Below are 70,752 nucleotides of genomic sequence, written 5' to 3'. Positions count from 1 at the left end.
CCAGAACCCCTTTCTGTGCTCAGTTATGTCACATATATCTAGCTCCCTTAGGTGCACTTCCTTCCAGTTTGGGGGAGCAATGATAGTAAAGCTAATAGAAATGTGAGTGGAGATGCCTTGATGCTATCTTTGAGATAAATGGTACCTACAACCCACCTCTGTGCACGTCTAAATGCTGCCATCCTCCAGGCCTTATGGCAAAGCCTCTGAAGTTCGTCCCTGGTCCTCCTTCCCCCTGCTTTGTCTGAGACCCCAAAGAACGCTTACCCGTAAAGATGATGATCATTTTCTTCTTACATTATATGTTTATACGCCTTCTGTCCTCTCTACAGGAGACTCATTCCCAGGAGGTAGGTCCAGCCGTATTTGTTTCATCGTTGGTTGCCCCTCAGCACCTATTGCAGAGTCTTATATGTAGGGTGTGCTCAGTGAACGTTCTCTGGATGAATGAGTGGATGATGAATGAGCGTCCTCACTTGGGGAGTGCCTGTGTACAACCAGTCTACACACTGTGGGATGAAGCGGGACATTGACAAACACCGCCCACTTGGCCTTCCTTGCCGTCTTCCAGCACAGTTGCATCTCCCACACACACCTACTCAGAGACACAGAGAAGACTGTCCCTGGGAGGAGATGCTCCTCCCTCCTTCCCTTGCAATACACTCAGGGGCCTTTGACATTTAACTCCAGTGCAATTTGTTTGTTTTCGCTTGATTCGAAAATACCAAGAAACGTCACCCACCTTCACTCCTCTCTCCTGACATGTGACTTTGATGGGCCAGGGACCGCAACACTAATGAGCATCTCAGGTCTCCATGAATTAGCAGCAGGGCGCAGAGCTCTGGGTGGGCAAGAGGTGGTTCCAGCAAGAGAAGAGTGAGCACAGAGTTAGGGATGGGGGCAAGGATGCCTGCAGAGGTTGGTGGTGGAGCAAGGAGGTAGGAGAGGACAATCTTTCCACCAGCACCACCAAGGGGAAAGATGACTTGACAGTCCAGTGCACAACCCGTGGTTCCCTGTGTCTGGGCCAGCTCCTTCTACCCACCGTGTACATTTCTCAGGGATGGAGCTGAGATGCCACCTTATACTTTCTGGAAATTACATCAGTTAAAAACAGATTTTATTGTCAGTGATAAAAAACAAAACTAACAAAAGTGGCCTAAGTGAGATAGAATTTTATTTCTCTCTCATGTAGAAAGTGCAGGGAGTGAGTGAATAGCATTTGAATGAATAGCATTGCACCAATGTCAATTTCCAGTTTTGACAACACATTCTGGGTATATAAGATGTTATCTGGGGAAAGTGGGGTGAACAATATATGGGAACTCTTATTATTTTATGGGAACTCTTATTATTTTATCAACTTCTTATGCATCTTAAACTATTTCAAAATAAAAAGTTACAATTAAAGAAACAACAACTATAGGGAGTCCAGGACTACGTGGTATTGCCATGATCAGCAGGTACCCAAATCCCTTCTATTTTGTTGTTTTGCAGCCTCAACACATGGCCACCATCTTGTGGACCAAGATAGATGCTCAAGCTCTATCCATCCATCGGCATTCCAGTCATTAGGGAAGAGGGAGGGGCAGAGAAGGGTGTACCCTTCCTTTAAGGACACCTCTATGGTATCACATACTACAGATTTACTTACAGCCCACTGGCTAGAACTTAGTCATATGACCACACCCAGGTACAAGGGAGGCTGGGAAATGTAGTCTTTGTTCTGCATGGCCTTGTGGCCACATAACACTCGGGGATTCTTACTGGGGAAGAAGGGGAGAATGGAGATTAGGGGATAACCAGGAGGCTCTGCAGGGTCACCCCTCGGAGGAAGAGCACAGCGCTGGGGGTCAAGTAAGAGCTGGTTGATTTGGTTGCCCTCCCAGCTCTCCAACCTGACTTCCCCATTACCCCTCCCAACTCCAACAGGAAGTTGCCCTTGTTTCCTTCCTTTAGCAAAATAGACTCAGTCCTCCTTCCCTGGTGGAGGAGCCTCCATCCAATCTCCTGGGCTCTGCATGGAAACTTAAGCCAAGTGGCATTCATCTTTCTTGGATCTGCTTTATGTCAGAGAACAGGAGGCACTCATGTGACATGAATTAGGAGAACCAATAGACCCTCCCGAGCCTTGTAATCTCGCCAGACACCACCCCCACATGCCAGGGATAGTGCCTACAATTTCATTAGGGACTCAGTCCCTTGGTTGAGGCAGTGCAGAATTCTTGTTTAGTCTAATCAGCCATTACTATTTTAACCATTGATTTATTTGATCTTTTTGAGTGTTGCAGCAAGATAAGGATCCTGAGAGGTTAGGGCTGGAAGAGGATTCAGAGATCTCACTGCCCCCAAACATCCTTATGTCGGGGGAAGAGGGAGAATCTCCCTCTGCCCTTTTCCTTAAGGTTCTTATGGCTGGCCAAATAATTAACAAGACAGGTTAGCAGGAGAAAATAATACCAAGTTTAATAACATGTATACATGGGAGAAAGCAGGGACACTGCGTTTCTCAACACAATAGCAGAAATTCTCGTCTTAAATACCATGTTCAGCCAATGACAAAGGAGGATTTTGGGGGTGGGGGGAGTCAGTTACAGGAGATTACTGCTAAAGCACAGTAAACAAGAGTAAGGTTATTATGCAGATTTAAGGCCTCACCTTCCACATTAATAAGTCTCTAGAAATGAGGCCATCTCCCCCCTTCCCAAAACAGAGAGGGAGATACCTTTACAAATGGAGATTTCCCTTATAAATGTAAATGTTTGTCTGGCAACTCCTTGCAGGGCCATCCAGAGAATGTGGCCAGAGAGACAGAACTTCAGATAAGATGGGCTTGTTGGTGTCTTTCCTATTGTAACATTTATCCTACATTATCTTTACAGCCATCATGATAGATCTGTTCCAGGAAGGAGCCACCATGTCAAATTCTTTAGGCAGTTAGTGGGGGAGGTCAAATATCCCTCAGAGAAAACAATCAAGGTAAAGAGATATATTTTAGGATGGCCAAATCTTGATCTCCCACACTTCCCTTTGTACATTTGAGGCAATTGAGGGTCGTAGGAGGGACATGGACGGCTGTGGTCACACTGTGGCAGGGGTGGCTCTCTTTTGGCTTCAGGCTCCCTCTGATCTCCTGATTATCAGAAAATTATTTTTCACCCTACCGGAGGCTGGTTGAGGTGGGGTGTGGAGAGGAGCACTTGCTTGCTGGGCATTAAACCCCAAGGGTTGCCAGAGAAACACAAGCCTCACTGATCCCCCTTCTCCCATTCACGGCGGGAAGCTGTGAGCCCCTCCTGCCATCAGCGAGCCCCTGAATCCTGAGGCCAAGTGAAGTGCTAGTCAGCAGGGCTTCACATTCCCTCCCCACAGGGCCAGTGTGAAGGACACCGCTCAGGAGCACCCGGCCCCATGACCTCTCACCTGCCAGGGGTCTAACACTGGGAGCACTCTGACCTTTGACACACAGGATGGAGCCTCCCCACCCCAAACTCTGAGGTGAACTCCCCTTCTCTCCCAGTTAAGTGCTTGATAATAAAGTGACTCTGACTACTGTTTGGCTAGAGCCTTCTGTACGTTTTGTTCGTTGGCTCTTCTGGAGAATGTATGTGAGCCCTAGGGTCCCAAGACTCTGACGGTATCTGCAAAGCTCTCTGAGAGCCCAGAGGGACAAGGGGTCACTTACTAGGGGAGGGACTCTGGGCAAGTCACCTAGACACCTCTGAGCCTCACTTGCTTCATTCGTAAAATAGGGACAATTACCACAGGCCCTGCATAGGGTGGGTGGGAGGGTGAAAGTGTTAAAGCATAAACTGGTCAGCGTGTAGTTAATGCTCAGCAAGTGTTACCATTAGACTGTGATGGTGGTGATGACGTCATCTACATTGGAAGTAATGAAGAGGGAGAATTATTTAAGCCAAACTCAAGTCTTTTGCCTTCTGAAAAGTTCATAGAAAAATGTAGGATTAGGGACAAAATTTTTAAAGATTTTGTCTTTAAAAATCTTTAAAAAGATCTCCCAGGTCTCCAGTTAGTTCAGGAGGAAGAAGATATCACCAGATAGTGACAGCTGTGCCTATGGTGATGCTAAATGGTGACCAAATTAGGGGAAAGAAGAGACTGAGGGTGAGGCTCACTCCTGAGTCTGTGGTCAACATCATAACATCACAGCACCTTAGAGCTAATTAATGCCCACATTTACATAGGGGAAACTGAGGCACAGCGTGGGGACATGCTCAGCTTGAGGTTAATAAGTAGGTCAGTAGGGTATTTATCCCTTGCACAAAGGAAGTATAAATATAGTGTCCATGAAGAACTACTCTCATGACGGGAAATATAGGACTTTGTTACCAGAGAGCCCCAGTCTGAGGGGAGACACAGCCCTGCCCTCAGGGAGCCCCAGTCTGAGGGGAGACACAGCCCTGCCCTCAGGGAGCCCCAGTCTGAGGAGAGACACGGCCCTGCTCTCAGGGAGCCCCAGTCTGAAGGCGGAGACACAGCCCTGCCCTCGGGGAACCCCAGTCTGAGGGGAGAGACACAGTCCCTGCTTCTCTGTGAGTTCCAGTTTGAGAGGGAGGCAGGGCAGGTTTTGCTTCTGTCATCTGTCCCCTGCCCTGCACACCTCTCCCTCTTCCCTCTGTGCTGGCACGGCCTGTCTTACCTTTAATAGATTGCAGTCTTCCAGAGGACAGAAAGGAACTATTGATTCCGACTCGGTATGGAGCCCAGCACAGCAGGTGCTCAACAAATATTCATATATCTGCTAATGATTTAGCACAATAAATACACATAACCTAAATAACAGAGGCCTAATGAACAAAGCACGTAGCAGCTGTGCTGGCAGGGCCACTGGTGGTAAGGAACAGCCCGGGGAAGGAGTTACTAAGAAGCCTGGAGTGATCGGAGAGGAAGAGCAGGAGACCCTTTCTCCTCAGTGGTCCCCATAGTTGGTGGCCAGAAAGTACCCTGAGCAGGGCTTCATTATGATTTTCACAGAGCCTAGGCACTTTGCCTTCAAAAGCTCTTTCCTTCACTAAAAAAAATTCTCTCACCACCTCTGGCCACCTCTCCCCTGGGTCGTGAGGCATCCTGTACCCAAACTACCCCAAGCCTAACCCTGGAATGGGGAGCAGCCAGGTTAGAGGAAGGCTCAGTTGTTGCTCTGGTTTCTGTAATTACCCGCCTTTGTTAGATCCTCCCCTGTCTACCACAACACCTTGAATCTTTGTTCTTCTAGAATGTCCTCCTTAAGACAACCAGCCCTGGCTGCTGAAGTCCTACCACCTATCATCCAAGGCTGCAGTTAGCGCCACCTCCTCCAAGAAATGTTACTTTGCCCTAGTTAGGAGGGGTGTCTTCTGAAGAATTCTCATATCATTTTGCCACTTTCTTTTCTCTCTTCCTTAAGAATATTGTCATCCATGGTGGAGTAGGGCATCTCTGGGCTGGGGTTTCAGCTCTGCCTTTTGTCTTAAGTCATTGAGCAAGTTACATAAGCTTCCTGAGCCTCAATTTCTCCACCTGTAAGATGGTCAAGTAGTATTGCTTTATCAAATGGTTTAAATGAGGTAACATGTATAAGTGCCTGACACACTGTGGACACTCTTCTGCTGGATCACAGTTATCCAAGTATGTGTTTGTAAGCTCCTCCTGAGAAGAGGGGAGATGTTCCATCTGGCTCTGTCCACCCCCACCCCCACATCCTGCATGTCCACGGGGCACAGGTGCTCAGCAGAAGCCTGACTGAAGGATTGAGTTCCTGCTACTGAGTCAAGCACGTCCCCGTGTCAGGGGGCTGGGGGTGGAGGGTCGTAGGAGGGAGGGATTGTCTGCAACGTTCCAGATCTCGACTCCAGAGTCTCCAGGGAGGAGGCCAAAGAAGAGAAGGAGAGGATGAAAAAGACAGGCAGAGGTGGAGGGAAACGGGGAAGGACGGAAGGCTGTGGAGAGAAAGGGGACAGGAGGAAAAAGAAGGAGATGAAGGGAGGGAGAGATGAGTCTGCAAACTGGCAAAAAGAAAAAGGAGAAGCCCTCTGAGGTTTCTAGACTTGAAGACAGAGAGGGAGACAGCTGAGGTCTTCCATTTCCCATGCTTGAGTGCTGGGGTGGGGTGGATAGGGTGCTCCAGTAGTCTGAGTCTTCATCGCTTCCCACCCAAATCTCATCAAACTGGGGCTGCAAATGGACTTGAATAGATGGAACCATCCCCCACCCACCCCCACCCACACACATCCCAGATTTCCCAGGTGGGAAAACTGAGGCACAAAGAGGAGAAGTGGCTTGCTGAGGTCCAGGGCAGGGTGAGGATGGGGACCCAGATCACAGAACCCCTACACCATGTTCTTCCTATGGTATCAGGCTGCAGGTGGGAGTCAGGATGCTCACATTCCAGGTGAAGTAAGACAATAATAGGAATGCAGAGAGCAAATCCCAGGGTAATGGAGCCTGGTGTTTGCAATAAAAATTTAAATGTGCCGTCCTGGTGGCAACAGCGGCTTTTATCTGATCAGCCTGTCAGTGCTTAAGAAGACTGGATTCTGTAAATGGCAAAACCAAATTGAATTCATATTTACTGCCCTTGAGTCTGCGGGGTTTATTGTTTCCAGTGGATTAATCTCTCTCTTCCTCCTTTTTCCTTCTCCCCCTCCTCTTCCTCCTTCTCCTTCTTACCCTTCCAAGTGGCTTTTTTTACCCAACAACTCATTAGGAAAGTTGACAAGAGAGAAGGTCGTTCTCTCTCTCTCCATGCGGATACTTTTGCACTTGCTCCTCCAAGTAAACTCTCCACTGTGTCCGCTCTGCCCCTTGCCCTGGGAGACCGGCCTGTATGGACAGCCCCCTGCAGGTCCCTTGCCCTCTGGCTTCCTGGGTTTGGACACAGGAAGGCCCCAGCAGGAGGTGAGAGGGCAGGATGAGAGAGAGCTCCCTATCCCTGGCCGGCTCCCTCCCAGCTGTAGTTTGTCAGTGGGTTATATCCCTCCATCTACCAAGGGCCACAGCCCCTGTCAGGCAGTTCTTCTCCCGTGGCTGTCACCTTGCCTGGGTCCTGAAACTGCCCTCTGCCTTTGCCCCTCAGGCCTAGGGGTAAAAGAGTAAAACCACCCCTCTGGTGCCAGCCCCGGGGTACTGCACCACCCAGCTGGGTTCCCCTGGCCCGGCCCACACCTGTCCCTTCATTAACCTTCCTTCAGGTACCCGTTTGATTCTGTCATCTGTTTCCTCTCAGGACCCTGACTGATAATGTGTCTCTGCCTTTTCTTCCCAGAACTGGGAGGACACAGGAGAGCAACGTAAGAAAGGAGCAGGCATGGGGATTCTGTTCCACTCGCTTTGTAGAAAGTGGGGGAAAGCCGCAGGGGGTGATCCTCGGCCTGGTCTCTGGGGCGGTGTTTGTATGTGCGGGGGGACAGGGATGGCATACAGGCCCAGCACCCCCTACCCCCAAAAGGATGGGCCATCCTGCCTCACCTCCCCTCCTGCCCCTTTAGTGGCTGCTCAGCTGGGGCATGTGAGATGGGACAGCCTGTCGGGGGACCCCACCATAGGCCTTTCCCTAGTCTGGCCTTTTCCCATGACCTCTGTCTGCTGAGGGAATCTCTGGGGGCTGTATGACAGCAAAGGTAGCTCCCACTGAGAAGTCCTCTTTCCTTCTGTGTCACCTTGTAAGTCTAGGTTGGCCAACAGGTGAAGATTCTGCTCCAAGGCCGAGACCAGACCTTGGAGGGCAGCGCGGATCTTCTGTACTGTGTTCCTACCGCAGCAGCCCCTCCCCGCCACCTACAAACAGGCCAGATGAAACAAGCAAATAAACTCCCATCAAGAAGCCAATTCTATTGTCTAAATTCTTTCTGTTTTAATAATCAGAAGTGTTAGTAGGAGCCCAAGATTAAATATGCCATGCTTGCTGTCTTACCAAACGCATAATAACAGGGCAGGGTAATAACCACAGGCCTGTGCGATGAGCCTTTGTCCTTCTCAGAGCCGCCCAGGAGCTTTAGTGATCCTCCCTGGAGGCTGCTCCTGCTGAGGCCCAGCGGGGAACTCATGAGGAAGGGCTGCCTCAGGGAGACCTGGCTCTCACCTGGGCCCCCAAGAGTGGGGTGAGGAGAGGGGGCTGAGAGGGGAGCAGGAGGCCACTGCTAACATCAACCTCAGATCCCGGAGGCAGAACTGTGGGTGGATACTTGGGTTATGGAGACTAGACACAGCCCTGCCTCCGGGGGCCCCAGTCTGAGGGGGAAGGCATAGCCCTGCCCTCAGGGAGCCCCAGTCTGCTGAGGGACATCCAACCCCTACCTCCAGTGACCTTCAAGTCTGACATCGTAGTCAGATGTCGACCCATAATTACGTCCTCCAGCTGGAGTGAACTTTAATGCTGTCCAGCCATTGCCTACCCTGTAGCCTGGGTGTCTTGAAGAGGAAAAGCCAATTTTAATTTTAGCCTGAACCAAACATAATGAGGAGAGTAAATCATAGAGTGAACATTCCCTGGCCAAATGGAAATGAGTTTTGCATGATCTGCCGCTTTGAATTATCCACCCCACTGCTCCCTTCATTAGCCCAGTCCTAGAGAGGACCACACACTGAGGTTGCTCCCTTGAGAGTGGGGACTAGAGAAAGGCCAGGGGCACTTCTGGCGAGGAGGGGTTGGGGGGGTGGTGCTGCTAAGTCAGTGAACCTGGGCATGCTCTGAGATTCAGAGCAGGGAAGGATGAAAGGGTTAAGATGGCAAGGACTGGGTCCTTGGATATGAATCTGGGGGAAGTCCTTGGGCAAGGGAGAAAGGACCAGAAAGGCCCTGGTGACTGGAAATGCATCCTTCTGTATCCACATTCTCCACATTTTCCCTCCGAGGTAAGAAGGGAGTGGTCCACCCAGGTTCCCAGAGCTGGATCCTTGCTTGAGGCTTCAGGTGATGGAATCTAAAAGATGCTTAAAATGGGGACAGAGGGATTTTTGAGAAAGAATCTTGCAAGTCATGACTGAATCCAAGCAAAAATCTCTTTGTGTGAAACCAGAGCCACCACACACTCACACGTGACGCTGGAGTGAAGGCTGACAGGCAGTAAGAGGGAGGAAGGCCGAGGCCTAAACTGATGCTGAGAGCTGCCAGCCCCGTGGGCTGTCTGTGTCCCCTAAGCAGGGACAGATCACAGGCAACCATGGAGATTAATGCATTTGTAGTTGACAACACGGCAGTAAAACAACATTTGTTTCCATCAAAGCTGAACAAACAAGCTTGCTCCCTCTCGCTTCCTCACACACCCTCAACTCACACGCAGTCTCATTCACATCCAGTCCCCCACTCGTAAAACCAGGCCCTCCTTCACCCACACAGCCTCCATTCACACAAACACACCCGTTCACTCACTCACCTCCATTCACGCGACACCCCGTCACTCACACGCGGAGGCGCCTCCAGGCGCGTTCAGTCAGACACGCCCGCTTCCTCACACACACCCTCTCCATTCCCTTCCAACCTCCACATTCACACTCCACACCCCTCCCTACATGGGCCTCCCTCATTCATGCACACTCATGCACGCACTGGCTCACATGTGTCTCAAGACAAAAGAGGGCTAGTGCTCCACAGCCCTGGAGGAGAATACATCCGGTAGAGGACATTTTCCCTTCAACTGTTAATGCCAATCATTTGTGTGGGAACTAAGGTCTCCTTCCTTCACGAAGTTGCTAGTTTTGTTATCATTGACGAGAATGTGCACAGTTTCGTATCATTTTTTATTTCCAAGTATCTGACGTTTCCACAGTGGTCGAAGCTCATTTGGTACCTTATGTAATGAGAGTTATAATCAAGAAGCGTGCCTTGGGCTGGATTCCCTAGAAACGGACCTGAAATGAAGACTTAAGTGTAAAGGGTTTATTTGGCCAGTGACGGCAGGACACACGGGAAGAGGTGTGGCCGGTGAGATGAGGAAGGGAAGGCAGCCAGTACAGGCTGTGCTAGGGGCAGGTGACAGCGAAGGACAACTGGAGGTCAGTGCACTGGGGACCTCCAGGAGACTGCGTAGAATGGGCTTCCGAGCTGCTCTGCCCAGCAGTGAGGAAGGTGAGGTATTTATCCTCCGTCTCCCTCACTAGCATTGGTTGGGGGGGCTGCCCTCTGGGGCATCATTCTCCAGCATGCCTGGTCTGCCCCAGACAGGGACAAGCACGCTCCTGCGGCAAGTCAGCACGTGCAGGATGTCAAAGGTGCCAAGGGCTATGACTGCTCATGCTAGAGCACTCATTCATTCATTCACTCATTCATTCATTCACTCATTCTCTCATCGAATGTGTCCTGGGTATCTACTCTGTGCCAGGTACTGGGCTTCTCCCAGGCAATCAGAGCTGAGCAAAATACAGCCCCTGCCAAGAAGGGGTTCCCAGGTGAACGGGGTAGAAGACAAGGAAACACATAATTACGTTGCAACACAATAAAAGCTCTCATAGATGCGTTAACACGGTGGCATAACGCTGTGGCTGAGAACAGAGAGGAAGCAGTTCTGAGCTTAATAACTTACGGTAACAACTGCTTAGCTTGCACAATAGAAATTTAAACAGAGCCTAAATGGGCTCATTCTGCCCTTTGGATGTTTTAGACATTACTTTCCCGTTCCTGTTGCCTGTGCTATCCAAGACCACTCTTTTCAGCTGGTTTATGAAGAAGTTGGGGGATTCAGGATGGGGCCCCTGTCTCCACAGCTTTGTTTGGGGACGGCACAGGGAACGTTTTTGCCCTTCCTGTGTGGGTGTCTTTCTGCAGCTGAGAAGCTAGGATCTTCTGGGGGAAGGGGGCTCCCTTGGGGATTTGGCTGTCTCTGTGTCTCTCTCCCCCTTCAAAATCAGAGCTATGACTCCAACATCAAAATAGGAGCTGCCTGAAGTCAAAGGGTATGGCTTCCCCATCAAACTGGAATGGGAGCTCTTTGCAGTCAAGGGAGATCTCTCTCTCCCACACATACTCATTGAGCTTGCCCCCTCCCCTCTTTCTCAAGGTTCTAGAAGGATCTTTATGTAGGCATGCGCTGCACAATGACATTTCTGTTAATGATAGACCACATATTGACAGTGCTCCTATAAGATTAGTACCATACAGCCTAGGTGTGTGGTAGGCTACACCATCTAGGTTTGTGTAAGTACACTCTATGATGTTCGCCCAATGACGAAATCGGCTAATGCTGCACTTCTCAGAACTTATCCCTGTCGTTATGTGACGCATTACTGTACAGGGCAGCATCAGAGAAGGCTTTTGGGAAATAAGCTCTCTGATGCTAACTCATTTTTCTTACCCTTAGAAGAAGCCCCAGACTGTTACTTCCTCAGGGTCTGGGAGGTGGAGGTGCTGGAGTTGGGGTAGGGCAGGGCTGGGGGCCTCTCACTGGAGCTACACAGGGGCTGGGGACAGTGCCACCACCTGGCAACCCACAAACCAGAGAAGCAGCCCCATCAGCCCATGTCTGGAAGCCAAGCTTCCTCTCCCGTCCCCTTGTTCCTGCGCCGGCCCCTCCAGGGCTCGCCTTGAATGGTGTAATTTACCGGGGGCTGCGAGAGCTCTGGGAGGGTAAGTCTGGAAACAAGGCGCAGGTGGATCCCAACCCCTCCCACTCTTATTAATTCACACTTTCCCACCCCAGAGCACCCTGGAGGGGCCATTTCTCTCTACCTGAAGGGAGACAGGCATCTTACTTGATTTACAGGCTCCAGGGGCGGGAGGCTCCTCGGCTGGTTGCTAAGGTATCTTTTAAATGGAAATAAGGGTGGAGAGATATCACATATATCGTGCCAGCCATCTGCTAAATGTTGCCTCTTCCGTCTGGAACAGCTCGACGTGGTTCTGACAGGGAGGCAGGGCCCAGCGGCTGGGGGAGGGGGAGGAAAGTCTGTGGTCTCCAGGTCAAGTGAAGAACAGGAACTTTCCTTTTCTGCCTCCATGTCCCTTAGTTTTCCATTCTCTGTCCTCATCTTTCTTTATTCCTTTGGTTTTAAATATAAATTCCATCTGGAGATTCTGATTACAGATCATCAGCCTAGTTCTACAACTCTATAATTGTTGCCAGTATATTTAAGTGTGTGTGCATGTACGTGTGTGTGTGTCTCACTACCTTCGGGACTGACAGGTGGGTCTTTCTGAGCCAATCAGAAAGAGAACACTAGTGTTCCTTCCAGGCCCATCCCCAAACAGGAAACACAAGTGCCCAAATTTAGTGGAAGAGCTGGGCTGTCACAGGTTACTAAGCAATCGTGTAGTGGAGTCAGCTGGTTTCTTTGTGTACACTAGGCACATGCAAGCCTCCGGAGAGGCCTCCTCTACTCCGAGGATGGTCTGGAGCCAGGCAATCCTCAATTCAAATCATGGTTCTTCTCAGAGGAGCTGGGAGAGTTTGGGCAGGTCCAAATGTCTCTGAACTTCACTTCCAGTAGTTAAAATGGGCATAACAACACTCAGGGCCACAAGGTATGGTAGGGCAGGCTGCTCACTGCACAAGGTTGTTCAGCTAAGGGGCCCTACAAACGCCCGGGGGGGGAGCACCGCTTTCTACCTGCACAAGAGCACCTTATGGATTAGTGGCAGCACTGACCTTGCAGAGTTTTTGCGAGGACTGCACGCAGAAACTAAACTGAGCGGGAGGAGACGCAGTTTCTATCCTGGGTAAACTCCGCGAGACGCGCTGATTCTCTCTGCACGGCAGGTCCAGGGCAGAGCGTCTCTCTTCCTCTCCCAGCTCCTCCGCTTCTGCCTCTCCTGGCAACTCCCCCTTCCCCCTCCCCCAATCCCGGCTCATAGACATTCTGAGCAGACAAGCCCTTGCTCCTCTGCAGATGGATTCCTCCTATGCAGGCTGATTCTGACATTTGATACCAGCATCCATTTCACAGCCTCGCTTCTGATCACCACGCTCCTCTCTCAGCTTTGCCCACAAATAATCCTGGCGCCCCTCCTGCCTGCTTTCATCTGTTTCTTTGTTCCTGATACCAGCCCTCTCCTCCTGATCTCCACCTCTCCTGGCTCACCTCTACCACCTACACAGCTCCGGGATGCTTAGAGGGACCTCGGTTGCTCCTTCCACCATTTGTTCAAATCCCTGCTCAAAAGAGAGCCCCCCACCCAGGGTGTGCACTAATTACATGCGTGTATCCACCCAGTCCCCTTGCCTCCCTCCCAACTTGGGGCTTAAGCCACTTTTTGTTTGGCTGTGAGAGCAATATATTAAGTGACAGTTCTTAGAATACAATTTTAATTAAGATTCAATAGTCACTTCTCTGTCAGTAATCTTCCATGCTGATTACTTAAAATATATTTACCCAGCTCTATTATGTCACAGATTTGAATTCATTAGATGTTTGTTAATCCTCAACAAACTTTTTTTAAAATGTGGTTTGTTTAGCATAATTTACAAGGACAAAACCCTTTGAAAGCAGGGGCCCTGTTTAGGGTGTGCATTCTACAGCGTCCTCTCTGCTTGCTGCCACCTCTGCCACTGTTGACCAGAGGGCAGGTGACAGAGCCGAGGATGGAAAGGCTTAAAGGTTACTGTCAGATGGGACAGTCTGTCCATCTTTCGCTGATGCATCCCAGGCAGCACCCCAGGACACAGAGCGGGGTGGGGGATGGTGGAGAGAGGATGTGGAGGGACAAACGGGAGGTACCCAGCACAGGGTGCCAACAGCCTTGGCCCTGGACTCAGATGCACCTGACAAATGTTATCATTTCCTGTGTGTACCATGATGGGAAATGTTGGGAAGTGCTTCTTATCCCTAGAACACTGCAGTGTTTACTGACAAGAGCTCATACGGAGGACGCCTTTCTCATGGGGCCACAGGCTTTCAGAACACCACCCCCTCTATACCCATACACACACACACACACGCACGCACGCACGCACACACGCATACATGCATGCACACACACAGCCACATCCAGCTTAACTAGCAAAGGACATCCTTGGGTGTGGCTGTCCCTGTGTCCTCAGTGGGTATGGGGGTACCACTCACCTCTACTTGAGCAGACACAGGGCACAGAGAAATATGGCCTCCCTGACTCTAGGACCGTGTTGAGTCATGCCGGAAAGCACAGCTGATGGTTGGCAGAAGATGCTTCTGAAGCTTCTGCTGTGACCAGGCCACTCCATAAAGATGATTTTCTCAGCTGATTAGCTAAACGAACCCTGGACAGTGTTGATACAGAACTCAGAACCTCAGTGCCAATGCCAGAAACTCACTTTGCTCAGCACTGTATTTCATTCATTCCTTCATTCAATTGATATTTATTAGGAATTTACTTACTATGAGTCAGGTGTTGTGCTGGGGGCTGGGGATACAGTGATAGGTGGACAAGACCGGTAAGCTCCCTGCCTTTTGGAGTTTACCGTCTAGGAAGACAGACAGGTAAGTAATTAAGGAATTATAGTTAAAGTGTGATGAGCAATATGTAGGGCAAGTGCAGGGTGCTAAGGGGCAAATAGCAGGAGGCCCTAATTTGGTCTAGTTTTTGGAGAGGCTTCCTGGAGTAGGTGGTGTTTAAGCTGAGACCCAGGGGTAGATAGGAGCTCTGCCAGGCAGGAGTGGAGGTGGGGGAGAAGCCTGGAAGAGAATGGAGTGTGTAGGAAGTCCTGGAGGAAGATCAGGCATGGCATTTATAAGCAGGAGAGACTGAGTGTAGCTGGGACATGAAGAGCAAAGGAAGAGAGTGGTAAGAGAGCAAGTGGGGTCGTGGGCAGGACCAGCTCTTGCAGAGACTTGGTCTTGTCCTAAAAAATAAGAGCGTCAGGGGCTGGCCCTGTGGCATAGTGGTTAAGTCCAGTGCACTCTGCTTTGGTGGCCCGGGTTTGCGGGTTCAGATCCCAGGCACAGACCTACACCACTCGTCAGCCATGCTGTGGCAGGCGACCCACATACAAAATAGAGGAAGACTGGCATGGATGTTAGCTCAGGGTTAATCTTCCTCAAGCAAAAAAAGAGGAAGACTGGCAATAGATGTTAGCTCAGAGTGAATCTTCCTCACCAAAAAAAAATAGAGGGTTAATGCAGATGGAGAAGATTCCTGCTTGTTTTATCAGGCCCCAGCTAAACATGGACCTAGAAAGCCAGAACACATTTGAGCATGGAGAAGTTGGCAGGTGGAAAGCTTCCACATGTGGACGCCTCTAGGGTGGATGTGCCTGGTGGGATCTGGGTCAGGGTGGGCTGGTATCCCTCAGGGAACAGGTCGGTGACAGCAGAGACTGGCAGGGTAGGCAATTGCTCATGGGAGCCCAGAGTAGACTGTGTGGAATTAGGCACGTTGACAAGGGCTTTTAATGAAGGTGACCATAATAAAGATGAAAAGGAAAAAAATCCTTTATAACAGAGGTCAGCAAACTTTTTCTATAAAGGGCAAGAGAGTAAATATTTTAGGCCTTGCTGGCCACATTATATCAGCTGCAACTACTCTCCTCTGTCCCTGTAGCAGGAAAAAAGCCACAGACAATTTGTAAACAAATGAGCATGGCCACGTTCTAATAAAACTTTATTTATGAAAGCAGGTAGCTGGCTGGATTTGGCCCTTGGGCTATAGTGTCCAATATGTAGGCTATTGGCTAGTGAGCGCTTGAAATGTGCTCTAAGTGTTCAATATACATCAATTTTGAAGACTTAGTACAAATAAAAGAATGTTAAACATCTCAATAATTGTATTGATTACATGTTGAAATAATATTTTGGATATAGTGGGTTAAATAAAATATATTATCAAAATTGATTTCACCTGTTTCTTTTTACTTTTAAAAAATATGGCCACTAAAAAATGTAAAATTACATTCATGGCTAGTATTTTATTCCTGCTGGACAGTGCTGCTCAAGAGAAATACTCTCTCCAGGTGAAATATAGGGTAAGCCTCTGGCCCTGAAGGGTCTTAGGTGGGAGATTTATCCTCAAAGAGATGCAATAATGGAATTGAAATCTTCACAATAAAGTAATATCTGATTGGAATAGATTTTTAAATTTACTATATATCTTTTTTTTTTAATCAGTTAGTTGTTTTGTCTGCATCTGTGCTCCTCATTGGGAATTAGGGAGCTTTCCTTCCTCAAGATATAGCTGTTGTTCAAAAAAAGGAATGTCTTTAGTTAAAAAAAAAAAAGGGAGCAATACAGAATTAAACATTAATCCAGTTTCTTTACTGCAGCAGAATTTCTCAGCCTTCTGAACTTGCAAACGCATACAGAGCTTTTGCAAGAGAGAGCAAGAGTGGGCTGCGCTGCCTCGACTCGTTGGCCTTAGAAGTCTTTCTTGCAGAACCCTAATTAGCACTCCTAGAAGGCAATTTGAGAACTGCTGGCCTGTGTGATGCTACACAACCAGTGTGCACAGTTTTGCAAAAGTCCAACTCAATTCATGTTTTTAGCATAATAGAGCCATGGTTAGCACAACATGGAATAGTGAGAAACAGTAGGATTTGGAAGCACAAAGACCTGAGCCAACGTCCTGTTCCTTCTTCCCCTAGATATTCATTCATGCAAAAGCACCTACTATGTGCCAGGTTTGCTTTAGGCCCTCAGTATATAGCAGTGAGTAAAAACAAGTCCCAACCCCTTGGGGCTTCATTGCCAGTGCAGAAGACAAACAATAAACAAGACAAATAGGTAAAATATACAGTAATTTAGATAGTGATACATTTCAAGGAGAAAACACAAAGCAGGGAAGAGGGGTCTGCATAGTCAGGTGGGGCCTTCTTGAGAAGATGACTTTTGAGTGAAGACTTGAAGGAGGCTATAAGGTGTTTACAAGTCCTCCTCTGTGCACAAAGATAAGCCCTCCCTTGTGAAGGGGGTTCCTGAAGCCGGGGTGAGATGATGCGTATGAAGGTCCAGGAAGAGGACCCCGCACATACTCAGAAGAAGTTCACGCCTTTGCTTCCACCCCACCCCCTTCTTCACTTCCCTGAACTCCCAAAGATTCATCCTGCTATGTGGATTCTCCATGGTGAAGAATTTATCCAGACCAGTTCCTTACCAACCCTGGTGTCTCTCAGGACCAGCTCTCTCCTTGTGCACATCTTTGCTCTTAAGGAATGCTGGTCCAGTTTAATTTCATGCAGAGCCTAAACCAATTAAGAAGGTAAAATTGCTTCAAAATACAGCCATAAGGCACTGTTTCAAATCCAATGATTATTGGATGAAGCGCTGGTATGGTATTATCTATCCATCCCTCCATCCCTCCATCCATCCCTCCATCCATCCACCCCTCCATCCAACCAACAAATGTTTATTGAGCACCTGTGTTCCAGGCACTGCACTAGATGCAGGGGATACAGCAATTAACAAAACAGACAAAAGGACCTGTCCTACTGGAGCTGACATTCTGGTGGGGGAGATAGGAAATATTCCATAACATACTTAATAAGCAAATTGAATAGTCTGTCAGAAGGTGATGAGAGCTAAGGGAAAAAGTAGAACTGTGTTAGAGGGCTTGGTAGAAGAGATTACACCTCGCACCAGCAGATGCCACTCTGCTGCTCCCCGAGGTGGGGGGTTAGTGTGAGGGAGGGACCTCTGGGCGAGGGTGTTAGGATGTCGCCTCCCAACCCTGACGTTGTGTCCCTCCCTTCCAGGCACCACGGCCTGAGTGACCAGACCATGGAGACCCTGCTTGGTGGCCTGCTGGCGTTTGGCATGGCATTTGCTGTGGTTGACGCCTGCCCCAAGTACTGTGTCTGCCAGAACCTGTCTGAGTCACTGGGGACCCTGTGCCCCTCCAAGGGGCTGCTCTTCGTGCCCCCTGACATCGACCGGAGGACGGTGGAGCTGCGTCTGGGGGGCAACTTCATCATCCACATCGGCCGCCAGGACTTCGCCAACATGACGGGGCTGGTGGACCTGACTCTGTCCAGGAACACCATCAGCCACATCCAGCCCTTCTCCTTCCTGGACCTCGAGAGCCTCCGCTCCCTGCACCTCGACAGCAACCGGCTGCCCGGCCTCGGGGAGGACACCCTGCGGGGCCTGGTCAACCTGCAGCACCTCATCGTAAATAACAACCAGCTGGGCAGCATCGCCGACGAGGCCTTCGAGGACTTCCTGCTGACGCTGGAGGACCTGGACCTCTCCTACAACAACCTCCACGGCCTGCCCTGGGGCTCTGTGCGGCGCATGGTCAACCTCCACCAGCTGAGCCTGGACCACAACCTGCTGGACCACATCGCTGAGGGCACCTTTGCCGACCTGCAGAAACTGGCCCGCCTGGACCTCACCTCCAACCGGCTGCAGAAGCTGCCCCCAGACCCCATCTTTGCCCGCTCCCAGGCCTCTACTCTGACCGCCACGCCCTTTGCCCCACCCTTGTCCTTTAGTTTTGGGGGCAACCCGCTGCACTGCAACTGTGAGCTTCTCTGGCTGCGGAGGCTGGAGCGGGACGATGACCTGGAGACCTGTGGCTCCCCAGGGGGCCTCAAGGGCCGCTACTTCTGGCACGTGCGTGAGGAGGAGTTTGTGTGCGAGCCGCCTCTCATCACCCAGCACACGCACAAGCTGCTGGTTCTGGAGGGCCAGGCGGCCGCACTCAAGTGCAAGGCCATCGGGGACCCCAGCCCCCTCATCCACTGGGTGGCGCCCGATGACCGCCTGGTGGGGAACTCCTCAAGGACCGCCGTGTACGAGAACGGCACCCTGGATATCCTCATCACCACGTCTCAGGACAGCGGTGCCTTCACCTGCATCGCCGCCAACGCCGCCGGGGAGGCCACAGCCATGGTGGAGGTCTCCATCATCCAGCTGCCCCACCTCAGCAACAGCACCAGCCGGACCGCACCCCCCAAGTCCCGCCTCTCAGACATCACCGGCTCCAGCAAGACCAGCCGTGGAGGTGGAGGCAGTGGGGGCGGGGAGCCTCCCAAAAGCCCCCCAGAGCGGGCTGTGCTGGTGTCCGACGTGACCACGACCTCCGCCCTGGTCAAGTGGTCGGTCAGCAAGTCAGCGCCCCGGGTGAAGATGTACCAGCTACAGTACAACTGCTCCGACGATGAGGTACTGATTTACAGGTGAGCCGGGGGCTGAGGCAAAAACAGCAGGTGGCTGGCTGGGGAAGGAGGAGGTGATGGGGAGGGCTATGAGCTGTTCCCACCTATGCCCGTCCTCCCCAAAGGGGCCTGTGGGGATCCCGGGGCCAAGTGGGCCATTTATGCGGGTAAGAGGCGACAGAAAGAACATCAACCACAAATTTAAGAAGAAAGGAACCCACATGGGCAGCCTGAACAGATGCATGGGTGGGGGGACCCTGCCCCCCAGGGGCGTGTCTGTGGTAGGTGGTCATGTGGCTATGAGCCTCCGAACTTTCTGTTTTGAGCCCTAGGACTTGCAAGAACAACGAGCAGCCCTCTTTGCTGAAAGATCTGACTCCTCCAAGGAGGAATGAATCTGGCCTCCACCTGGACTCACATGCAGTCGGGGTTAAGACTGAGGTTAGAAAGAGTAGAGTTCAGATCACGGCTCTGCCATTTGCTAGCCGTTTAATTCTCCTGGCCTGCCTCATTTTTCTCATCTGTAAAATGGGGGTAATTCATTCGTGACTTAGTCTGGACACTTGGTTGCAGGTAATTGAACCCAATTCAAACTGGCTTAAAAAGAAAAAGGGAGAGGTAATATGTGGGCTCATGTAATTGAAGCCGACATATTGAGCCTGCTTCAGGCTCAGCTAGATCAAAGGCCCCACAAATATCCTATTTTCTCAGTTTTTTACCTTCCCTCAGTTCCATTTTCTTCTGGTTTGGTTTCACCACCAGGCAGCCTCTTTCCTCTGAGCAGCCCTAGAGGGAGAAGAGTGTCCCTTTGTTCCTTTCCCAGTTGGTCCCACAGAAGTCCTGGATGAGCTGATTAGCCAGACCAGGTCCTGTGAGCCCCCGGATATTAGAGGTGGGGTCATCCTACCTACCTGTACTGACCTCTCTGGGAGTCAGTCTCCTCACCTGGAAATGCAGACAATGCTGTTGACCTGGTAAATTTGCTCTGGGGATCACAGGGCCATTTCCTAGTCCTGGTAGAAAGGGAAGTTAAGACTGAAAAGCTACAGTAGAATTGCATAGACGTCATTCAGAGGGAGGGAGGAGCTCTGAGTGGTAGATAGGGGCCAGAGGGCTGGGAGGTCTGATCGCATATGAGTTCCCTTCTCAGCCGGCCTCACTTTGCGTTAAACATGAGGGACATGGCCTAGAATCTTACCACTCAAGGAATGCAAGGTTCCTTTTGAAAACCTGTGTGTTTTATTTCATGCATTTAAAATGGTTATTCTGAGAAGGGATCCCACAGGCTTCACCAGTTAGCCAAAGGGTCCACAGGGCAGGAGAGGGCAAGAACCTTTATCCATCGTTGGGGTTTCTTCCAGCTCTGACCTGAGTTGATGAGTCTCTGGATGGAAAGGGGTGGGGGAGAAGAACATGTAAGGAAGGCATTCGTTCACCAGATCGAGTCCACGAGACTGAGGGTGGAGCCAGGGAACTTCCCTTACCCGGCGTGTGCTTGCCTTGTCTGGAGAGCAGCTTCGTTTCTCAGGATGTAGAGAAAACAGCATTAGAACTGAGCTCAGGTATATGCATATATACTTACATAGAGAGGTACAGATATAGATATATGAATTTAATACATCTATCCATTTTTCTAATTATAAAAGTAATAGAAAATTTGGAAAGTAGAGAAAATGATAAAGAGGGAAATAAAATTACCTGTAATCCCAAAGCTAACCAGACACATTTGGCCTCTCAGTTTTATTTCAATTCAAAATAATATTTATGATCAATCTAGTGTATGCTTTTGTTTCTTAATGCTTTCCACTCAACGTTATAGCTTGCTTAGTTCCCATGGTAGTAAAATATTTTTCATTTGGCTGTACCATAATTTATTTAACCAATTTTCTGTTGGACATTTAGGTTGTTTCCCATTTTTCAATATTAAAATAATGTAGCAATGGATATTTTTGTACGTAAATATATTTGTGCAAGTTCAATGATTTCCTTAGCATATTTTCCTAGGGGTTGAATTACTGGTTTAAGGAGTAAATTATAATCTTTATACATTGCATATAAATATTTACCCTCTCATCAGTGGAGGATGACTGTGCCCTTTTGACCACACTTTTGCCAATTATTGAATATGTAATTATTTTCACCTTTGCCAATTTTATAGGTAAAAAGTGGAACCTGTTTTAATTTGCATTTCTTTGATAGCTTGTGAGGTTGACCTTTTGAAAATAAGTGTTTTTCTTCACTTGTGAGTTTATTATGTGGTCTTGACTTTGATAAAATGTGTAAAGGCGAAAAGCTACCAGCTATGAGGCTCGCACAGGCATAGGGTGAAGGGAAATGCAGTTTGTGAGGTGGGGGGAGATGTTGGCATCAATGGCGCCCCTCCCTGGGGGTCTCAGAAACCCTGGGAGGACACAGGAGGGACTGGGGCTCTGCTCCTGAAGTCACTCAAGATGGGAATTCACACTGCTTTTATTTGGTGACTGAGAACCTGGAGACACTCTGTTTATAAATACTAATAATATGGAAGCATTGGGAAACTTGGATACAGATAAATGCAGGTAACAATGCCAACTTCCTCTTAGGGCCATCATGAGGACTGAAAGAGACACAGCATGGGAACTCTCCAAATAGTGTGGGCACATAGTGTTCGAGGAATACAAATTATTATTATTATTGTTAGTAATAGTCATAGTAGTAGTAATGTTCAGAATAAGACCACTATCTTGTCCGCCATCCTGGGGAAGGAAACGGAAGAGGAAGGTTAGATATACAATTCAGTCTTTAAGAAGACAGATTTCCAAAATTTTAGAGAAAAAGGTCAGGGGGAGTCTGCAGCCAGATATTAGTAGCAGCAATCGCTAGCCAACGTTGCTGCCAGCTTACTGCGTGTTTGACACGTAGCTTTATAGGCAGTATCGCATTTAATTCTCCTGGACACACCAAGAAGTATAAACGGCCGAGAGAATTAACAACTATCCCACCATCACGCAGCCAGAAAGACACAGGTCCGATTTGATCCCCCACCTTCTGGCTTCAGCGCCCAGACTCATCTACCGTGACCATGCTGCCCAGTGTCCCGAGAGCAACAGGAAACTCAAAGAAAGAGACTAGATTTTTAGAAAATGAATTGTCCCCATAAGGAAGAAAAGACCCCAGCGGCTGCACCGTGGCTCTCTGATGCGCTCAGACTTTACAGGAAAGTGTACAAAAGAAGGGAAGAAAGGCCTATATCCAAAGATGAATATTAGAAAGAAGTTCAGACAGAGCTAAAGGCAGCCAAAAAGGGCTTTTTAATCCATGTTCGTAGCAAGGAGAAAAAACGACAAAATCTGCTGGTTGGGAAAGAGGTTGCGAAGCCACTAGACAAGAGCTGGCAGGCAAAGCCGCGCAATTTCCAATTTGCCTCCGCCCTCCCCAGCGAGGACGGCAGCAGCAGTAATAGCACCTACACATCCGCCTCGAGAGCTCGCTCGTGCCGGGCACTGTTCTAAGGGCTTCGTGCGTACTAACTGACTTAGCTTCACAAAACCCCAGGAGGCCAGAACTACGATTCTTCCACTTTCTGTGTAAGAAACGTGCCCAAGGGTTACACAGGGGGAAGCAGAGACAGAAATTGAATCCAGGCGACCTGGGAAGGACCAGATCAACACTACGAGAGGAAACCAGAGCCCAGCAGAGACACGTCACACTGCCGTGCTTGAGTTCTGGTCCCCAGTCCCAGAGGGTCACGTCCAGGACTAAAGGAACGCCAGATGAGGGTCCTAAGCCAGTGGGGTGGTCCTGAGACAGCATGGACAGCAAGAGAAGTGCCGATATTCTGCTTTTCGAAGAACAGACCCAGTAAAGCACAGACTGCTAGGCTGGGCTGGAGTCCCTGCCAAATTCTAGAAAGGATTTCTTAACAGATGGCTTGTAAGCCCTTGGAAAAGAATGCTGATTGTCAGGTCCCAATATAGGTTCACAAGAGGCAAATCCTGCCAAATGATTGAGCTTCTTCAGGAGACACTGTGGACCAGCAGTTCTCCACCTGTTAAGCTGCCTCCTCATCATTCAGGACGCCAGCAGTCCTCAGCGACATCCCTCCTGGCTCAGCAATTCGCTGCTTCTCCACTAGGCCCCGCCCCTGTGCGTCTCCACAGGGCGGGTAGACCAGGATCTCTGGGGTGATGGGTACCCTTGGAAATGTCCTAGGAGTTTCCCCTGGCTCTGACTCACTACCATACACAGTGCATCACAATTGTATAGGACATCTGACAAAATCTCACACTGTGTTTGGGACAAAACGGAGAAATGTGAACCAATGAAGTGGACTTGTCACTGGTCAAATAACCAGATTGATTAATGAAGTGTTGTGACCATGCAAGGAAGCCTCTGCCTGGTGCCTCAGCATCTGCCCCCATTTCTGTACTGCTCAATACGTTTTCTCATTGACACGGATAACGACACAGAAAATATGCATTCCTTGTGGTTCAAGGTTTCAATGGTGAGGAAAATCTGACTTGTCTGGAATTTTCTGTGGCATAGGCTCAGAATTCTAGTTGATCTCAAGGACATCCTGGCCACAAAGTGATGGACCTGCTAAAAGACTCCTTTAGTTTTTGGTTGAATTAACAGAAGTAAAGTGCTCAGATCGTGGGAGGTTATGATTCTAATCATTAAATAATTCAAGCCGATCAGAGCAGAGCTGTAATATGTTTAAGACAAGATGCCACAGTCTTAAGCGTCATTTTTGCCCACTGCAATGTATCCAGAGATCAAATGATGAGAATGGGATTCTGGAAGCCCATGTGGGATGGACGAAGGTTACCATGGAGATGAGAACTTAGAAAAGAAGTCATAGCTCCCATAACTTATTCAAAGAACTTAGGAGTAGAAGAGAGGAAAACACACATACACACACGAAAGTAGGCGTCAGCCCATTACAAGAAAAAATTCCAACAGCAACAGCTTTACAAACCTCTCTCCTTGCTCTCCATCTGGCTGTGAAATGATTCGGTTTTGTATCTTTCTTGCTCCCTAGCATGTGCTATTCATGTGTACTCGTCTCTGTGCTCCCTGCTCCTAATAAGTCCTAGCCCACAGCAGCTACTGAGTCGACGTTTGATGAACGGAATGGAAATGAGCATCCGAGCTGCCCAGCAGCAGGATAAGTAAGAGCTGCCCGAACCAGGAGGGTTCCAGCAGAAGCTGGCTGACCCCGTGCCAGGGACAGCGAGTGGGCAGGCTGACTTCAGACAGGTGTGGAAACGTTTGACTTAAACGATCCCAGCCCTGATAGTCCATGACCCTGTTTAAGACTTTTATAATCCCACGATCAAGACAATGATTAGCACTGTTGCTAAATCCACCTGCTCTTATCAGTTGGGGCCACTATGGCGTCTTACCTCCCAGGGTTGGGGTGCCCTGTCTCCTAGGGGTTGAGCCCCAGGGCCTGAGGTCACTTACAGGGACTTTGGCAGAGGCTCAGATTGTCCAACCAGAATGGACACAAGTCACAGAGAGGTCACCATTGACCCTCGCCAAGGGCCCACAGGAGCTCTGGGGAGCTAGGAATAGCGTCTGAAAACATCAGGTTCTGTCCTACATACTGGAAAGGGGGAGCAGAGGCATGAGTAATCCCAAATCCTGGATAACTCAGGATGGGAATTGCCTATGAAATCGTGTCTTGCTCCTGTATCAGATAATTAGCTTCCTAATTATCTGTGCATAGGGCTGAGCCCCACAGGCAGGCCCTGGGACACGTGGACACAGAAAGTCCACAGTGGGGCCTGGCCTTTTTCCCCTGTGACTGGGGAGGGCGACTCCCGTCTCTCAGCCCAGGGCCTGCCCTTTCAGGAGGTGGCTAGCATTAATGGGGACAGTGCCCAAGGAGGAAGGGGTCAACAAGGGGAAGAGGAAGGGTGGCGAGAGGAGAGTCAGAGGAAGGGGGCCTCCCCTCCCCACTGGAGAAAGCAGCAGCCCCCCCAGATCAGCCTCATCCCTGGTGTGATGTGGAAAGTTAAGTACCCTGCATGTCATGATCAGCCCTAGTGACATTCACAAACATTGTCTCCAAGAGCCATCCAGAACATCTGTCATCAGGCGTGATGCTGGAGCCATCCCCATGAGGGCCTGGGGAATGGCAAGCTCCCAGAGCACAGTGTGGACTCAGCCGGGGGGCCGCCTGCCTGCGGACTGTTTACTCTGCTGCATTATCTCCATGCAGGGAAAGTGAGGGACGTGTGGAGATACCCCAAATGTGGGGGGAGATAGCAGCCGTTCCAGGCCCCCCGCTCTATCTGTTGGCCCCCTTTCCATGCCATATTCTTCCGTGATTCTCAGACATGCCCCCACCCTCGGGAGACTGGACAGCCCTACTGAGTTTTGCAGGGCCACTGGGGGGCATCTTGTACTGTTGCTGTGTCTCCCATCTGGGGAAATGATAAGAGGGCAGATTCTGCCAGTTCCCACCCCATCAGGATCCTGTCAGTCAACACTTAAGAGGAGTCTGCCCCCTCCCCATGAAAATACAGCCATCTCCACCACGAGCTGGAGGGAGATTCTCTAATGAACCTGGGGATCTTGTGGATTTGGGGAGAAACCGGTAGGAAGAGGTGTTCCCTAGAGGGAGGGGGCAGGCCAGGTACAGGACCGGCCGCCTACGCAGGGGGAAGGTTCTTCTTTGACTCAGCTGCTTCCCCAGACATCCCAGCTTCTACTGAAAGGGTGGACTGAGCCCCACAGGTGGAGGAGGGAAAAGGTGTTAAGGAGGAAGTTGGGGTGGATGTGGGGAAACCTCCCCAGCAGCTCCCTGATCAGAGCCAAAATCAAAAGCAGCCTGCGGTGGATTTTATACTTGTCTAAATTTCTTTCACACTCTTTGACTATTGAAACCTGGCATCCGCAGGGGGGATGGACAGGACAAATATTATGTCCATTTTATAGTTGGTGAAACTAAGTCTCAAACGAATTGAATAGATTTCCCAAGGTTCCAAAAAATAAAGCCCAGAATGTGTTCCCTGGTGTCCAGTGCCAGGTACCACACTGTGGGGCACATCTCACTCATGCCCCTGAGGATTCGTTAGGGCTGGAGACCTGGGCTGAGGGGCACCGACTGTAACTCCTCTTTCTGGGAAGGATGGGGTATCCATGGGGAGTCTGCTGGGATTTTCTCTTTCAGCTTTAGTTGCTTCCCCCATGTTTCTAAGGTCTCACAATGTTGAGGCCAAGGGGAACAGAGGTGCCAGTGAGAACCTTGGGTCTCAGAAATAGCCACTTGAGACCAACTAGCAGGAAATATGGGCAAGATGAGGATTTCTGGGTTCTAGGCCTCACCAGGTGAGCCACTGTGAAGTGACAAAGGCGCTAGAGGCATCACAGAAAAAGTGAGTCTAGAGTCAGAAGTCCAGAGTGGCCATTAGGTTGGACAGAAAACTCAACCTAACATGACTTAAACTCATAGGGTTTTATATGTCTCTCATGTAAAAGAAGTCCAGTGGAAGAGAGTTTAGGTCTGGTTTTCTAGGCAGCATGGCCACCAGAAGCCCAGCTCCTTCTAGATTTCTGCTCTGCCATCATCAGCACACAGGTTCTGTTCTTAAGGTCAACTCATGGTGCAAAATGGCTGCTGGAGCTCTAGCTATCACCTCTCCCTTCTACATAGCAGGAAAGATGAAATGCAGAAGGGCAAGAGGGCAAAGGGGCAGGGGTTCTCAGAAGCCCAGCCAATAACTTCCGCTTACATCTCATTGATCACATCTATCTGCAAGGGAAGCTGGGAAATGTAGTTTTTTTTTAAAGCTAGGCACAATGTACTTGATTAATATAGAGAAGATAGGGAAGCAGCTAGTGCTTCCAGAACCTCAGTTTGCACCCCAACTCTACCATTTACTAGTCCTGAGACCATGGGCAAATCCCTTCATTGCTCTCAGTCTCCATTTTCTCATCTGTAAAATGGGAACAGAGATTCCTTTCTGTGTATGTCATAGGATTGTGGTGCAGACTAAATGAGATCATGTATTTGAAAGCGCATCTTTCATAGTCAACCATGAAATGCTGGATACACGTAAGTATTTATTGCCGTTAGGAGTCTGCCCACTTTCCTTTCTCACACCCCTCTTCTTGGCCCTGATCTCCAGGCAGACTCTTCTGTCTCCAGTCTTCAAAACCTTACTCCAAGAGAGCTGTAAACTTGGAAAAGATCTGATAGGGTTTTAAGAGATCAAGGGGGTATACAAGGTATAACCCCTTTCAGAAATTTTTGTAATTCAATTGGGAATTCTGAAAGACCCAAAGGAATGAATCTCTAATGGTGGAATTTCAAAACCCACAGCAGTCTTGTGCAGAGGGAAGACATTTTTCAGGAAAGTCTTCCAAGAGTATCTCAAATCACATCACTACCTTCTCATCCTACCCCTCTTGCTCTGCACAAGAAGATGACACTCAGATTCTAAAACCTTCAGGGCATCTGTTCAGAGGATTTCTCCACTTGTCATTCCCTCTTTATTCTCAAAAACCTCTGGCTGGAGACATCTTCGAAGATAGAAATAATCAGCAGGAGTAAAGGGATTATAGCGTGCATCTGGTCTGCCTTGCTTGTAAAATGTGGCTTTTCCCCCTTCTAGTCAGGGAGAACCAGAGAACCAGTCCCTTGTTAGTTTTATGTAATTTGGTTAGTTTGGGGGTCGGGGTGGGGATATTGTTTATTTCACCCCAGGACTTGGTGTGAAACCAAAGAAGGTTTACAGAGAGAGGGGTTAGGCTGGGAGGAGTGTCTGGGACTTAGGGGTCAGCGCTGGTGGTGACCATCAGAACGACTGTACTTTCTGAGTGTGTTCACAGCAGCCAGCTCCTCTCAGCCTCATCACAGCCCAGGAGGGCCAGGGTGGGGACGGCTTCAGGCCTTCTGACCCCAAGCCCAAGGTTTCCCACCAGCCCAGTGCTCCCCAGCCCTGGCTGCACACTGGAATCCCGCGGCGAATTGCAGCCTTCCTCCTAGAGACCCTGAGTCAGCTTGGGGAGGCACCCGGGAACCAGTGTTTAAAAGTCCCCGGTGACTCTGACGCGCATGCAGCATCCTGCCACCTGCCAGTGCAATCAGGGGAGTGGGCAGCACCAGTGGGCAGACTAAATTCTGCGGTGAGGGGTTTGGTCTCTGAGCCTTTGGTGAGGGAGAAGCCAGGAGACCTGGGTTCCGATCCCACTGTACCATGCATGCATCATCTCACCTCTCTGAGGCTTTGCTTTATCTATGACATTGTAATAAAAATCCCTTCCCTTCGAATGAGGTTATCTCCAGAGAGATAAAGTATGTGAAACACTTGGGAAACAAATCACCTTGTGCATGGTGGTTGCTGGTGTCATTTTTCTTACCCCCCAGCTGAGCCTGAGTGATTAAGATGAGGAGCACAGAACTGGGGCCTCAGACACAGGCTCTCATGACCTCCCCTCTCTTTCTTCTCTGAGCCTCAGGCTTCTCATCTGCAGAATGGGGTGATCATAACTGTCTGCCTCCCTCACCAGGCGGTTGTGAAATGGGAGAAGAGGTTGGGCGTGAAGGAAGCGCATCTTCGTAAAGTGTGAAGTGCTTCTAGTAGCACAGCTCTGACGACGATGGCTCACAGATTTGGGGTTTGTTCTGTCATGTCACAGAACTCCAGAGGGAGGCAGTTCCGGGCTGGTATGAGAGCTCCACGGGCTCTGGGGACTGCGGCTCCTCTGCAGGTCAACCGCGCAGTCCTGACACGTGGCTCAGTGCTCCTGCGCTCGCCGACACTTTCCCCTGGGGACTGGCTGGTGTACGCAGGTGGGGCAGGCTGAAGTGCAGGGGAATTGACGTCCCCCCGGGAGCGGCCACAGCCTGTCACAGCAGGAGTCGGAGGGTTAATACCCCAGCTTCCTCCCCCTTGGGGGAAGATGGAGGGGGACCACTGAGGCATGTTCTGTGCCGTCTCCCAGAGGGTCCCAGGTGGAGTGAACCCCAATGGCCCACAGCCGTACCCAGCTGTGAAACACCCTGTATGGACTTCCTTCCTCGTTTCCTTACCAGAGCATCCTGGGCCCACCTCCCAAATAAACTACTGGTGCTCCAATCCTCGTCTCAGGGTCTGTTTCCAGGGAACTCTAAAATAGCGACCAACCTCCAGGATGAGGCAGCTCCTTTAAAGAGCCCCCCAGAGTTTCCACCAGACTTCTGCTTCTGTCTCATTGCATTTCCTCCAACCTGCACTGGAGGCTGAGAAAGGTAGTCTGTTGTTCAGGCACATTGCCCCCCACATAAACCAGGGCTCTGTTGGGAAGGTCGGAGAGGCGGGTGGATGTTGGGGAGGCGTGCACCCGCCACGAAGCCCGTCTCTCGGCACCTGCCCACACCATCCCAGAAACCAGTAGCTAGCGTGTGGCTGAGACCAGCTGGGCCGGAAAGGTGATCCGGGCTGCTTTGTCATCTCTGGAGACACTGAGACACAGAGAGAAGCTGAGAGAGACGTCTTCATTCCTGTCAATTAGGCCTGTGGTCTGGCGTGTGTGTGTGTGACGGGAGTGGGCACTCTGTGGGTGACAGGAAGCTTCAGGATGTGAAGGCAAATTAATGCCCATCATCTTCAGAGTCTCAGAGGTGGGGGTGGTGAGCGGGCAGAATCACACGAAACCACAGACTGCGATGTGTTGGCCCAGGGTGGGAGCAGGGCCACAGAGACGTGCTATGTGGCTGGACGAGCTCATTAACTATTTATAGAGGAGAGCTATTTCTAGCTGGGGTGGGCCCCAGAGATGGGCTCCGGCTGGCTCTGTGGCTGTGGGGCTGATGCTGCGGCGGGAGAGCCGATCCAGATGTGGGAACTAACTTCTAGGGCATCGTAAAGAAGGTAAGTGTTTGGAAATTGAACATCACGGGAACTATTAAACACTTCACCTTCTAACTGGGTAATTAGTTATGGTGGTACTAAGTTAAAGGGCTTTTCTTTTTAGTAATTAGCCACCTAAAAGGTTAAAATGTGAATGGATTGCTTGGTGAACTTTACCCACTTGAGCTTTCTCCTGAGCTAGTGGAGGTGAATGCATGTGCCTTGGTGGGAGGGGCATATTCGGGGGGGGGCTTCTGGGAGCAGGTGAGTGGAGTGTAAGCTGTGTCCTGGTGAATAGATGGGATTTGGAAAGAAGAGGGGAGCAGTAGCTGTTGTAGGTGGTTTCAGTGAAGAAAGAGGCGAGGCACGAAGGGTCAGGCCTGGTTAAAGACCTGTGAGGGCTGCTGGTGTGTCAGTCAGCTGCTGCCACGGTAATGCTGCGCGACAAACGACCTCAAAATCTAGGTGGCTTACAACCACGAATATTTAATTCTTTGACTCGTGGGTGTGCAGGTTGGTTGGAGTTTAACTGGACTGGGCTGGACCCCAGGTTCCAGGTCTGGTTTAGATCTTCTCTACGTATCTCCTTCTGGAGCCTGGGTAGGGGGCAGCGGCTATCCAGGGCATGTTCTTCTCGTGGTGATGGCAGAAATGCAGGAGGGCCAGCCCAAATAAAGAAGCAAATGCCAAGCCTCTGCTGGCATCACATCTGCTACATCCCATGGGCCAACACAGGTGATAGCGCCAAGCCCGAAGTCCAGGGGCGGGGCACACACCCCACCCCCATCAGGCAGCGGCAGTGCTGTGGAGGGATCATTGTATTACAGGGAGGGAAGACCCAGGACCAACAGCCCAGTCTACCACCCCGGCCTACCTGGTGGAAAGGCTGGCTCTAGGGCTGTGGGTCTCAAGCCTGAGCACATCCACCACCTGGCAGACCTGTTAGGGATGCAGGACCCCACGCTTGAGTTTCTGACTCAGCCCATCTGGAGCAGGGTCTGCAAATCTGCAGTGCTAATACATTCTCCCAGTGGTCTGGGGACCACACTTTGAGAAGCTCTGGTCTAGGGAAATAATAGGAGGCTTGTTCAGAGAGGACGGAGGAGGACGGCCTGTGAGTGGCCTTGAATGTCACACAAAATAGCTCTATTTACTGAGTCCTCACCACGTTCCAGTTATTGTTCTAAAATGCTCTGTGCGTTCTCTTGGTTGGTACATTCACCCTGTGAGGTGCGATTTTACCATTTGACAGATGGGAACTCTGAGCCACTGGGGGTGACATCACTCACAAGGTCCCCCAGCTGGAGCTTGTAGCCAGGGCTCGGTCCTGACTTCGGGCTTTCTCCTGTCAGCAGCAGGGAGCCAGGGTCAGGTTCTGAGGGGAGGAATGACCTCTGGTGGAGAAAACCCTGCATCTGGAACTGGATGGTCTAGGCACAAACTACACTCTGAGTTTTGGTAGCTAGATTTCATTTATTCAATCAACAAATATTTATTGAGTGTCTGCTTTGGGGTAGACTCTGGTCAAGACCCTAGGGTTAGAACAAGATAGGCCAAGTCCTTGCCTCCAAGGAGCTTACATTCTTATAGGGGAGAGGGACAACAAATTTAAAACATACACTAGGAAGAAAAATCACGAGTGTAAGGAGACACTCATGGGGGGTGGCTACTGTTTTATATCTGGTCAGGGATGGCCCCTCTAAGGAGTCACATTGGAACAGAGACCTGAATAGAGTGAGGGAAAGAGCCAGGCAGGGGAAACAGCATGTGCAAAGGCTCTGGGGTAGGAACAAGCTTGTCTCATTGGAGAAGCAGCAAGGACTCCAGTGCCTCTGGAGGAGGAGCAACAGTAAAGGAGTTTAGAGAACTGGGCAGGGCCAGGTCATGTAGGTCCTCATAGGCCATGGTCATGCCTTGGATTTTATCCAGAACGAGATGGAGCCATTGGGGGGTTGAACACAGGAGAGTGGTATGATGTGATTAAGAAAGAAGATTCCGGCTGCTGGGTGGAGAATAGACTGCAGGGACCAGGGGTGTTACAGGATGCTTGAAGGGGTCTCAGCTATGTCTTGAGACCTCCTGCTTCTTAATGTCCACATCCATAAGGCAGAAGAAGGACCCATCCGTCTTTTCCCCTCAGGCTCACTATGGGGGTAGAAGGAGCTCAGGGTGTGGGCAGGTGAGTGAGCAGGAAATACTCCGGGAAGGAACAAAGCAGCATTTTGTATTGATTGTTCTGGCAGAATTCTCGGGCCTGCATCCGTCTGGCCCGGGCCCCTCACCGAGGCCCACCCACAGCCTGGGGCGGAGGGGAGCTGCGAGCAGAGCATCTCCCCCATCACCGCCCCGGCTCCTCCGTCAGCACCCGCACTCTCTCCGCCCTGAGTCCGTTTACTCTGGCGGGGAGTAATTATTTATATTCTTGTTTAATTAGCTCATCAGGCGTGTGCTGCAGTATTTCTGATAATAAATCTCCTTCTCTAGTGGCTCTTAAATGCGTTTTTGCTGGTGCCTGGCCGCGGCGATGGAGGCAGCGGTGGTGGCTTTGAAGGCGGCTGTGGTCAGGGGCCTGGGGCCCTGTGTTCTGTCTCTCGGGGTGTGGACGGGGGGAGGCTGCCGAGGCCCTGGGCCTGAGACAGGATCTTGGAAGCTGAGACGGTGGCAGCAGCCGGCACTGAGCACCAGAGAGATATTTTTACCACCAGTCAAAATGCCACCTTGTGTGAGCCAGTGCCAGGGGCTGCTTCCCAAGGCTGCTTTGCCCGCCTCCCCCAAGCTTTGATTGTCGCTCAAAGAAGGTCTGAGTGGAACAGGGAGGCTTTGAAAATTCCTGGGTCGGCTAGGCTGCTGCTCAGCAGTCCTGTCCCTTGGGCGAGGGCTGGGAGGAAGCTTGTGTCCTGCAGCAAAAGTGAGTGGGCGGGGCTGCCTCCCCGAGGCCGAGAAAGCTCCAGTGCCCAGGTTCAGACCCAAACCCCACTCTCCCCCATCCTGCCTAGAGTGGGCCTAGGAACAGGACCCCACCTGAAAATACTTGCTCCACAGAAGCTCAGAGGGCCTGAAACTCTACCATTAGAGATGCATTTCTTTGCATCTATCAGGGACAGAAACCTGAGATGTGCTGAAGTAGTTTCCTCTGGGACTGGCCAACAGGGAATATGGACATGTTGGAGGGCACAGTGGAGGTCCCAGCAGCAGGACAAGCGAGAGGGTCAGGAGGGGTCATAGGGCGACCTCAAAGCCCGGTTCCCCTGTGTGGACATTTTACCAAGGGCTGGAAAGAGCTCAGGGAGAGGGAGGGAATGCCAAGGTCTTGGGACCAGTGCAGCTATTCATTCATCACAATTGTCTTGGACTCTGTTCTTCCATCTTTAAAATGGGCCTAGTTCTTGCTAACCTTAGACATTGGAAAAGGTCCAGAGTGAGAAAGGGATGGTTCAAGGTTGTCCAGGCCACTCTTCTCTTTTCTTCGTGAATCCTTGTGATGCCCAATCCCCCCACCCATCGCCCCATCCTACCACCTCCTGGGACGTTGACTGGCCCCACTGGGGATAACTTTCAGACAAAGAAACTCCCCCCTCATTTGTTTTCAAGAGCCCACACCACTGTTGGCTGCCTCTAGCTAAAAAGATTTTCCTTATTACAGGCCCCCAAATCCGTCACTCTTCACCACCTCCCCTTAGATCCTGCCTGCCTCCTCATCAGGAGGAAAACGAGTTCTTCTTCCATAATATGCCCATTTAATTTTACAGCTAATTCTCATGGCTCACCTAATGCTATTTTTCTCAGATTTGACATCCTCGCTCCCTGCCTTCCTCCGTTCTGGCCTTTCACCTTTAGTCATTCAAGCAGTATTTATTTTATGTCAGGTCTAGGCCATTCATGGGAATATGGACATAAACAGGACACTCCTGCCCTCTTGCAGCTCACGTCTCCCAGGGAGACAGACAATAAAGGACCACATACTCGAATAATAACCGATTCAGTTACCACAGCTGTGATGAGTGCTGTGCGAGCACATGGGAGAGCAGGTCCTAGGGATGTTGCAGAACGCTTCCTGGAGGAGGTGACCTAGAAGGTCAAGTAGGAGCTCCATCAGTGAAGAGACACAGGAGGCATTGCAGGTAAAAGGCTGCCGTGTTTGTCGCTGGAGCGGGAAAGGAACTGGGGTGTGTCCTCTGGTCCCCTGCCTCAGATGTGTGCCAGGTTGTGCCATCCCTCTGCATGTGTAGGGTCCAGTGGGCAGTATGCTGGATGTGGCCTGGCCAGAGCAAAGGACTGAGGCAGCCCCTCCTGGGCTGTGGTGCCCTTCGTCTGAAGGCAGCCTCAGCTGCTCTGCCCCGCGGTGGTCCAAGTCCCCACAGACAGGGTGCCCCTAAGGAAGCCGCTCCCCTCCCATCGTTCTGAGGCCATTGTGCCCCTCCTCCCTAGGCTAGTCCCCAGATGAAGTGGCCCCGGGCTGTGTGGCAGCTTTGTGCGCACATGGGGGTTATAACCTGCGTTAGTGCTCCGACCACCCCGGGGGCCAGGGCCTCTAATTCAAGCCATCTTACTGATTTTTGATGTGCCATAAAACATTTCTAAAAATTTCCTCGTCTCATTTTACATGTGTTTTTATGTTGCAAGTCACCTCCTATCTTCGGTTGGAAGTCAGTGGATTATAAATCACAAAACCAATTGATGGAAATTAGGTCAAAAGTGCCAAGTGAACACAGGTGGCCTCTTCTCCAGTCACGATGATGCTAATAAGAGGCAACCTTTCTGAGAAATGATTACGTGCCAGGTACTGTTCTAAGTGGTTTCCATTATTAGCTCATTTAATTCTTTCAGCATCCCGAAGAAGGCGCTGTTGTCATCTTGATCTTACAGATGAGAAAACTGAGGTACAAGCGCTTAAGAAGCTGCCTGAGGCGTCTTGCCTGGGGTTTGAACCAGGCCGGCTGGCTCCAGGTCCACACCTCGACATTGTGATAATACGCAGCTAGCATTTGAGTGCTTGCTGTGGGCGCAGCGCTGCGTGGAGCATGCGCACAACCCCCCTGGGAGGCAGCTGTGACTATTGCACCCACATTACAGGGTAGGGCTCTTCTGGATCAGAGAGGGTGGGTAAGCTGCCCAAGGTCTCCCAGCTAGGAAGTGGCGGAAGCAGAATTCAAACCCAGGCCCGCCGTGCTGCAGAGAGCTCCTAACCATTCCTCTTCCTCCCAGGACATGAGTTAGGATGGAGAAGAGTGAGACGGGGGCCTTGGGGTTGCAGGTGGTATGTTCAAAATAGAGGCCAGTGACCCATTTTCCTTCTAGACCGCCCCCTTCCCAGTACCTGATCTATCAACACACCCAGCACCATCAGCCCATTGTCCATCAGAACCATCCCGAGGAAACGAGAAGTGTGAACCAGCCCAACCCTTCCCACCCACCACACATAAGGAGAAAACAGATGGGTGCTGCAAGGAAAGATCTCAGTTAGACAAGTGGAAGAACTTCCAGGCAGTGCTGGTGATGTCTGACAAATAAAGCCACAGTCTCCTTGAAGCACAAGGGGCCTCGGCTGTCTACAGGGCCTGGAGGATTCCATCCGAGGCAGGCGGGCTGATGTATGCCTTTTGCCCCTTCTCCATGCTGAGAAAACTGATGGCCATGTGCTGGGGCGTTCTAATTTATAACTTGCCATTTGAACCATGGCTGCTCTGCCACCCCACGGCTGCCTCCTCCCAGGACTGAAATGAAACCCGGGTCATGGGTTCAACCCTAGTGATGGGGTGTGCTCAGGGGAGAGGGAGGAGATTTATGGCTTTGTCTCTGCCCTCAATGAGCCAGCATCCCCCAGAGCCACTGTGGCCGCTGCCTCCCTGGCAAGCAAAGCCAAGGTCCGGCGCCGAGGGGCAGGCAGGAGTGCGGGGCTGGAGGATGGCGCCGTGAATCTCTGACAGCCAGGGGGCTCCCTGGCCCTCGAATGTCCAGTGGAGGGAGCGGCCGATAGATCACAGCTGGGCTGTTGACCTTGAGGCTTAAGCAAAGTGAAGAATAAAAGATCATATTTATTCCATCAGAGCCAGGGGGCCGTGAAATATCGGAGTGTGAATAGACAGCGGTAAATCATGCCCCACTCTCGGGCACCCGCCTGATCTGTCTTCCGGCCCCATCACCCCCTGGGCGAGCTGGGATCAGTGTGCTCAGACATGGAGAAAAAGAGGAAGGGGGACTCCAGGGGACCCCAAACAGTCATCTCGCAGGAATACAGCGGTGCCAAGAACCACTGAAACTCGTAGGTACCTGGAATGCAAGCTGTCCCTTCCCTCAAATGTCACCTTCTCAAGGAAGCTCTCCCTGACACCCACTGAGAGCTCAGCCTGCCCTCCCTGCCCCAACCATTTCACCTTCTTTTAACCCGCTCTGCTTTTCCTCTTTTCCACAGCACGCTCCACTTCTAACATAGTAAATAATTTACCGATGATGTTTATCCTTTACTGTCTGCCCTCTCCTCGCCCAGAATGTCAACTCACCGGGCCAAGGACTTGTGTCTTGTGGTCACTGCTGTATCCCCAGTGCCCAGAGCAGTGCTGGCACATGACAAGTGCTCCATGAAAATTTCTTGGATGAATGGACAAACCTGGAAAGACCTTAGCGATGGTCTAATCCCAACCCCTCACCGTGCCAGGGAGGAGCAGAGACCCAGACAAGGGAGGGGACTTCTCCAGGCCATTTAGGGATGGCAGAGCAGGGAGAAGAATCCGGGTGCCCGACTCCCAGGCCAGAGCTGGGGTCCTGTGTGGTCCGAGCCGCAGTCACACCCATCAGAGGGTGGGCTTGACGGCCACATTCTGTTAGCTACCTAGGGGTCCCAGGAGCTGTGCAGCCCAGGGCGGGGCAGGCTGGGGTCTTGCTTGCCTCCTCCCTTGATTTCAAAAAAAAAGGTAATAAATATACTGATAACTAACTTTCTAACCCAAAGGGGGTCCAAAAATATGGGTTTCCATGTCTGGGGAAGGACGGGGAATTTTCCTTCCTGGGAATGTTTCAGGGCTGGGCTGGGAGCACGGGGAGAAGTGTTTAGCATCTTCACACCTGAATGACCGCCCGTTCCTTCACGTGGATCCCTCATCTAATCCTCACTCCCAAGCTGTGCCAGAATGTAACAATAATAGCTAACGTTTATTGAACCCGGTGCCAGGCCCGGTTCTCAGTGCTTTTAGGTGCTCATTCATTTAATCTGCCCAACAACTCTATGAAGTGAGAGCTTCTATTATCGTCCCCATGTTACAAATGAGAAACCGGAGGCAAACATGCCATAAAATAAATGCTCCCGTCCTGGGTGCTAGGGATGCATCAGTGAACAAAACAACCGAGAGCCTTGTCCTCGTGGGAGAGACGGGCAACAAGCACTATAAATGGGTAAATTATACGGTGCGGGAGGCAGTCCTGCTCTGCAACAGAGAAGCGGCAGAGCAGGGGAAGGGGCTGGGGGTGGGCAGTATGAAATAGGGGGGCCAGGCAGGCCTCACTGAGAAGGTGAGACCTGGCAGAGACTTGAAGCAAGTGAACCAAGCAGAGGTCTGCAGGAAGGGCATTCCAGGCAGAGGGAACAGCCGGGGCGAGGCCACAAGGCTAGAGCACGTCCAGTGAGCAACGAGGGGCCAGGCTGGCTGCAGCAGAGATAGCGAGGGGCAGAGTCTAGGAGATGGGCAGGAGGTAGTGGGGTCGGATCATGCAGATCCTTGCAGGCCCCTGCAGAGATGATTTCTCAACTGCTCCGACTCCTTCAAACGCTCACCTCAATTCAATGCTTACATGTGCTCACAGCCTCCAGCAAACCCCCTCCTCTGTCACACACCAAGGAGGCTTCTACACCAGCGCATAGACACACACTCACACACTGGCCAGTGGACACACATACACACACACACCCATCCCTACACTGGCCAATGGACACAGCTCCCCTGCCAGAGCTTCACCCTCCGTCCACCTGTGTGTGTGGGAGAGGGGCAGGGGCAGCTCCTCATCAGCCTCGCTCCGTCTGCAGCCCAGAATCGCCTCTCCGCAGCCGGACCAGGAGAGGGAGGGGAGCAGGCCAATTCCTGGTTCCCAATAAACAGTGCTGGAGAGACTCCCAGAGAAGTACACACGTGAGTAAGTCTGTGATTTGCTCACATGACTACTTCCCCATTAAGATCGCAGCCCCACATGGCCATCCTCCAGGGACACTGAAGTGCATTTAGAGGCTCTCTTCCGTGTTCATTGTCCCCACAGGAGCTGGCTGTCCCCAGGCTTGGGGATGGGCTGAGGAGGGGAGGGTAATAATACTGCTACTTTCAGTTGTTCCCAGTTAAAACCGGACAGTGCACTTCCAGGCCAGGCCGGCCTCACCCGAAAGCTCCTGGCTAATGAGTAAACCCCGTAGTGACGCTCATCTTCTCACCCAGCACAGAGACTCTGAGCCCCAAGGCAACCTACCAGTGCCCCAGATAGCTCACCTCTGCCGCTGCGAGAGGCCCTGCTGGGAGACGGGTGGGTGGGATGGTGTTAGTGTTCTCTATAAGAAAGGTGATCAGTAGGTGATGGACAGATGACAAAGTAGGTGAGCATTTGCTATATACATATATGCTCTGTTCAGTATATAGTGTATGCCAGTGCTTTGCATATATTATTTCTAATCCTCATATGACTCTGCAAGTTAGGTTTACAAACTGCTTTACAAACAAGAAGACTGAAGGTCTGGGAGGTTAAGTAACAGGGCAAAGATTATGCAGCCAGTGAGTTGTGAGTCTGGATTTGAGCCCAGAGCCCACATCACTCTGGTGCCAAATCCTGTGTGCTCTCAGAGTTGGGGACCTGGTGCCTGAACTGCTACAACCCTTTGGTGGCTGTGCCCTGCCTGCCATCCTCCTGCCTCCCCCTTGCTCCTGTCACTCCTCTTCTGATGATATTCTAGAATGATACTCTGATGAGTTCTAGAATATCAGAATTGGACATTGAAGCACAGAGAAGGAAAGCAACTTGCCCAAGGCCACACAGCAAGTCTGTGACAGAGTGAGGGTTAGAGCCTTGTCCATCCAGCCTGGACCTGAGGCTATTTGGCGGGTGTGGATAGCTCTGCTCTTTCATCCTCTCTCCCACTTGGCTGGACAGAGTGGCCCGCCCACTGCCCAAGTGAGGTCTAACTCCAGAGGTCGTTTCTCTTCCTTCCCCTAATTACTCCCCTCCGGGCCAGCCTGCTAGTTAGAGGCAGAAGTGTCTGGAGAGAATCAGCAGAAATGCAGCCGGAGAAGTGCTGAGCGGGCTCCTCCTGACCACCGGCTGGAAAGGGCGTCTCTCCGCCGGCTAGGCAGTGGGCAGAATGACACTGCGGCTCAGCCAGCCAGATGTCCAGCAGGCCACTCGGTCGTGGAGTCCACCCTCCCGGCACGCAGCTCAGAGCAGCCCTCAAGGAAGTGCCCGTCAATTTCTCATTCATGCACAGGTCCTGAGTGTCCCCATTAGAAAACACGATCCCTTACATTTGTGGGTGCTTTACCACCAACACCCTGCCTCGACTCACATCTTTGTTGTTTTTCCCAACAATCCTCTGGGGTGGCCAGCAGTATTATTGTTCCCATTTGACCGATGAGGAGCTGAGATTTGGAGGGGTGATATCTCCTTGTTCAAGATTGCTCACCTCCAGATGGCGGGCCAGGATTTGAACCTGATCTTCAGACACCAAATCAAACATCATCCTGGCTGCTTTTTATTGCACAAATAAATAACAATATGTTTAATTTTCAAAAAGATTCAACATGATCAATATTATTAACCCATTTTGCAGGCAGGAAAACTGAGTGAGGGTCAGAGATGCGAAGTGACTTACCTACGTTGCACAGTCAGCCACCTTTCTTCGCCATAGCACACACTCAACCTGGGGCTTGATACCATTCCCTTCTTCAAGGAGCTTCTGATCTGACAGAGGAAGGGGATTATAATTGGGGGAAAAGGCAGGGCCCCAAAACCCATCCACAAGATGACTGAGGACTTCTTTTCATCTTGATTTCTTCTATCAGGGGTCATCATTGACTTCGCCACTGTCATTGAAACAAAACCTAGTGTTTACTGTCCATCATTACTGCCAGGCTTCACTCCAAGCGTTTATAACACACTTTACCTCATTTAATCCCGACAATGTTCCTACAAATTAGGTACTAGCATCCCTATTTAACCAAGGCAGAGAGGGTTAGATAATCTGCTTTCAGCCACACAGCTCATCAGTGGCAGAGCGGGATGCGAACCCAGGCCCAGCTGCCACCACTCGGATGCTGTGAGCCACTGCGGTTCATCTTCAGCGACTTCGTCGCATGCATTTGATTAACGCCACGTTCTGCTCTGGACGGCTCTGTTCTTCAGCCATCAGGACAGATGTAGGAGAGCAAACAGATGGCCAGGGGACCACCCTTCTCCACCCAGAGCCCTCCCCAGATGCTGCCTACCACCCCCGTTCTGACAGGGCCGACCACGCCCCTGTCAATAACCAAGAAGCCCTGCTGATGGTGCCTGTCACCCGAGTGTGCACCGGCCGTGCCCAAGTGACAAGTGTGTTTCCCACCACCTCTCCTCCTCCTGCCCACCTGGCAGAATTTGCTTTATGATAGCATTTTTTTGCCATTTTTTATTGTGCTAAAATATACATAACATAAACTTTACTATTTTAACCATTTCTTTTAAAAGGTATTTTATTTTTCTTTTTGTGAGGAAGATCAGCCCTGAGCTAACATCTGATGCCAATCCTCCTCTTTTTTTCTGAGGAAGATTGGCCCTGGGCTAACATATGTGCCCATCTTCCTCTACTTTATATGGGACGCCGTCACAGCATGGCTCGATAAGCTGTGCGTCGAACCGGCGAACCCGCGAACCCCGTGCCGCCGCAGCAGAGTGTGAGCACTTAACCACTTGCGCCACCGGGCCGGCCCCTATTTTAACCATTTTTAAGGGTACAGTTCAGTGGCATTAAGTCACATTGTTGTGCAACCATCACTACCATCCATCTCTACCACTTTTTCATCTTCCCAAAGTGAAACTCTGTCCCCATTAAACACTAACTCCACATCCCCGTCCCCCTCCCCCAGCCCCTGGCACCCACCATTCTACTTTATGTCTCTATGAATTTGACTACTCTAGGTGCCTCATGTAAGAGGAAACATATAGTATTTGTCCTTTTGCATCTGGCTTATTTCACTTAGTGTAATGTCCTCAAGGTTCATCCATGTTGTTAACACACATCAGAATTTTGTAAAAATATGGTAATGCTTCACAAATTTGTGTGTCATCCTGGTGCAGGGGCCATGCAAATTTTCATTCCAATTTTAGTATACGTGCAGTTGAAGTAAGCACTGTCGGAGAATTTTTAAGGAGGTTGGTGCTGCAGGGGATTTTGGCCCTGGGTGGTGCCGCCATGAATCCGCCACCTGGGGAGCACTGTCTGGTCTGGTTCACAGTTGGGTGGCACTGACTTGGCGTCTGATGGTTGTTCCAGTGCGTTTTGGACGCGGCGGGGTGGAATCTTCATTTTGCACGCTCCTGTGTTTACAACAAGGTATAATTGGTCTGACACCTTTTGAGTTTTTTCTGTAAGTGATGAGTTGTTATTGAGCAAGCTTTTCTCAGCTCCTGAAGGAGATAAATGGCAACTATCATCGTCGTCGTCATCGTTGTCGGGGAACCAAATGGCCCTGGGAAGGGAGTGGAGGGGACAGCCATGTTCATCCCATCACACTTAATTTCTCACACCCACCACGGGAGATTGGTACTACTGTCCCATCTCACATGTGAGCAAACTGAGGATCAGAGAGGAGAAAATGATCCAGAGTCCCACGGTGGGTTGGAGGCAGAACCAGACTTCAAAGAGAGAGTTCTTTGATTCCGAAGCCCATACTTCTTCCTCTGAGACGTGCCAACCCAGTCCTTGGGGGCTGAGAGCTAAGGAGAGTTAAACACAGAGAAAAGTCCTACACCTGTAGAGACGTGGATGAAGACATACAGAGAGATGGAGACAGAGAGAGGCCTGCCGTGGGCTGGGGAGCTTGCCTCGGTCGGCTCAGCCTGCACTGGCAGAAAGGCCACTTGAGGGGAACAGAATGGGAGCAACATGGCTTAGTAGCAACCTGGGGACATCACAGGGCTTTTCCATTGGTGCCTGCTCCGTGTGAGCTGCAGACGGGATGCAGCTTCCAGAAAGTCCAACACACTCTTGGGTAGGGGGCCTCGTGAGAAATGTGATGTTTGGTTGGGGGAATTTGGGGTTTGACTGCTCTCTGTGCTCAGACCCCCCAGACAGGAGGGCCAATGACAAACTGGTGTGTGATCAGAGGGGACACAACTGGAAACTGTGTCACCAGGAAATAGTCGGAAGGAATGGAAATGATAATTCTGATGTGAAAGCTCCAGGCGGGATGAGCGTGCAGCTGCACACTTTGGGAAGCACCGACATGCGTTAGAGAAAGAAGCACCTTGTTCTGGGAGCCCCATGGGGTTGAGCTGGGCCTGTGGGAGGAAGCGGCAGGCTGTCGGACCACAGACAGACATGAGCTGATGCGGAGCCGTGCGGAGCTGTGCGAGGCTGGGATGGGCTGCCTGGCACGTCCCTGGGAGCGTGTGGGTGGAGTGCCGACAGCCAGAGGGGCCAGTTACAGAGGGATGATGAACTGGGTGACTTTAGGGCCCCTCTCCGCCAGGAGTGCCCGTGGCTGTGAATGGAGCCCGCAGAGGGAGAACCAGAAAGATCAGGCAGACGTCTTGCTGAGTCAGAGCCTGGCTGAGAGTAGGCTGGGTCCAGTGGCCGGACAGACTGCCAGGTCTCAGACGGCTGGCCCCTGAGCTGGGCTGCGGACCTGTGGACCTGCCTCGCTAGCCCGTGTCGAACCTCATGCCTGCTGGGTCCATCTCTCTGTCCTCACTGGGGCCGGATGACTCCCTCCATTACAATCACTAGCATAAACTGAGCGCTCACTATGGAGCAGGCAGGGTTCAGATTACAGGCACTGACTCAGTCCTCACAGCAATCCTGGGAGGGGGGCCCCATCATCTGCCCCCTTTACAGAGAGGTTAAGTGGCTTGCCCAAGGTCACACAGCCGGTAAGTGAAGGCACCAGCCTTTGAAGCCTGGTGGTCCTGCGCTCATACCCTGACGCCCTGGCTTTGTCCACTCCGTGCAGGAGCACCATGGAGCAGGGGGAAGCTCCCTCCCCGCCGCTGTCCTCTCGCCCCCGGCCCAACGCCGGGGCCAGCAACTTTCCCTGACCCTTGCCAGGCAGATCTGCCTCACTTCCTGAATCAGGGAGCAAAGGCAGGGCCTCCCCAGGTGTGTCCTCACCTGTCGCCAGGTAAGCCCTTTCTCCGGGGAGATGAGCACAGAGGCAGCCTGCTGGGGCTCAGCTCACTGTGGCCTAATTTCCAGTAATCTCTGCAATCGCCCAGCCAGGGCTTAACTAACACTGTCGCCACGTGTCTTCTGAAAAGGACTCGCAGAGTCACATGGGGGGTGAAACACGTCCTGCTGTGAGTGTTGAATTCATGATGTTTCCCTGCCAGAGTTTCTAGCTTGCATGAGGTTTACCGGCCACAAATCCCAAGGCCTGGATTTCACTGTCAGAGATGGATTTCTTTCGGTTCAGCATCACCCACTCCCTTATGTAACAAACCCCCGAGTGGAGCTTACTCTGTGCCAGACACAGATCCAGGTCCTTAGGAATCATGACTCATTTAACCCTCCTAACAACTCTACAAGGCAGAGATTATGAATGCCCCATTTCACAGAAATAGGCTGTTTCTAAGAACCGAGGGCCCAGGGAGGTTAAGGAATGGCCCAAGGTGAATTTTTACAGCTAGTAGAGGGCAGAACCAGCCCTTGACCCCAGCCGTCGGCTCCAGAGTCTGTGCCCATTGCCCTGAACCCTGCGGCCTCTGCAGCTCCTGCTTCCAACAGCAGGCATCCTGAGAGGGGTGGCGTGCGTCATCGTGATTGGCTGTATCAGAGGTTTTCCTTAATAGACACACGCATCAGAGGTGTAATGGGTAACTGAGAGATGAGAAATGGAAAAGCAGGAATGAGGATATGGAAACAGAGGACAGAGGGGCCCAGAGCCCCAGTGTGGCCCAGGGCTGGCCCAGTCTGAGGACCGTGGGGAAAGGGAGGTAGCACTCGGGAAGGGAAGGGACCGCAGCTGAATGTGAGGCGGAGGGTCAGAGCACGCCTAGGGACGGAGGAGCTTGACCCAGGCCTGGGGGAACCCCAGAGAGAGCCCACTGGACCCTAGGAGGTCCTAGGAGCCCAGGGAAGCTGGAGGAACCCAGAAGAAGGGATGACGCTGTCCAGAGTCATGGAGAGAACGCCCAGGGAGGCAGAGAGCAGATGCTGGACTGAAACCTCCCTGGGCGGGAGCTGTCCCCTACCTGGACGACGTTCCCCAGACAGCCCACCTGTTTGGTGTGTCATGGCTCACACTGGAAATGAGAGTCTTCCCACCGCCTGCTGGAGTGCAGGACAAGGCTGCTCAGGACGCTCTGGAAGAACACCGTCCATTGGAAGTCTGTGCTGGGGGTGGTCTGCAGCTGTGCGGTCCAGTGGGGCAGTCGCTGGCCACACGTGACTACCGAGCCCTTAACCTGTGCCTGGTGACTGAGGAACTGGCTTTTTAATTTTATTTCATTTGAAGTCAAATTAAAATAGCCACGTGTAGCTACTGTATGGGGCAGTGCATCTATAGAACATTCGTTTTATTTACCACCCAACACATGTTTTTGAGAGCCTACTGTGTGCCAGGTGCTGTTCTAGAAGTTGGGGAGACATCAGTGAATAAAACAGACAAAAACTCTGATCTCAGGGAGCTGACATTCTAGTGGAAAGAGAAAAAGACAGATAATTAACAGTCAGCATAGCAAATAAGCAAATGACATCATCTATCAGGCAAAAAAAGTGCAATGGGGGAAAATGAAGCAGAGTAAGGGGCTGGGGGACCAGAGTAGAGCTGGGGAGCCCACAGTGTTAAATAGGGCAGTCAGGGATGGCCTCCCTGAGACAGTAACGTCGGAGCAGAGACTTGAAGGAGGTGAGGCAGTGAGCACGTGCGCATCTGGAGGAGGAACTTCCAGGCCAGGGCGATAGCCCGGTGCAAAGGCCCTGAGGCAGGAGCACCCTTGGTGGCTTTCAGGAAAGCAGGAGGCCAGGTGACTGCAGAGTGAGCGGGGTGAGTAGGAGGAAAGGAAATTGGAAAGGTGAAGGGCAGATCATGGGGGGCCTGTGGGGCACAGGAGGACTTTGACTAGATGAGACTGGTCTCCAGCAGAGGAAGGACTGGATCTGACCTGGGTTTTAACAGGGTTCCTCGGGCTGCTTACAGAGAAGAGACTGGGGGAGAGAAGCAAGGGAGGACACCCAGGTGCCAAGTCAACAGGGGGTTTTGATCCCCAACCTGCCTGCTGTCCTGAGGGCGGTGGGGACGGGTGGTGGGGTGCTCTGCCTCAGTGTCTCAACCATGATGGAAGGAATATGGCTTCTGTACTTGCTCATAGAGAGAAGTAACTGCCAATGAGACAGAGAGCCTGGGGCCCCAGGGGAGCCCCACGTCCTCAGGAGGGGCAGAGGCAGGAGAGACGGAGCCAGGTCCCCAGCCCCTGGCCCTCCTCAGAAGTTGATCAGAGGCTCCTGATCCCTGGAGCCCTCACTGAGTCACGCCAACTCCACGAGAATCTTGTTCTAAAGAGGAGCCGTGTGCCACCCCGTTACCACTCAGGGCGGTGTGCTTAGGGAAGGCCAGCCTTCGGCACCAGACCCCAGAAGAGGGCATTCCACAACACGTGCTGGTAATCCTGGGAATCTCTCCAACTGCTCTCTGATCCCTAGACTGGAAACAGCAAATATGAGAAACAGGCTCTCTCAGACCCACAGCACTCTGTCCCCTCTAAGTTTGAATACAGCCTCAGAATCCTTCTCAACACTGGCACCTAGCAAATCCTCAGAGTTGGAACACAAGATTGAATGTATTTGCAAGCCCTCCAGAACCTGGCTCCTGGCTACTACCTTGGTGACCTTATTTCCTACCGCTCTCCTCTTCTCTCTCTCTGTTCCACTCACACCAGCCTCCTTACTGTTCCTGCCTCAGGGCCTTTGCACTGGCAGCTCCCTCTGCCAAGAAACTGCCCACAGATATCCACATGGCTCCCTCACTTCCTTCGGAGCTCCCATGTGCATTCTGAAGTAGCAAGACACCCTCATCACTCATTGGAATCCCATCTCTGCCCCCAGTTAGCTATGTGACCTCAGGGAAATTCAGCTAATCACTGTTTCTAAAATGGGGAGCACAATTATGAAAGGTACTTCCCAAGGTTATCATGAGCATTAATTAAGGTAATGTGAGAGTGCTGGGTTCAAGTCTTGGCTAGGCACAAACGTTCTATGAGACCTTAGGCATGTCACTTAACCTCTCTGAGCCTCAACTTCTTCATCTGTAAAATAGGGATAATAATGGTACGTCCCTCACAGAGTTGCTCTGAGAATTATATTAGTAAATACCTGTACAGTACTTGGAACAGTCTTGGCCACACAGGAAGTGTTCAATAAATGTTAGCTGTCATTGTAGTAATATATTTTGTTGTTTTTAATTGCTGTCAAGCCGTTAGCTTGACTCTAAGTCTTGCTTCCTGCTAAAATCTGCTTCTGCTCAATTCAGTTCAAGGCAGCACGGTATAGGGAAGACTGTGCTCAGCGGCCCGGCAGACTGTCTTGCAGCACGGGCTCAGCGACTTTCCAGCTGTGTGAGCTGAGCAGCTGCCTGATCTGCCAGAGCTGCAGTTTCTTCATCTGTGATGCGGGGGGATCATTCCTACCTCACAGGGTCGGTGTGCAGAATCATAGAGCCCCGCCTGTCAGTGCCCGGCGCGTGGTGAGTACACAAACCGCATACGAGGCAGAACCAGCCACGTCTCCTCTGCTCCCTTGCAGTTTGTGCAGGGAAGCAAACAGGCCCCTCTGGGGCTCGCAGGGAGAGGGAGGGGCTGGGGAGCCAGGGCCGCCCTCCTGGGTTTAATGAGGCCCTTTCATGTGCCCTGGGATCTCGGGCGGCTGGAGAGGTTGGCAGGCCGGCGGTTCTGTGAAGAGCCAGTAATGAGGGTGCAGAGCCCTGAAGGGGAGTGGGGGAGGCTTGACGGGCTTCTCCAAATTAGTGCCGGGGTTCAGCAGGCAGCCTGGTGCATCACTGATGGGGGGGAGGGCACCTAAATGGTGCTGGGGGCACTGAGGGGGCTGGAGGCTGGAGATGAAAGAGGCCGCGTTTGCTGACAACTCCAGAAGAGCAAGACTTGCATTTCTTGTGTAGACGCCAGCACCGATTTCTTCCTCTTACACAAATACACAGCCCTTCAGTTGCCCCCGCACACACTCACCCCCTCTCTGTCACACACCTCACAGAACAGACTCCTCAGGTTCACTCATCTTATCTGCAGGGCTCTATTAGTCAGGAGGGCTGGCGACCATCGCAGATGGTTGCAGACACACAAGGGCTCCGATACAATGGAATTGGATTTCTCACTCTCCTAGGAGTCCAGGGCGGTATCTGGGTTAATCAGGACGCCTTCTTCACGGGGAGACTCAGGCACCCACTTCCCACCACCCCTAGGGCCCTGTTGTTGTCTGCAGGGTCCTGGCGAATCCCCACACCCAGGGCCGGCCAGCAGAAGGGAAGGAGAGCGTGGGGCTCTTTTAAGGCTTGGCCCTGAGGCGGCACACACTGCGGCCACCACATTCCATTTGCCAGAACTTACCACTTGGACACCCCTAACTGCAAGGGAGACTGGGGAGTGTGGGCTGGAGTGAGCCCAGGAAAGGGGCAGGGGGAACTTTGGCGGTCAGCTCACAGGTTTTGCCCAAGGCTCCGTGGAGACTCTTAGAATCCCTCCCATTCCCATTCCCGGATGCCCCGAATGCCTTTAATAGTAGCAATTAGGAAAGAGCAGCTTGGCCTGCAAGGATCTCTGGGCGAGGTCATACAGAAGTGTCAGGGGCCATGTGGGAGCCTCTGGGGATCAGGGGGCTGGGTGGAAGAGGGGCAGAGCAGTGACTAATGCCACCTGGGACCAGAACCTTTATGTACCGTATATACGTGAATACCTATCCTCTTACATACACACCCACATGCTCACAAATACCTACACACACACCTCTCAAATGATACTTAGACACACAGACATGGCCCACACATGTTGTTTCTCACACACACACACACACACATACATTCACCTCCACACCCACACTCACACACCCCAAACACATGTCTACATGCGCATCCGAGAAAGGTGGTCAGGCGTCCATGTGGTGAGCCGCAAGGACACAGTAAAACCCTTGCAGGAAGATCTCCTCAGGACCAGCTGGTGTCTGAGAGTCTCCATTAGCCAGCCTCATATTTAAATAAGAATCCCTCACATTTGTATAGGCCTTAACATTTAACAAAGCACTCTTTCATTCACTGCTCAACCACGGGGTAAATATTTACCCAGCACTGACTCTAGGCCAGATACCGTGATTGGCAGTGGAGAAACAAAGACGAAGAAGACACAGCCTGAGTCCTCAAGGGAGACGCCCGCACAAACAGAGGGCTCTAACAGAGGGATGTAAGGAGGGCTCTGGGAGAAGAGAGCAGGAGCAGTTCCAGGTGGGGTCAGAGATGACGTTGGAGTCAGGCCTTCAAGGACAAGGTCACCAGGTGGTTCTAGGAAGAGGGGCTGCTCCATGCACAGGGGTCCAGGTGGCTTATTTGGGGAGTGATGGGTGATTCAGAGAAGGTGGCCAAGTGCTTCCTGGAGCTGGAGTTCCACAAGGTAAGGCCAAGATGTGCTGCTGCTGACATGAAGTAACGATAGGCTTTCGCCAAAGTGCAATGAAAAGTTAATAGGTAGAATATTCTCGTCCTGTAAAGGTTATCTCCTTGTGTCACTCAGGATTCAGTCAGGAAAAAAAAAAGAACGCTCTAGGTCTAAGAAGGCAGTCAGTACAGGGGTTGCGTTCTATGGGTGATGGAATTGCAGAGGCGTCAACCAGGGGACAGTGAGGCATCAGATTAGCTATATCAGGAAGCCACGCCCTTCCAGGGATGGAGGAACATGGAGGAGACGGTATGACCAGAGCCTGAGATCCAAATCTATCTGGCAGTAGCTAGAACCATGGGAGCTGGGATCACAGAGGAGGCTCAGGAGCTGACAGGAGACACCACTGGAAGCAGAAAATGAGGAAGAAATACCTGGTTTCTCCCCTCCTCCCGCCCTCCAGTCTTGCTCCTGTGCATCCATTGGCCAACTCTACCTGGAAGCCTGAAGGCAAAGGAGCCTGGGAACAGGCAAGGGAATCTGGGAAATGTAGTTCCTTGCCATGCAGGGTGTGGCAGGTGAAAGGGAAGACAGATCTGAGGGCAAATAGAATAGCCTGTATGCTCCTGTGATTTCTTCTTAAACCTCTGGTATCAGCTGTAGATTTGTTTGCTGGTGTTAAAGTGAATGAACAAATGCCAAATGAATATTAAGAGGAAAAAAAAAAAAAGAAAGAAAAACAACTCACAAGCAGCCACTTACTCTTGTTTTGTTTTTCCTGGGTAAGTGCTTGGGGTTGCGGTTTTAAATTGTGTTTTAGAGCCTATGAGCTTAATTAAATTTAACACGTTGTAGAAACTTAACTTAAAATAGCAATTTATGTTTTCTGCTAACAGGGATGTTGCTAGTTTATGTGATGAAAATAAATCTATCAGGATTCTAGGATGTGTCTTTCCCAAAGAGGGCTGCGACCTGAAGGTTGTGCCAGATATTGACTTTTGCATCTCCAGATCCACTCTCCCCTCCTCCACCCTGCTGTGGGTCCTGGCAGGCTGCCCAGTGTGCCCCCATGAACTCCGGCTTTTGGTTGGATTCAGCCATGGGAGTTCGCAGAAGATTGGGTAGAGAGAAGAGCGTGAGGTCAGGGTACTTATTTTTCTGGTTCCCACACTGTAAGGTTGCCCCTGCTGTCTCTGTCCCTCAACCAAATTTTCTAGACGAATGCGTCTCAACAGGGGGTGATTTTGCCCCCAGAGGACATCTGGCAATGTCTAGAGACATCTTTGGTTGTCATGACTGGAGATGCTACTGGTATCCAGTGGGTAGATGCCAGGGATGCTGCTAAACATCCTACAGTGCACAGGACAGCCCCCACAACAAAGAATGATCCAGCCCAAAGTATCAATAGTGCCAAGGCTGAGAAACCTGCTCTAGATCAGTGCTTCTCAAGCTATTCAGAGTGAAGGACTAGCACTGTTTTCCCCCAACCTGCTGCAGACCAATGCTTTTGTAAGAATATAATAGAAATGAAATTATCATGCACTTGGATGTCACAACCAATGCCAAATTGCTATAAAACTTTCTTTTTTTATTTTTTGGTGAGGAACATTGGCCCTGAGCTAACATCTATTGCCAATCTTCCTCTTTTTGCTTGAGGAAGATTGTCCCTGAGCTAACATCTGTGCCAATCTTCCTCTATTTTCTGTCTGTGGGACACTACCACAGCATGGCTTGATAAGTGGTGAGTAGGTCCACACCTGGGATCTGAACCCGTGAACCCCGGGCTGCCGAAGCAGAGCGCACAAACTTAACTACTATGCCACGGGGCCGACCCCACTATAAAACTTTCTTAATGCTTACTCTCAATTTCTGTACTCTCTGATCCTGGACCAGGAACAGATTATGGACCAGCACTCACCTGTGGGCCACATTCTAAGTAGCGCTGACCTGCATGATTCCCTCTCCTTCCTGGGTCTGGAGACCTCCTCTGGTATACTCAGACCTAGAGAGGGTGACAGCTTGGCTGCTACCAATCCCGGCTTATCGCACATTCCCTTGTGGTCCCCCATCCCTTCTTTACCCCCTTGTAAGTGAAGTCTTTAATTATCCCTGTGTTACTGTGTCTTCTACCCCTGAAGAACTCAACTCATTCCCAGGTCTTTATGTGGCTAAAGTTACAGGGTGTGTGGGTGGAAGGACAAGACTGTGGTGGGAAGCCTGGTTTGGGAGCCCAGCTCAGGAGCTTGGACTGTCCCTTGCAGGTCACGGCCAGCCCTTGAAGAGTGTTTCAGTGGGTGAGGGGCACGGCCAGAGTTGTGTTTTAGATGGAGCACTCTGGAGATGGCAGTGCTGAGCACGGACTTTAAGGAGCACGACCAGAGGCAGGGAGGCTGCTGCATTCATCCAGACCAGAGATGGCGAGGCCTAAGCCAAAGCATGAGTGTGGGGATGGAAGGCAGGGAGGAGTTCAGAAGGTGGAGCCTACCAGCCAGAGTGCCGGTGGGATGTGGGTAGGAAGGAAGGGGGGATCCAGGCCCCCCAGATCTAGGAGGATCCGTGGTTGGTTGTGTCGGGGAGAACGAGGACAGGGCCACACGGGCCAGATATGAGTGTGGTTCTGTCACTGGAGTTGGAATAGTGCCCATTTCACATGACATTCTCAGGCAGTTCGTCCTTTCAGCTGCCTGGAGTGGGGGGGCAGTCTCGCTTCTGATTAAGCGTGTGGGCTCTGAGTCCCAGCGGATCCAGATCTGGTTTCAGCTCCACCACTCCCCCAAGAGAAAGAGAAAACTGCCTAGCTTCCTCCTTCCCTAAATGGGCATGATCATAACTTCCACCGGAAGTTGTCAGGAGGTTAAATGAGATAATGCACGTAAACGTCCCTGTGCAAGATTAGCACTCAGTTATTATTGTTATTGGCAAAGGCAAACTTGACTGCCAAGGCAGTTTTGAGCCAGCTGGCTCTGGCTCTCCTGTAAATCCCTTCAACCATACACACACGCACACACACACACCACAGCAGAGGAACCAGGAGCCTCTTTCCTGCTCCGAGAAGCAGGCCCTTCTTCTGGCCCTGTTTCCGATGGGCCAGTTATGGTGTGAAGCTTTTCTGAGCCTGACCCTTCCTCCCTGGAGCCAGCGGCCTGCCAAGGATCAGCCTCGCCCCACCGCACCCCCGTTAGCAGCACAGCCCAATTGCAGCTTCATCGCATCGTGATTTTCGCTGACTTGGGAAGCAATGGGGAGGGAGAGAGGCCAGGCAGAGTCACCCCCAAAGTCACCCCGAGGGGCAGGAAAACTGGGCAGAGGCTGAGAGGCAGTGTGGCACAGTGGTCAGGAGTAGAGGCTCTGCGGCCAGACTGCCTGGTTCGGATCCTGGCTCTACCACTTAACTAGCTGGGCACCCTTAGGCAGGCAGCTTAACCTCTCTGTGCCTCGAGTTCTTATCTGCAAAATGGAGATGACAGTAATAGTAACAACCTCTCCACAACTGTTATGAGTATTAATCCCCTCAAAGATCTCAGAAGGGTGCCTGGCACAGAGTAAGCCTTCCATCTCAGCTAGGCTTCTTCTTCCTTATTATTGTCATTATTAGTGTGGTTGTAAGAGGAGGGTCTGCTTCCCAGGATGAGATGGCTAAACACTGGGATAATCTCCAGCCTTGTGGTCCATCTCCCGTGTCCTGGGATTGTTGTGAAGCTTACACGCACTATTGAACGTGGAAACCTTGTCACATAACAGGTGCTCAGTAAACAGCCAGCCCATCCCCTCCTCAACAGATGTGCTCTTACATGCTCAGGCCCCAGCGGGGTGGTGGGAACAGCGGTCCAGAGAGGACAGGAGCTGGATGCCTGGGTTTGAACCCCAGCTCTGCCATGTTGTATCTGCTCACTTGATACCTCTGCACCTGTTTCCCCATCCACAGAGAGGGGATCTTGAGAGTGGCTACCGCAGAGAGTTGCTTCAGGACTAAGTGAGTTGACAGACATAAGGCACTTAAAACAGAGCACAGAGTTGGCACCTGGTGTTTGCTCTGCTATTGTCACCATTCTGCATGTGCACGGCTCCTGCCCCTCCAACGCACATCACTAGCCCTGAGGGGAAGGAAGCGGCCCTGGTAGCACTGGCCACCCGGGGCTCCTCAGGATCTGCCACAGACCAGAGATCCTGCTGGTGGAGTGTGAGCCTCGCAGGCTGTGGGCTTGCTCCAGGGAAGCGGTGGCCGACCTGCCACAGGCCAGGGGGGAGTTCTCTCTGAGAGGAGGATAAACATCCCACATTTGTGGTAAGAAACAAGCCCAGACTGTGGACCTGGAAGCTGGTGTTAAGTCTCGACAGTCCCAGCTGTGTGACTTCAGGAGAATCACTCAGCCTGTCTGAGTCTTGGCTGTTCCTGATCTGTGACATGAGGGCACTAATCCCTGCCCTCGCAGGATTGCCATGATGCTCAGGTGAAAGGGAGAGATCTAAAGCGCTGGCCTGCAAGCCCCCAGCCTCCACCTGCCTCTCCGCCCCAAGCACTGTCGCTGTGGGGTGGGGGTGGGGCAGAGGACAAAAGTTCCTCCCTGTGGCTTCCCCATCCACAGAACAGGCGGATGGGGGGAGGGAGGAGCAACCTCCAGGGCTGCCCACTGACGGGTCGTCAATATCTCCTGTCAGCTCCCATCCTCTGTGGGCAGCTCCCAGGTGGGTTTTCAGGCTCCGGTATTCCATATTTGAGATCTCAATTAACTGCCTGGCTCTGGGTTTGAGAGGTTGACGGGTGCTGATGGAGCCCTTGAGTACTAGGGGACAGGAGACAGGAGGACGGAGGGCTCCTTGGGAGTCAGGGGTGAGGGGAAAGGCTGCAGAGAGGTGCAACACCTTCAGGCCCAGGTGAATGTTCTGCAGGAGTGTTTACGGGGTGACACAGGCGTGGTCTCTGGAGACTCTGGAGGGCGTGATACCGGACGAGGGCCTTAGAGATCAGGGTTTGAATCGCCCTCCAGCTGTCAACATTGCACTGTCCCCCCCACCTCTGAGCAACACCACCTCCCACCTCCAGTTCTCCTCTGCTTGGACGCCCCCCTCCCAGGGCTGTGCAGCAGCAGACGTGCTCCCCCTCCAGGCACGAAAAGGCTGGAGGATGGCGTTGGCTCCTGAGGACAGGAAGGACAGAGCCTTGTGTGACTGGGCACAGTGCAGGCCCAGACGGGGGCTCTGTCAGTGTTGACGAATCTCTGAGGACACAGCGAGGCGGGGACCGAGCCTGCGGGGGTGCTGGAGCGGCCCCAGGCTGACCTGACTCTCACCCCCATCTCCCAGATCCTGAGGGAAAATTTGTGGCAGACATGGCAGAAGGGGGTTGGGGGTGTCCCTTTGTATAATCTCGGCTTCTTCAGGCCTTAACCTCTCTGCCTCTCCTGTCCCCACCCCCGGCCCCTCCTGTGTCTCTTTTCTCATCTCTGCCTGAGGCCCTCTCCTCTGTTCTCTGTACCTTCATCTCCAAACCGCTTTCCACTGTCTCCACTTCCGATTGTCTCCGTTCTCATCCTCTTCCTCCGCATCCTCATCCTCCATTTATTTGCATGTCTTCTGGGCACACGATCGCTGCTGTCTCTGTCTGTGCACGTCTCTCTGACAACACTGCTACCCCTGACTCTTTCCCTCTCACCTCCCTTTTCACCCCAACCTGTCTCTGTTCTCCTACCTGGGTCCCTGTCCTCACATCTCTCTGACTCCTTCACTATTTTCTATGCCCTCTGCCTGTCTGTCTCTCCTCCTCTCCGTCTCTCTATCTCTCCCTTTTCCTGTCTCTTCGCTTGTCACTCTCTCTCTGCTCTGCCTCATTCTCTCTGTGTCCCTGTGTCTGTCTGTCTCTCTCCCCCTCCACCTCTCCATCTCCTGTCTCTGTCGCTCTCTCTCTTTCTATTTCTGCCTCTGTCCCCCCATCACCTTGCTGTCCCTCACCACCCATCCTCCTCTACGTCTACCCCCACCACCCCAGGATGATCCCAGCTTCCAACAAGGCCTTCGTGGTCAACAACCTGGTGTCAGGGACTGGCTACGACCTGTGCGTGCTGGCCATGTGGGACGACACTGCCACGACGCTCACGGCCACCAACATCGTGGGCTGTGCCCAGTTCTTCACCAAGGCCGACTACCCACAGTGCCAGTCGATGCACAGCCAGCTCCTGGGCGGCACCATGATCCTGGTCATCGGTGGCATCATCGTGGCAACGCTGCTGGTCTTCATCGTCATCCTCATGGTGCGCTACAAGGTCTGCAATCAAGAGGCCCCCGGCAAGATGGCGGCCACCCCTGCGGTCAGCAACGTGCACTCGCAGACCAATGGGGCCCAGCTGCCTGCTCTGGGCAGCACGCCCAGCGGGGCCCCCGTGCAGGGGCCGCCCAAGGTGGTGGTGCGCAACGAGCTGGTCCAGTTCAGTGCCAGCCTGGCCCGAGGCAGCGACTCCTCTTCCTCCAGCTCCCTGGGCAGCGGGGAGGCCGCGGGGCTGGGACATGGCCCCTGGAGGCTCCCGCCCCCTGTCCCCCGCCCCAAGCCCAACCTTGACCGCCTGATGGGGGCCTTTGCCTCCCTGGACCTCAAGAGTCAGAGAAAGGAAGAGCTGCTGGACTCCAGGACTCCAGGCGGGAGAGGGTCTGGGACATCGGCCAGGGGCCACCACTCGGACCGAGAGCCACTGCTGGGGCCACCCACGGCCCGGGCCAGGAGCCTGCTCCCCTTGCCCCTGGAGGGCAAGGCCAAACGCAGCCACTCCTTTGACATGGGGGACTTTGCGGCTGCAGCTGCGGCAGCGGAAGTGGTCGCCTCAGGTGGCTACAGCCCCCCTCGGAGGGTCTCGAACATCTGGACAAAACGCAGCCTCTCTGTCAACGGCATGCTCTTGCCCTTTGAGGAGAGTGACCTGGTGGGGGCCCGGGGGACTTTTGGCAGCTCCGAGTGGGTGATGGAGAGCACGGTGTAGGCCTGGGGGTGGGTGTCCTCCCTCCCCACTTGCAGGGTGGAAGAAGGGGAAAGAATCTTGATGGGAGTCTTTGTGGAGTTTCCATGGTGATGTTTACATCCAGGGCAGTTTCTTCTCTGTCAACGGCCTCCCCCGCGCACCATCCACGCCCCCTTCCCAGGCCTGTCCCCCACCACCCAGTGGGGTGTGCTCAGGGAAAGTGGACTCTATCGCTAAAATGTCTGACTGAGCCCCGAGTGTTTGAAAGGGTGGCCCTCCCGCCTTTCTAATCACAAACGTAGCGTATAAGCAAGCAGCTTTGGAGTGCTGAAGGTTCCAGTGTTGTTTCTATTTCTTAATTTTTTTTTTTCCATTTCCCAGCCTCCTCCTCTTCATTCACATAGATAATGGAGAGTTTACTCTGCATATGGAAGCAGGGTCCCAGCCGCCCTGGAAGCAAGCGATTGTGGTCAATCGACAAAAGAAGGGAATGATTCTGGCTCCACACTTGTTTGGGGGGAGACTGTGGAGTCCTCTGCCCAGACCCCTCAGTATTCCCAAGCGTCCCCACACTTGGGAGACATGAGTGACCCCCCATACCTGACCCTGCTCCCTTTGCTTCTCAAACATGACACCCCGTACATACCCGTCACATCAGCTAAAACCAGAAGGGTAAATTCCAGGACTCCTAATGTGTGAGAGAGGGAGAAGGGCTTTATGAGGCATAAGGGCATAAGGGATGTTAACTTTTGGAGTTGCTTTGGGATTTTTGCCTCTTTTATTGGGAAGCTGGGACAGAAAGTCCTCGTGAGCATGTGGTAGGTCAAGAGAGCTTCTCTTAAGGAAAGCAGAGTGGGGTGGCTGAAGGAGCACTGGACTTGGAGTCCAAAGCTCTGGGTTTGGGTTCCAGAGCCACCACCGAATAACCATCTAAACACACTGGGCAAGGCCCTTTCTGTCTTTGGACCTCAGTCTCCTAATTTGCAGAATCCTGGGATTGTACCAGGTCTCCGATTCCCTTCCAGTTCTAAGGACTAATGAACTCTCCATGACTCTAAATGTTATGGTTTCCAGCTCAGCAGTACCAGGAGCACAGGCTGTAGAGCAGTCCTTGTCCTTCCTACAGAACACAGATGGAAAGTTCTAGAGGCTTTGGAGAGGGAAAGCTGAATCTAGAATCGTAGAGTTTTAAAGCTTGAAGAGGTGTTTGCCATCATCTCATCTTTAACCCTCTCTCCCCTTCCCCCCAGAGTATAAGGGACTTGCCCAAGGTCACACAGTGAGTTAGTGACAAAGTCAAGGCTGGTGTCAAGGTTGCCTACCTCCTGGGGGTGGTGGTTGGGATCTGTTACACTGTCTTCACCCTGGCTAGGGCATTTCTGGGTCCAAAATCTGTCCCTTGTTTGTTCCTGAAGAAACTGGCTCAGGGTGGGACGTGGGGAATGCCTTCCATAGATGCCATTCATGAGGAAGATCCATCCATGGAGACGACAAGATGGCGATGGGAGGGGCACATGGGCTCCTTTCCATCTAGGGATTAACCTCTGCACTCCAGACAGTGTTGAGATGGGGCAGAGGGGATGCGGGAGGAAGAAACTGCTTTAGAAGCATCTGAAGGACTGTCCCCTACATCTCTGTCTCTCCTGGTCTCCTCTGTTCCAGGTCTCTCCTCATTGCCAACGCACTACCTCTCCCTCAATCTCCCCAGCTCATTCTTTCCTCTCTCAAGCTCCTCCACATATCCCTAACCTCTCTCGCTCTTCTCCCTCCTTCCACTTGCCCACCACACAGCATACAAAGCATACAGGTGAGTCCACTTTGGGCTGAAAAGTTCTGATGGGCTCAGACCTGGAGCTGAGCTGGTGGCCCCCCACCCCACCGGGAACACACAAGGAGAGGGTGGGGAGCTGTCTATGCAGGATTGCCTTCTGGCTCCAGCCCAGGAGCCTCCAAATCCCATAACTTCATCCTTCTTCCCCTCCTCCCTTCCGTCTCCCTCTCCTCATCTTCCCTCCACCTTCCCGTCTTCATTCTTTTTCTTCCTGTGACCATTTGCCTTCCCCAGTCCCTTTCTGGTCTTGACAAGGTCATTAACTGACCAGGCCAGTATGTTCCTGAGAACACAAGTTAATTTTCCAGGCCAGTCCCAGCGTCAGAGCACACGCCTTCCCCCGTCATGGCTGTGCCCATAGAACTGGCTGACTGGAAAGCAAGTCTTTCCTACCCTCCTCTCTCCCGCCTCCATTTCCCTCCTCTCCATTGTCTCTCTGCACCTTTCTCACTCAGCCTTTCTAAATGTAGCCATTGAGGAAGTGACCCCCAGTACCACCTTTCTTTTCGCCTTTGGGTTCAGACACCCAGAGGGAAAATGGTGGACATCGGAAGGGGAGGAACCAGCTGTCTGTTCTTGTCAGTGGCCCTGAGCTCTGTCATGACATGATATGTACTTGCGCTTGTGTTTGTCATGTTTCTGACGTGGAGTTTTGGAAGACAACATCCCTGTGGTCAGAATATAAATGCCAATCTTCTCCTTTGCAAAAAAAAAAAAATGTACAGTAAAATGTACAGTTTTAAAAACAACAACCAATCACACTTCTTGGGAGAGAAAAAAAGAACATTCTCGTGTCTATGAATGTCTGCTGTTCATTTCTCTGGAAACTCTGTGGTTTTCTGAAGGTGGCTTTCAAGTGGCATTTTCCTGTGCACCTGTGTTTGCTACTGCCTGAGGGGAGCCTATTTCCTGCCAAGTTCATGTATAAGATGGGAGCCTTCTGAAATAAGAGAGAACGGGGCCATCCTCCTGGAGTCAAGATCAGTAGAGGGATCTAGAATGAAGCTCCAGGCTAAGAAGGAATAGTTCATGCCCAGCGACCCTGATGTCCCCCCTGATACGTCAATTTTCTCATCTACCAGCCCTGCCTTTTTTTTCCTGGACTGTGGCCACCACCACACTCAGCCACTAGGGGCGCACGGGTACCTTCCACCCATTTTGGTTGCGCCTTGAACGGCACGTTTTCAAAAGGGTCTTTAACTAGGGAGGCAGGACAACAAACCAAAGCACAAACGCAAAGCACAGAAACAAATGAGCTTCTGGAACACAGCTTCCCACCCCTATCTTCATCTAATGTCCAGATCAGCACTGTTCAGTAGGAATACAGTGTGAGCCATGCTGTCATTTTAAAACTAAGCTAATACATCCAAAATATTATCATTTCCACAGGTAATCACTATAAAATTACTGATAAGACATTTAACCTTTTTTTGTACAAAGTTTTGAGATCTGGTGTGTGTTTTACACTCACAGTGCGTCTCAGTTCAGACTAGTCACCTTTAGAGTGCGAAGAGCCGTACGTGGCTAGTACTCGCCGCTGTATTGGACAGTGCAGCTGCAAAGATACAATGATTGACTTGCGCAAGCTCAGCCTTTGGAAGGGGAAGGAAACTGACAATTATTGAGCACTTTCAGTTTCCAGGTACTGTACTGGTGCTTCACATGCTTTCCTCACTGAATCCTTGCTGCAGCCTCTCAAGGTAGATATCATTATGTTGATTTTAAAAATGAAGGGAGCAACGCTCAGAGGGGTGAAGTAACTGGCCCAAGGTCACACAATGAGTCTGGCTGCAAAGCCTTAGCTCTTTCCGTAACGTCACGCTGCCTTTCCTACCCTTTCTTCCACCCTTCAATGGGTTATAGATTGTATTTTACACTGACTGAAGTACTTAAATTTACAGCCTGATCTGGAAGCTCTTGGTTTGGCCTCAAGGGCTGGTAAAATTCTCAAGAGTGTTGACTCCAGGCAAGGGCCCTTTGGTTAAGTGGTTTCTTCTGAGCTCACACTGGCCTTTCTGGCCCTTCTTGGCTTGTAACACATTCCCTCCCCTGGCCAGGAAGATTCTCCCAGGCTTCCGACAGTGCTGCCCAGATTGCCCTTGTGATCACCCCTTCTCCAAGCCTGGGGACCTGGAGGAGGTCCCTTGTATCATAGCCTTCCACCTCCAGCCTCGTCTGGTGCCCTGTGCCCTGAAAGCCTGTAACTTCTTCCTCTTAAGACAAAAAGCCTCACAGCAGCTCACTCCAATGACCAAACTCATCTTCCCACCTCTTCGTATCCGAAAACTCTTGTCCCTAACAGGAGAGGCTCTTCCCACCCAGATCCTCTTTCCTGACGGAGAGAAGCCTTCAGCTCTCTGATCTTCCGCAGAGTAGAGGCCGCTGATACACTCTGAGCCCTGCTGAATTATTAAGCTTTCTGGCGGAGTTCAACCTCCTTCCCCCAAGTTCTTGATAATGACACATCCCTCAGGTTCCCCTCGAAGGAGATGTTTTTGATTTTGCCATCATTACAGTGTTGAAAGTCCAAAAGAACTTAGACACACTTTTTTTAAGGGACATAATTTCCAGCCAGGTAAGAGAAAAGTCACTGTCTCAGATGTTCCCCTTCCAAACTGAGTACTAACTTTTCTCCCAGAGTCTGTGGGTATTGATTTCTCATAAGTACAGCCTGAGTGCTTCTGTGTCTTCTGTCCTCTGTTCTCAGAGTGTCTGCAGTGAAGGTCTCAGGGCTTCAGCAAGCCACATGGGGTTTCCTTTGTTCTTGCAGCCATTGGGGTTTCTCCAAACTGCTGCTGGTAAAATAGACACACATTAAAAAAAAAGACTGTCGTCAGGCAGCAACCAAAACCTGAACACACGGTTTTAAATATCGCACCTAGATTCCCAAACCCAGCAACGTTCTATGTGACGTGGTTGGCAGCAGGAAGAATTTGTTGTGATAAAAAGGCATCTCACAGGTAAATACCTGGGGTTCCTGCCTTTGCCTAATAGAATCAGACCATCCAGGTTGCTCTCCCGACATCTAAAAGCAACAGTGCCTCCTTCACAGTTTAAAAATATCTATTTGTACTTTCAGCCTTTAAACCAAAGATCTTAGTTTCTCAGCTTCGATAATCTTATTTAAGTTTCCCCCCTCACAGCCAGTCGATGTTCACAACAAGGCTCATGACCTTCCCTTGCCTGCAGCCTCTAGTAGAGGGAAACTGATATGCTTCCTGACAGACCAAAGAGGTGAGCTGGCCTTTCCCTCTGAAGCTACCCTGTGAGCCCCATCACAGCCATTTAGCCTCTCCTGACAGGCGCCACAATCTGGCCCCGGGTCCTCGTCAGACATTTGGCGTCTTTCTTCTGCTCGCTGACTCTGGGGACATAGGCCCTGATTGCAGGCTCTTGCCTGGTTATTTTTCTATTCTTTTTGGGATAATTGATCTTCTGGTCCCCTTCACCAAACAGCTGAATGTGTTCCTGGCAAATCAGAGCCAGTATCCTCCTCCACCATCTTGCACTGGAGTCTCTCTGGGGCTGGGACAAGGAAGATCTCATTATCTAGTCCTTTTCCGAGATGTTAATGCATCCTGCAGTTAACCCGCTTTGTTCCCTACTGATGAGGGGGTGAATCTGGAATTTCACCCATCTCCATGGGATTCCCAAACCCATCCAGTCCACAGCCAGTCAGCCCACTGCCCAGCCTCCCACGGCCCTGGGCCCCTCTATCCAGCTGCCCATCTGGTTGGTGACGATGAGCAGGCCCCCTCTTCTTTTGCCACCTCCTCTGTAACATGTGTTCATCAGTGCTCCCTGGCATACTCAGCAGCGACTCTAGCATTTACATACTTTGCAAGAGTGAGTTTTCTTTCCTTTGAATCCCCTATGCTATATCCAAGATGTCACCTGTCCCCCAAACCGTGGTTACCACTGTTAGCTTCCTGACACTGTTCCCACTCTCTCATGAAGAAAACCCTCAGAGCCCCACACCTGTCCCCTCCATCACTGACTCAGCATGTCCTGGTAACAAGCAAGTATCTTGTTAACCATTTGAGAAGGAATGTTGCTAAGAAGAAGGGATTTACGTCATCAGTTACACACAGTAATCTGGAATGTTCCCCTCCTAGATTCCTTGTCACACTCTTTCTACCCATTCCTTTGGGGATCTCTCAAGGATACAATTCTGCCTGTCTACCAAGGATGGGCTGGTTGCCTTACCTACCCAGACTAATTATGGTAAAGTTCTTATCCCTTCATTAGGTTGACACAAAGTTGGCATTTTCCAAGTGGATATTGAACTGCAAAATTAAATTGGGATAGTAGCTGACATTCATTGAGAGTTCCCTATGTGTGTGCACTGTTCTAAAAGCTTTATATAGATTATCTCAATTTATCATCAAAACAACACAGCTTCCCCATTGGGGAAGCTAAGGTAGAGAGAGGTTAAATGACTTGCCCAAGGTCACACAGCTAGTGAGTGGCAGAGTTGGGTAAACACCCAGTAAATTGATTTTCACTGAAGTTACTTATGGAGCTGCAGAGGCAAATAGAAAACAAGAGTTTTCTGGGTTTCGTGTCAAAGGCCTCCTCACTTCAAATGTAAACTTTGAATTTTAGAAGCTGGAGCCCAGGAGAAAAAGTGAGAGAGGTGGAGAAGTTAGTGCTGCACGCATTCAGCACACATTTGCTGACCTACTGTGTGCCCTGTATCGAGTGAAATCAAAATAAAAGTGAAGGACACTGTGCATGCCCTTGAGGGCCTCACACGTTCGCCTGAGGGGCAGGGACATAAGCTTGTTTCTAGATCTCTGGTTTTACAAGGATGGGTCTGTTTTCACTCATTTCAAGATAATGTATAGCTTTGGGGAACCTACTATCCAGGAGGAGACGGATGGATGGATTGGTCAGGGCTGGAAGCCCAAGGTGGCACCTCTGGCTGGAAGAATTCACTAGATTTTAAGTTCCAAAGGGACATGGCATGGCCAAGTGACTGGCTTTGGGTCACACAGTTGCCCAGTCAGAACTGGAATCCTGTACCTGGATGAGCAGGGATGGAAGGAGGCAACTCTAGCTGCCCCAGGAGCTTTTGAAGTGGGGTAGGAGATGGGTTGGAGAGAACAAAGCAGGCCTAGAAGAGGGGCAGTTGTAGAGAACTGGGGGGTCCTGAGCAACCCAAGGCAGGCACAGTTGCTCCTAGGGGTGAGGGGCCGTTTGGTGGGAGGAGCTGGATTCAGAGCCTATTTCTTGGCCTCAGTTCCCTTTCCAGTAAAGTATTGATGATAAGTATCGACTTTGGTAAGTATGCCTGAGGAGTACCGTGTAGTTATATAGATCACACATCAGATGGGAAAAGGCAGAGTGATAACAGTCATTATTATTAATGATATACATCATTGAAAACATTATGATAAATTGTAGCATATTAGTGATAATATTAGGTATCTCAGGCTCATAGAATCTCAGGGCTGGCAAAGCCATCAGAGATCATCCACTCTAGCCTCCCTAGATGAGTATTAGAATCCCCTGTTCAATATCCATGAAAACTGTTATTAATCTTATTACCAGCAAGATTGTGCATGATGAATTTCAGAATTCACCCCAGGTGGGGAGTGGCTCCCTGTGCTCCAACCAGACCAAGGCCTGATGGTTATGGCTCCGTATCCCGCTGGGCCCTTGCAGAGCCATCATTCCTGCCTTCACAAGAAATCCAGAGCCCAGACAGAAAGCAGCTCTCAGAGACTGCTGTGGCCAAAATAGTGCTAGGAAACTAGGTGCAGAGCCAAGGCCCTGGCTGGGAACATCTCGGGGTAGGGGAGGGGTGGTGCTGCTCCATTGCTGATTCAGCCCTAGTCTCCATGTCATTGAGAGAAGGAAGGAGGCAGGAAAGGGGCAGAAAGCACGTGTTAGCTTCTGTAGCCCCTGAGCTCCTTTATGTTCTGAGATCCACAGTCCCAGTAGCAGATACAAGGATCTGGAAAATTCCAGACTCATCCCTGGGTTTCCTGACTTATTGGTTCCCCAATCCCTGCTCACCCTTCACCTTTGTTCCAGGTCTGGCATTATGGCCAAAATCTAACAACCAGGGCTCTGGAATGACACAAATGCTGCCACCAAAAGCCTCTCACTGGTTTGCCTTTATTCCTTTGGGTTAACAGACTTTTTCCCTTCTAGGATGTAAATACTCATGGGAAGACTCTGCCAGGTGCCAGGTAAATCACCCAGTGAGAGGCTGGCTCAGTCCAGAGGGCTGAGGGTGAGCCAGAGGGTCTCGAGTTAGGAGGTGAGAACTTCCCAAGGGGTGCTGGGATGGGCCTGGGCAGCCCACTGACCAGCCGTCTCTACCTCTCCTTAATATCCAGGTTTGCTCTAGCACAAACACCATCCACCTGCTTGAGGCGGGAAGATGAAAATTGGCTCCAGTTTGGTCTTTACTTCTGAATCATCGCATTGGTCCCAGCTTGAACAAAGAAAGAATATTATAGAACTATTTCACTCCATCTGGAGATCAGAGGGGGTTGGCTGGAGTGGCCATCGTTGGACAGGCCCTTGAGCAAAGCTGATGTTTCGCACTTGCTTTACCCGCACAGCTGGGGTGTGACAGGTTATGTTGCTGGGGATAGGGTGACCCATGCACATGAAGGGCTTGGCTTCCACGTTAAACGTAAACGGAGATGACTGTGGGTCACCCCAGAGTTCTGGGAGGAGGTGTGGAGGACCTCAACAGCGATCAAGTAAAGGCACCCAATTCTTCCTTGATCTTCATACTTTGAAGAGTTCTGATGAGATTCCACCTTCTGAGGAATCCTGCAAATAGCTTTGGGTTAGTTCAGCCTTGACCTGTTAGGAAGCAGAGGCTGGGACTTTTCTCTTGAGCCCTAGGGCCTTCCATCCTCCCTGAGGTTTATGGAAAATGCGGGCCTCTGCCAGGCATGAGAAGACAAGATACTCTTGCCTGAGCCCCCTCCAGCTTTGGTTTGGGGTAGAAAACAAGATGGAGGGGGTTCAGGCAAGAGTATCTCATTCCAAGGGGCATCAACTGGGGTTCCTTCCCTATATCCAGCCTTGCCTGCAGAATGATGGGGAAGAAACAAAGCTGGAGACATTTGAGTTATACAAAGTCGGCAGCAGAGTGAGAGAGATTGTACAGCATCTCACTGTTCTAAATAAATTCTTCCACATAGATGATCATTCCTTCCATTCCTTACCTAAAAACTCCAATTTATGCATTACTGCTTTCCCGTTTTACAGATTTTCCAAGCTGAGGATGAAAGTTGTTTGTTTATTTCCAAGTTCTTAAAGAGCTTATGGAGCAGAAGTGGGTCTCAAACTTTAGATCTTCTGACCCCAGAGCTGGAGTTTCCTTCACACCACGCCCCCACCACTCAGCCATTACAGTGCTGGCTGGCTGCCACAGCAGGAAAGAAGGCAAGAAGTGAGGCTGAGAAGACAGTCAGAGGTAGAAAAGAAAATATCCACACAAGGAGGAGGAGAGTTAGGCCTGGGAGAGGTGAAAAGGATTTAGGACCCTGGAGAGTTGAGAGATGGGGCTGAGAAGGGCAGCTCTGCCAGGGATTCTCTGTGGACATGAGGCTCTCTCAGCCCTCCAGTGCCAGGCCAGCTGGGACAGGGGTCAGACACCATCATCCACCGTGGGCTAAGCAAAAAAGAAGGCAGTATAAAGGGGTCCAGGCAGCGATGAGTAGGGAAGCGGTGAGGGGCAGAATCAGAAGAGCAGTTGGGAGGACACATTTAGAAGCGGGGAAGGGAGCGGAGACCTAGGGTAGGGCTCCACCTGCAGTATCCTTGTGAGCCCTCTACCTAGTGGGCACCCAGGAGTTGAGGTCCTCTTCAGAATTTGAGTGTTTGACCTATATGCATTGAGGCTTTAGTTCTTCCCTGTGGGAAGGCAAAGACTCCTGACCCCATGTAGGAAGAAAGCCATGTTGTAAATTCATGGCTTTGTCTACCCTGCATTTCAAGGTCTAGTGAAGGAAGAAAGGGCTAGCTTCTCCATGAGTACTGGAGGCTTCAGGGCACAGTCCCTCCATCAAACCCACTTGTCTCTTCCAGGTCTCCCTGAGGGGATGGCTGGAGACTAAATGAGTGGAAAATGATTGAAGATGATGAGCCCCACACCTTCCAGATTGTTCCAGGGTGCATTAATCTGCCATATCCAGTCTCTTTGGGAGGAGGCCTGTTGCACAGAAGGGTGGAAGCCTTTCAGAAAGTTTTATGGAAACTGGGTTGGCCTTAAACCAGCTAGGGAAGGGAGGACTCAGGACTCTCCCTTTTTGCTTGTGAGGCACCATGAACAGGAAAGCTCTTCACAGAATACACAGGACTGTCCAAGCAGGGAAGAGGGAACTCGTGTTATTTACTGCACAGCGCGGGTAAGCATCTCACATACTTCATGTTATTCCTCATAACCCTCACCCATCCTGTGATCTCGGGGTTAGACCATCCATTTTACCACTGAGAAAACTGAGACACAGAGAGGTTAAATAACTTGCTGCAGGTCACGTAACTAGTTAGAGGGGAGGCTGGGAGCTCAAAAATTGGAGTTGCCCCAAAGGTATCTAAGGAGCAGCAAAGGACCTTAGAATTTCAGTGAATTTCCTGGGAGGAATCATAACACAGGAGCAGTGAGGGTTAAAAGAGTGAATGAAACATTACAAAGTGGAAGGATGGAGAATGCACTGAGCAAATAGTGACTCCTCTGTGCCTGTCTCACTGCCTCATGGTGAGAAATAAAAGGCTGCTCCTAAGGTCCTTAAATGCTGTCCTGAGAAACTGAGCGGTAAGTAATTCCCAGGGCCCAGTTTGTTTTTCTGTTTTTCCTTTCTAAAGTGTGGGGGTTGGAAGCAGGGGAGGAGCAAGATAGTAGCCCCAACAGGGCAAGAGCACTGCATACCCCTCCTTCAAGGGAGCCGAGTCTTTTTCCCGGTTTCACTATCCTCATCTGTAAAATGGCCAGGGTATCCTCTCCCTCCAAGGATTATTGTGTTTGTAAATTACAGAGCTCTAGATAGCTACAAATAACCCATAGGATTTGAGAAGTCACCAATTCATGATTAATGACATGGATCAATGATAGCACTGTTATAAACTGCAGGACATTAATGATTATGCATATTAGGCCCAAAGTCTCAGGGCTGGAAAGATCAGAGGTCTCCAAAGAAGCCCTCCTCTGCTCATCAATATCCCTGCCAAGCGGTATTATTCTGATTACAAATGATACCATATTTTTAATTCCTAAGTCCTCCAAGGAAGAGAACACGTGAATAACTCACGCCCTGTGCCCCAGTGAGCTCGGTGCTTGGTGTTTGCGGCTCCAGGTGTGTAGATTCCACCATTCCCACTTAGAACAGCCCAGAGCCATTACAGAAGACAACTCCCAGAATATGCTGCAGTCACCACTGCGGTAGAAAACCAGAGCTGGGGCCCCAGCCAGGGAGTCTTAGGGATATCTCTTCTCTTTCCAAATAGCTCTGGTCTCCATGGCACACAGGGAAAACAAGGCGAGGGGCAGAGGCACTGGGCACCCTCAGAGGCCCCAGTAAGCGGACGTTGTGTGTTCTGCTAGAACCCACTACCAATTGAGAGATCCAGGAAAGTTGCCCACCACCTCCTAGGTGCACAGCACAGGCCAATGAGGGGAATTTGTGCTTCTGATTCACACTTTAATGAGGACAACGACCCCCTCCCACCAGCAATTTGTTCCTTAATAATTCTCCCTTTATCCTCATTCAAGAGCTGGAAGAACAAAGTTATAAAAATAGTAACTAATAAAATTCCAGGATCTCAATATGAATCACTATTCCTCCCTCCCACATCCTTCCTAATGACCTGCCATTCTGGTGGATAAATTTGTTCCTTTAGCTCTTGCTCTATTACAGTGTAAATGCTCACGGAAAACTCTGCCAGGTGTCCAGTAACCAACTGGTGTCACGCCCCTACCTGAAAACAGCGATGAGCACTATTCAAAGCGGGAGGTGGGAGGGCCAGGGCCACCTCTTATAACACCCCTCCCACCCTCCCCTCATTGCCTATTTCCCTGTGGCACAAACACCATCACCTGGTTTAGGCGCAAAGGGAAAAAACAAAGGTTCTATCCAAGTCTTTACTTCTGAATCAGCACACCAATCACAAGTCCCAGCAGTCGAGAAGGACATGAAGCCTTTATTAAATTTTTCCACTTGACCTGAGGTCTGAGGGGCTTTACTGGGGCCTGGTTGACTGACCAGGCCCCTGGAGCCCCACAGGCCTCCTTCATGAGAGGGCAGTTTTGAGGAACAAGATAATGCACGAAAGAGGGAGAATATACTCATGTGAAGAGTCAAGTTTCCATGTTGATGGTAAATGGAAAAGCCTTTGTGTCACAACTGAGCTCTAGGGCAAAAAGGGAAGAGAAGCGTGTTGAAGGGAGGGGACCCAGCCTCTCTGCTGAACAGGAAGCCTCCAGTGGGAGTCCCGCTCACAGCCCAGCCCTCTCTACGGACCAATCACGTCAACCTCGACCTTTGAGGGAAGCCTGACCTGTGAGGGCCAGACTTTTCTCCTGCTGCCTGAAGCTCAAATCTCCTCCCTGAAGGGAGAGTACTGGACATCTTGAGGGGGCAAAGGGGTACGGCCGGTGCAGGGAACAAAAGTCCCAAGTCCTGCGAGTAGATCCTTTCCCAGATAGCTAATTCCTCAGCAATGGCTGGGAAGGAAGGAGCCTGGGGAAGGTTTCCCCGGGGTGGGGACTCCTGAAGGATGGCTTCCTGGTTCCTAGAAGTCGGCGGTGTGGACAAACGGACTGCTTCCACGCTCTTCCTTAAGGCTTGACTGATGATCAGGAGCAAGGAATCGAGCCTGTGACAGTAAAACGACGTCAGGAGAAACCTGACACACAGAAAGGCAGCCGACGAGGTAAAATCACAGTAATTTGTAGCACGTCTGCTTTCAAAAGACATTCACATAACCACTCCCGCCCTCACAAACATTCTGTATTAGGCGTTATTATTACTGTGTCACCTTTCAGGTGACAGGACATGCTCTCGAAGGGTCAGTGTACGTGCCACAGTCACCCAGATGGCAGAGCCAGGACTTGCAAATGACATCTTCTGACCCAGGTCTGGACTTCCGTCCACCCCAACCCTTCACCAGTCACGGCCACGGGAAGGCAGGTGAACAACGACACCGAGAGAGAGGCCAACGAGGAACGTGCCCGCACACCCCGGGGAGGGCCAACCTGGAGGGGCCGCAGGCGCGCAGCGGCTCCGCAGGGCAGTCTGCTCCCGAGTCCCGGCTCCTGCAGGGCACCCGGGCCTCTCCGCCTCGGGATGGGGGATGGAATCCTGCCACAGACGCAACACAGGTGAAGGGGGAAAGGGAGACGCGAGGGTGAGGCCCGAGGAAGGGCGAGGGGGCTTCCACCACCGCCCAGCCCCTGCCTGCGGGGAGACCTGAGGGGCGCCCTGGAGGAGGTCCTCGCCAGCCCCCCACCCTGGGGGTATCGGGAGGGCACCCCGGTTCAGTGGCCGTGGGTCCGCTGAGCCCGGCCCGTGGGGGCAGCGAGGGGTGGCCCGGGGTGGCGGGGTTCCGGCGGAGGCAGGCGTGGAGGAGGCTGAGGGGGTGAGGCGCAGACCGCGGGGGCTTCCAGCGGCCCCACCTGGCCCCTCGCCCGGCGGGACGGGAGGGCCACCCCGCGGAGCAGGAGGACAGGACGGGACCGGGGCGCTCCCGCCACAGCATCCGCAACCAACCTGAGGTGAGGGAGAGGGCGCCGCGCCCTCCTCATCCCGGGCCCCAGGGGTTTCCTATATCTTCAGGGCAGCCCTGATCGGGGCCAGGGCCCGGAAGCCGGTCTGTCAACTAAGCTTAGTCAGCTTCGGGCCATCGTCTCCCAGCAAATGAGAAAGTGCGCAAAGCGCCCTGGGAAGTTAACCGCCTGCCAACGGCTTCTCCTCCTGCCGTTGGCCACGCCCATCACCCTTCCCCCCCTCGGGCAGGCCTCCTCCAATCAGAGGCCAGCTCCTCCCTCTGCCCGCCCTGGCTGTGTGGGAGGGGAGGAGCCTTCCAGAAAGTTCCACAGCCTCGGACCAGTCCTAGACCAGCCTTCCCCAGCAGGAGTGGGAGGAGGGGCTGCCTGGAGTATGTGGAGTGGGAAGGGGTCCTTAATGGGTTGAGTCCCACCTGTGGCGGAAGGTGGCGGGGTGAGGGAGGGGATGTGAGCCTGGCCTTCCAGGATGTAGGTCAGCCAGGGCCTGGCCTCTGAGAGGAGTGCCCTTCGCTTTATATTTACCAGGCTGTGGAATCACAGGATACCTGTGGTCCGGAGTCCTCACTTCCACTTTACCTCAAGAGGAAAGTACCTCTCAGACCTCACTTGGTCTGAGACCTGATAACTATTATCAGACCCTCCTAAGAACAACTTGTGACATTTTCCCACCAACCAAAGGCCTCTCAGTAGAGAAAAATGCTTGGCCAGGCTCAGCCAGCTCGTGGGGACCAAGCCTCCTAAAGGAAGGTTTGCCATTATTCCCTGCTTCTTCTTGCCCCTGCTGCAGGGCCTGGGGGACCCAAGTTCTTGCTCAGAGCCTCAGTATCAAGGATCCAGCCAATGGGAGGGAGTTGCTGAGCAGATGAGAATGTTCCTGACCAATGAGAAGAGAAGAATGTCTTAGAGGCTAATTGGAGGAAACACATGTTAATATTTGTTGGGCACTTACTTTGAAAGACTTGGTCCTGAAAAGTTCAAAATGCATCATCATATTTGAGTGTCCCATATTCCTTTTTTAAAAATTGACATAGAATTCACATAACATAAAGTTCATCATTTTAACCATTTTAAAGTGTACAATTCAGTGGCTTTTAGTACATTCACAATGTTGTGCAACCATTACCACCATCTAATTCCAGAACATTTTATCACCCCCAAAAGAAGTCCCATACACATTAAGCAGTCACTCCCCATTCTTCCCTCCGCTTAGTCTCCGGCAACCACTGGTCAGCTTTTTTTTTTTCCTGAGGAAGATTTGCCCTGAGCTGACATCTGCAGCCAATCTTCCTCTATTTTGTATATGAGCCACCACCACAGCACGGCCACTGATAGACAGTGGCATAGGTCTGTGCCCAGGAACTGAACCCGGGCTGCTGAAGTGGAGCGTGCTGAACTTAACCACTAGGCCACCGGGGCTGGCTCCAATCAGCTTTTTGTTTTGATGGATTTATGTATTCTGGACATTTCATGTAAATGGAATCACACAATATATGACCTTTTGTATCTGGCTTCTTTTACTTAGCATAATGTTTTCAAGGTTAATTCATGTCGTAGCATGTATCAGTACTTCATTCTTTTTAAAGCTAAATAATAT

At 51.3% G+C, this 70,752-nt stretch overlaps 1 protein-coding gene, 1 long non-coding RNA gene and 1 pseudogene across 2 annotated transcripts; 1 reads left to right on the top strand and 2 right to left on the bottom strand.

Moving 5' to 3' along the window:
* The first annotated feature begins 17,599 nt into the window (after window positions 1-17,599).
* On the top strand, window positions 17,600-55,596 carry LRFN2 (leucine rich repeat and fibronectin type III domain containing 2). Its single transcript, XM_014782739.2, has 2 exons — window positions 17,600-19,013; window positions 54,615-55,596. The coding sequence occupies exons 1-2, from the start codon at window positions 17,614-17,616 to the stop codon at window positions 55,594-55,596; spliced, it is 2,382 nt and encodes a 793-aa protein (XP_014638225.2). The 5' UTR covers window positions 17,600-17,613.
* LOC147915704 (U6 spliceosomal RNA) lies at window positions 41,069-41,167 on the bottom strand (annotated as a pseudogene).
* Window positions 55,597-67,553: 11,957 nt separating the features above from the next.
* On the bottom strand, window positions 67,554-69,264 carry LOC147915703 (uncharacterized). The gene is made up of 3 exons (XR_015553902.1): window positions 69,142-69,264; window positions 68,628-68,733; window positions 67,554-68,248 (listed from the first exon to the last, which is right to left on the bottom strand). It is a non-coding gene; the product is annotated as an uncharacterized LOC147915703 (long non-coding RNA).
* Between the last annotated feature and the right edge of the window lie 1,488 nt (window positions 69,265-70,752).

Source organism: Ceratotherium simum, chromosome 13 (assembly GCF_057802395.1).
Source record: "Ceratotherium simum simum isolate JZ-2026a chromosome 13, ASM5780239v1, whole genome shotgun sequence".
NCBI lineage: Eukaryota > Metazoa > Chordata > Mammalia > Perissodactyla > Rhinocerotidae > Ceratotherium > Ceratotherium simum.
This window is presented reverse-complemented; position numbering and strand designations above follow the sequence as displayed.

Excerpts from the sequence above, each read along its gene's own strand:
- LRFN2 (XM_014782739.2), top strand. The coding sequence starts at position 17,614 with ATGGAGACCCTGCTTGGTGGCCTGCTGGCGTTTGGCATGGCATTTGCT. Across the intron at positions 19,014-54,614 it reads GATGAGGTACTGATTTACAG|GATGATCCCAGCTTCCAACA; the intron begins GTGAGCCGGGGG and ends CCACCACCCCAG.